This window comes from Struthio camelus, chromosome 1 (genome assembly GCF_040807025.1).
Source record: "Struthio camelus isolate bStrCam1 chromosome 1, bStrCam1.hap1, whole genome shotgun sequence".
Lineage (NCBI taxonomy): Eukaryota > Metazoa > Chordata > Aves > Struthioniformes > Struthionidae > Struthio > Struthio camelus.
This window is the reverse complement of record NC_090942.1, coordinates 52,114,509-52,170,461: the sequence shown is the minus strand read 5'-3', so window position 1 is coordinate 52,170,461 and position 55,953 is coordinate 52,114,509. Positions and strand designations below refer to the sequence as shown.

The following is a 55,953-nucleotide window of genomic DNA, read 5'->3' as shown; positions in this document are numbered from 1 at the left end:
GCACTGTCATGCAGAACAAGCTCTGAGAGCAGAAGAAAAGGACTCAACATTTGGCCAAGCAGTGGGGTCATGCACTGAAAGTGCTTTGTATTCTGGGGAGGATGTGGGATGATGGCTCTCCAGGCTCACACAGAGCAAATGCAGCAGAATATGGGGTTTAGAGAAAGAGAAAATGGGAGAGAGCCTAAGCACCATCTCTTCTGGCAGTCTGCTACTCAGTATGAAGATGCATATGGATGGTGGCCGCAGAGAAGAGCACTTGTCTTTCCTTCTGCCAGGTATGAGACGAGGAGTGCAAAACTGCCCTTGAATTAAGAGGCAATCGAGAGCAACATTCCAGTGTGTATCAGCTCCAAAATTATTAAGCAATCTGCATATGCTGGGGTCTAGAGGGAATGTCAGCTCCAACGTAAACATAACAAAATAAGATATCCATCTTGTCACATGTTCCTTCACAGCACCCCGTGTGCAGAGCAGCAGGGCAGATCCCAGTAGAGCAGATCAAGAAAACATTGACAAGCGGGTTTTCACCAGAAGGATGTGTTGATTTGATGAGTGCATGTTTTTGCTTGTTTTCTGTTTTTTCTTTCCAGCCATGAATCACATTGAAACTGTTAGAGGCAAGGAGTTCTCTCATCACAGACAACATTTAGGGAAAATTTCAGCCTAGAATCGTTCAGTGACTCTGACAAAAGTGAGATGATTTACAGCATTGCTGAATGCAGCTCTTAGGACTATACTGGATTCAAAGTATTAGAGGACTACGCCTAAGTTTCAAAAGGAAAAGTGTTTTTCACTGTACAGTTGTCCTTACAAGGAGCAATAGCATGATTTGACTGATACATTCCTGTTGCACTAAATTCTGTCTCTGGACAGTTCCAAAGCATGTTTAATTTGTTCATGAGGACGACTGATAAAAAGAGGACCTATTTGAGCATACTTAGCAAAAATATTTGTTAGGACTGAAACTGAGAAGCTCAGCATCAGCACAAGGACAGAAACCCAAATGACAAATGATGAAGAAGAATCTTAGGCCTTTCTACCTTTAAATTAAAACAATAGCTACCTCATAAACAACTTTTTTGTTTAATTTCCACTTTTATTTCAAGCTATTTAAAAATGAGAAAAAATAGGAAAAAAATCCAAAGTTTCATCAAGCATTTTACTGCATTTACCACTGCCAATAGAAAATACTGGGCCTAAATAATTCCTTAATGTCAAACCACTTCAGCCACAGGGATGAGTTTGTCTTCATTTGGCTGGAAAAGCCCATGTGAAGAAGTGAAGGGACGCTGAATGCAAAGAAGGGAACTGGAATAAACATAGCATTGACCTCGACAATGACAGATTTCCCTCAAATCAGCATTAGAATGAGTATCTACAGTTTTCTATATTCTAATGCAGAAAACTCAGGAAACTCTTGGAAAAATATCCAGTGATTCATAACGCCATATTTACACATGTTTAGTGACTGACTGGCAGCATTTTTTTTCCTTATTTTTAAACCTGCAGACCATTTAGGCACTCTGGAATCCTCCCAAATGTTCATCCTATTTGTGACAAATAATGTATTTGCAAAGGCATCTTCTACTTCCTGGCCCAATCCATGTTCAACTGAAGTGAGTAGGGGTAGGATCTAGCGCGTGAGTCAGACACCTAAATGTAAGTATCGGCACACGAGCTAGGGGCAGGATTCAGTTGCCTTAGCATAAGGCGCCTGTAGGCACTGCCGTGAGGTACTGAGCCCCAAAGGCTGCCCCAGGATGGCACAGTTCTTCTGCAGACCCTCTGCCATGCTGCCTCCATGATGTCCTAGGTACACATGGCCATCTCTAGGGGCTTGCATTTAGGCAACCTAACCCTTCCCAAAGTATCTCATTTCCAGTTATAATCTAACTGAGATCCAGGGCTTGATTCAGTTACCTCCCCGTAGGTGTCTAAAGCAATATGAACCCCCCTAAGGTGTTTGAGACCTCCACCTGGAGCTGGCAGACATTACCCAGGACATATGGGAAACCCATGTCCCTCCAGAAGGGTAGCTCCAGGTCAGGTAGGCTACCCTGCTGCCTCTCAAATAGCATCAGATGTTTAAGTTTATACAGTGGTCAAGGTCTTGGTTGGTGCATTCAAGGTAGTCTAGACATCAACTCAGTTAAGTAGCTGTCAGCTATCTGCAAAGGGTCAGCCTGAGGGACATCTCCAGGGCTCAGTTCAGCTGTCTAAACACTGGCACCCCTTGACATTTGAGAGGCCATAGGCTATCCCACCTCATTGTCAGCTGCTGCTCCAGAAGGGCACAACAGTCGTGTAGGCTGTGTGCCAGATCGGCCAGCCCTGTCTGAATGTTTTACCCACCCACCAGAAGTACCTGCCTCAGGCACGACTGAGTCAAGCCCCCACTGACTCTGTGGGAAATTAAAACACCTAGCTAGTATGCAGACACTGATGTGTGCATGTCTGCCTCTCAAACTGAGCTGCCGCCCAAGAGTTTCACAGAAGCTGGCGAAAAGCCTGTGTCGTTTTCAGGGTCTCATCCACACAGAATTCCTCTCTGAACTTCTGAATCCGTTCATATATAAATCAAAGCATTTTGTTTTTACTGAGGAGCATCAGTCTCCTAAACATCAAATGCCCAGTGCTGGTGTTGCTCGATGGTAAGCACGCAAGCGTTCCCAATATGCAGATGTTGCTGTGTATGTGTATCAAGCTTTTAGATGAGCTTTCCGAGATGTCCCCTTTTCTTATGCTATTTAAAAATGTTTCCACTGTCTTAGAAAAATAGGCTTCTATTTATCGCCTAGGATAAATAATGGAAATAACTGGGAACCATCAAGTTGTTCATGCTGATCTCTGCAACTTTATGATTTGTTATTGCTCCCCACATCCCATTTATTTTCTGGGCCTCAGGTGTACAATTAACTCCATATAGTCAGCCCATCTGCTTATATTGGCACAGGACATGTCTGTACTGTCATAAAAGTGAAAGAACAAATTTCCTAATTACCAGTATTCCCTAACCATTGCCTTGCACTCCAGGGAAGCCAACTGGCTCTGCAGAAGGAGAAATTTTAGATACAGTTGATTTTAGAGTATAGAACCAGCTTGAGCTCAAAGCAGTCCCTGGGCAAGCTGCACAGATGCAGGAGCCTGAGAGCAGAGGGGTGACAGACGCGCTCTTGCAGGCAAGCGTAGCTACCCCCAGAAGCGTGGGTGCCAGGGAGACCCCCCCCCGCAGGGTCAAGGGCCTGGCCGCAGACACCGTGGCCGTGGGCTGCATCGGTGTTTGCATTGCACCGCCTGATGTACAGTGGCACCGCTCATAAGTCGGGAGCCTCAGTCCTGCTACGGTGCAAACAAACACCAGCGTTCATCTCAGCAAGAGCAAAATTTTGCCCCATATTTCTTTAAAGCTCCCTTGTCATTTCTTTAACTTACAGGAAGCTTTTCTCTTTGTCTCTATCTCTCTCTCCACCTTTTTTGAATGTTCAAAATATAAAAACAGACCCAAGGCAATACGAATCTTGTGGAGACAAAAATGCACATCTTTGTCAAGTCTTTACTGACACATTATATCATTTCAACTCTGTTTTCATACATACTCAAGAGGCTTGCTTAACCTATCTCTTTGTTATTCTTAAGTATCAAAGCCTATTGCCGTTTTATAACTAGATTTGTATTTGACAGATATTTAAAATTTCAGGCATTTCTAGAAGTTCAGATGCCTCATTCAAAAGAACAGCTCTTGATGTCTCCATCCATTAAATGGACTAAGCAAATATTTTTTCTGTTTTATTAATGAAGAAAGTGCACACAATATATATAGTGCTCGGGACCATTTAAAAATACATTTAAACTCTTTGCCATACTAGAAAGATTACAACATTGAGCCAGAGGTGATATTTTCCTGTCCAGAGAATGTTTTTACACGTAATAGGAAGATATGAGGTTACATTACTTTTAAGGATTTATTATGTTTGCTTGCTTCTTGACAATATGTTATATATCTGGTAACCATTTTCATAAATATCCAATGAATTTAAAACTAAAATACATTTGGGAAATCAATTTCTGGCTGTCTCAATAAATCACAAACATTCTAGCTATAATGTCTGGAAGCTGGAAAGGAGTTGGATTTTATATATGTCCCTAAGGCTTAGGAATTTTCTTACCAGCCTTGAATGTTTTTAATGTAATCATTACTTAGAAGAATAAATGTATGATTGTGAGAAAGGTTAAAGAGAGGTCACCACATTTAAGTGGGATATCGCTAAATGCTCACCTGAAGCAGGGGGAGATGTGGTACGAGTAGCACATAGCAATTCAATGATTTATCTCTTATGCTGGAGCCTAATCCTGATTCCAAATCGATACTTTGCAATGGATTAGCCAACATGCAGGAACAGAGATTGAAGACCACCCTAATCCAATAAGGGTATGAAGTGTGCTTAGTGAAAATCAATTGAAATGTCTGGGAAATCTAGGCAAAAAAGAAAACAAATAGAAAAAACGGAGGAACTTTATCTATTCTGCATGAAATCAGATACATGGCAAATCTCTGTTATCACTAGACCAGGGTTTTGGAAGATATACACTCTTTGGTGGAGGAGAATAGGGTAGCGCTGTGGATTAGAGATGCGATAGGCTGCCAAGATACAGAAAACAACATAAGTAAAATGGAATTTGTTGGGATCAAAATCGCTTTGGGAATGGCTGGTAAAAGTGACCATTTAGGGCAGAAGGGAGGGGGGTGGTGACAGGCCCTCAGGCTGCGGCTGAGCAAATAAAGGGCTCAGGAGCAGGGGGGTTAAGCATATACAGGGCTAAGACCCACCATTTTCCACTCAAATTGTTGGTTCAAGCCTGCCCCTAAGCAGCTCAGCATCAAAGTCTCCATGCGATGCTTGGGAAAAGGAGAGCTCCGGATATCTCTAGGTGCCTTGAATGGTAACGCCCCGAGCCCCATCCAGGCTTGGTTCACCCTGACCGGTGGACAACACCTCGAGTGTCTGCTAAGGCATTGGCTACTCCTGCGCTCTCCCCCTAGACAGAGTCATCGGCGCTGATGAAAGCAGCCTGCCAGCGCAGCTTGAGAGGTTACAGGATGGACGGTGGGCAGGTCTGGTCTCGAGAGCAGATTCAGCATGTACTTAACTGACACACAGACATGCACACAGAATTGGATTTAGGTATGGAGAGAGAGAGTATTGTAAGAGGATACCGGCGATGCACTACTATGGGACTCTGTAGCTCCCAACCATGACGGAAAAAAGTGCTGCTAATAAAGATGTAGGCATTAACGTGACAAAAAGAAATATGATAGTTATTTGAAAATAGTGTGAAAGGTATCTTAAAAGTACCTAATAAGGACGTGCAAATGCAAGGAATCGCTGCAGGTGAAGGGTAAATTTTCATAAATATTTTGTTTAGATAGCACCACTCCTCGTTTTAAAGTTACAAGTTAGAAACACATTGAACCTGTGAGAGAGAAACCTGGTGAGCTGACTTGTTCCTATCCATATTCTCTTTACGTGAGTTTCTGAAAGCACCGAGATGAAGTGACCCTGAAGCAAAAGCTGCTTTGTGTCTCTCTCGGCCACGTTCTGCTAGCTGGGCCTCAGCAGCCTCGCTAGAAACAGCAAGAACGGAAAAGCACTGCTGGAGGAGAACCGAGACAACCGGGCCCTATATATCTCATTTCCAAGTTTTAAACTGAAACACGTTGTCTGTGATGACACAATTAGAAACACAGAAACAGATATCTGAGATTTTAATGCCGTCACGAAAACATCCTGACACATAACGGATCCAAGAGGAGAGGGTGGCCTCACCGGCTGAACCAAACAGCCTCTTGCGTGTCGGCGCTGGTAAGGAGCAAACCTGCTCCGTGAGCATGTTCTGAAGCCCTTCAGCAGCAGTGCACCGCCTTTTAGGATATATCCACGCAAAACAAAGGCAAACCTGTCTGCGCATGCGTGCAAAAAAAAAAAATAAATAAATAAATCAGCCCTGTGTCAAAAGAGAGTTTTCACCACACACCTATTTTTAGCAGCTGCTTCCCCCGGCCACATGCACGTGTATACTGTGTGCAGCGTATCCCAGGGCACAGCCGAAGTCACACGCGAGTGCCAGTTAACTTAGCTGTGAACATGCGGTACTAGAAATCAGCTAAAAGCAGCTGGTAATATTTCAGAAACTGTAGTTTTAAAAGGACAGCATAAAGATGATTAAAGTTTAAAAGTTAGGGCATCTACAGGATGTGAGTTTACAAGTTTTTCCCTGGGTAGGTATAATGAAAGCTGAGGCTGAAGAATTACTCTATTTATGCATAATACAGGCCTGGGAAGGCTTTTCTTTTCTTTTCTTTTCTTTTTTTTTTTGATGTGAGGCTGCTTGCAGAGGTTTCCCCAAACCGTGCAAAGAAAGAACTGCAGAGCAACGTGAAGTGATTTCCGAGGCTGAGGAAGTGTGTTTGTATCGTCACGTCTCAGCAGGTTGGACACCCCGGACAGTCGTGAAGTCGGAAACGTTCCTGAGCGGCAGCGGGGGGTTTCGGGGAGACCCCGGGGGCCAGGGCCGGCCGCCGCGGGCAGGCGGCCGCCGCCGCTTCGCCTAGCCCTTGTCCCCCAGCTCCTAGCAGCGCGCCCCCTTAATTTGGGGAAATACCCCACGGGGGGCTCGAGGGTCCTGCTCTCGCCGAGCGAGAGCCCTCGAAGACAAAACACGAGGGACGCGTAGGGCGGACGGAGACCCGCTGTGGGAAAAGCCCAACATGCCGCCCGGCGCGGGACGGACGGGTCTCAGCTAAAACGCAGCTTATTAGCAAAGCGTGAAGGAGGGCACGCCGTTCCGCCGGGAGAAAGGTAGAGCGGCGCTGTAAATAACGGCCCGGCCATCCACGAAACTGCAAGGGACTTTGACAGATCCGGTGGCTAATTCGCAAGCCCTTTCGGTCGCCAGCTCTCCCTCTCGGCCAGGGTTTCCAGCACCGCCGTCCGCCGGCCCCAGCGCCGGGGAGTGGGAGGGAAAAGGGGGAGGTGGGAGGAGACGTGGGAGGACTTTGGTTGCCGCTACAAATCCGGTGACAAGCCGCCGCTCCCGGCACATGGCACTCGGCCCTTCCCGCGCCGCGCCGGCAGGTGGGTGCGGGGCGGCGGCGGCGGCCCCCGGGGCGGCGGCGGGGCGGGGGGAGGGAGGGAGGGAGCGGGGAGGGGGCGTCGGCCACCACCCCTCCCCCGTGGCGGTGCGACCCCTCCCTCCCTCCCGGAGGCGGTGGGGGGGGGGCGGGCGCGGCCGTTGGGCCCTGAGGGGCGGCCGGCAGCGGCGATGGCCGCGCGGGCGGCGCTGACGTCGCCCGGGGGCCGCTCCGAGGCGGCGGCGGCGGCGCGGGGCGCCCAAGATGGCGGCAGCGACGGGTGCGTGGTGGGGGCGGCGGCGGCGCTCCCCGGGGTGGCTCTGTCCCCTACAGCCCGGCCCCGGCGGAGGGGGGCGAAGAGCCGGGCCGGGCTGGGAGGCGGCGGGAGCGGGACCCCCGTCGCCCGTTTCCCGTGGGAGCTGGGAAGGGCTGAAAAACGGGGATGTCGCTGGTGTTCCTAAGGGCAGCTGGGCTCCGTCCGAAGAGCCGCCAGGATGGTCAAATATACCTATTTTCCGAGTTAGAGGAGCTGTCAAGTGTCTATATCCAGGCTCGTAAGGACTACTGCGCTTGAGCGCCTTCGCGGGGGCATGGGAAACCCGAACTGTTTACTTTGAATTCTCAACCGTCGTAAAGGCACAGTTATTTGCAGTAGGGGTTTTTAAATTTAACGCCGGATCGGTGTCTGATGTCCTGGCGTAAATGCCTGGTGATTAAGCAGCCCAGGGTAGGAGTTCTCCAGCTGCGCTACTTCTGGGCAGCGCGCTGCGGAAACACTCCTTAACTGTCGCAAAAAAAAAAAAAAAAAAAAAGAAAAAGAAAAAAAAAGAAAGTGCTTTAAGTTAAATAAAGATGTGTATCGCTCTTACAAAGGTTGCCTGGGACTTCCTTGTCGCAGGCTGTCCTGATAAAAATCAGAAAACGTTTACAGAATTCCTGCTCCAAGGGCAGCTTTGTTCTCTTCAGCCTCACGGGCAGAGGCTTACCGGACTGCAGCGCAGGGCACAGTGCTGCCCAGCGGGGTTTTGTTGGGCTGGCTTCCTTGGAGAGGAAAATAAAAATTAAAAAAAAAAAAAAAGGCCAGCCTCTAAGGAAACAGCACATCTCACTTCAAGTTAGCACGGTTGCTACCTGAAACTTTCAGATGTCGAAACACCCCGCGATTCCTCTTTTTCTTCAAATATTACACAGGTTACCGAACCTGACGAAAATCAAGTGGGGAGACTGCCTGCTGACTGAGAATGTTAAAAAGCGTATTCTCTTTTAGTAAAATCGGGTACTGAATTTCCCTTCTAACGCTTGAGAAGCTGTTTGATTAAGCAGTTAATTGCGGAAGTAATCACAGATGGGAAAAATAGCTCTCCTTTTGTTTATAGTTAAGAGCTACAATTTTTAAATTTCACAGATGCAAGGATGAAACTTAAAATTTCTGATTTACAGGGAACTCAAATGGAAAAAACTTCAATTTTCTTGGCTTCTTAGGCTTTTTGTTGTTGACACTGATTTTTTTTGTTCAGATAAAAATTACCCCAAAATTACAGTTTGCCAGCCATTCTTGCAGTAAAACTACTTAAAGACATAATCAGTAATCTTCAAATACACTTCAGTGGAAGGAAAAAAAGTCAAGTTTTGAATATCTTTTTCTTGCTAGTGGAACTTGGACACAAGAAAAGACTTCTGTGTATCTGTATTTTTCCATGCATCTTAACACTCCCAGTAGTACTGTTTTGTATGTTAGTACTTGTTGTTTTGCTTACTACTTCTGCTCAGATCTGTGCTCACTGCCCAGGGGGGAGAGGGGGGCTTGATCTCTGAAGCACTGGTCAACTAATTCTTTGTGTGTGTGCACAGAGAACTGAACATCGGGAGGGAAGACTGCACAAATTAGTGTTGAATAACTTTCTTTAGGGAATTTTAACATTGTAACATTTGCTTGTACTATTTTACTCCAGGTGCAGCTTTCTAACAGGCATAGGAACGAGTATCCAGTATCTTTTATGATTCTTGTGCTGTTAACTGTCACTTCACTTCATGTTAAGATTTTTTTCCTAGCAGTTCTACCTAGTATCGTGCCAATTCTTGGTTCTAAGGCAAATGCTTTAAATGTTGTGACTTGCTTTAGTCTCAGTACTTAAGTGCTCCACGTTTTGAAAGTTTGTGCTATCAGTGTGCTGCGTGACACTCACCTAAAGTTTTCTTCGTCTCTCTTTTCTCTTATTAGCTTTTTCATAGTTTTTTAGTTATGCATTTCTCTTTGATTAAAATGTACACATTGATTTCTTTACATTTTCTTCAAAGAAATTGACTTCTACCATGCCAATTTGTTTGCTTCTCCCTCACCCCCCCACCCCTTTCTCCATACTGCACAGATCAATGTAGGTGGGAAAATGTCATGCTGGCTTGGTTACTGGTGGGGGGGCTGGTTTTTCTTTTTCTTTCTTTTCTTTCTTTCTTTCTTTCTCTTTTTTTTCCAAGGTGCTGATCCTGCACTTTCATAAAATCATGTTACTTCTGCATGAAAAGCTTGATCAAGCAACCCTGCTTTGCACAGTGGTCATCCTGAAATCAGTGAACTGCTTTTGTCCTCAGTGTATCTTAATGAGTAAGAGTGGTTAAGTGTAAGCCATAGCTCTTTAAAGAGAGCTCCGTTTCTGGTGAGCATCTTGCTGTTCAGTGGCCTGATAGTTGTGTCTAAAAGCTCTAGTAATATGAAGACTTCTTTGTTATTAATCCTTGATTGTTTGATAGCAAAGTTATTGATGCACTTCCAGGACATCTGCATAGCCAGATATATTGAGGAAGAGAATTGGAAGTTGAAATCTCTGGAGTTTAGTGGGTAAATCTTTGTCACATCTAGGATCTGAGCTTCCTGCTAGAATGGTCTGCCAAAAGCCTAAGGACACCTATCTTCTCAGAAGGCAAGGGGATATAGAAATAAACAGCCTTCTTTACAATTGAAAAATGAATTTTAATGTCTGCTTTCCTCAAAAGATGCAAAATGATCCGTACATTCCTATGAAATATCTCACTCCTGATAATATTTTTCAAATGGAGAAAAAATATAATATTAAGAAGGTAAAAAAAAGGCACAGTGTTTACACAGTGATTTTTAAAAGTAAAAGAAACATACAGAGTTGACCTGTCCAACTTCTCTGACTCACAGCACTGCTGTAGGTGGCAGCCCTGTAGGAAGTCAGAATTTGGTGTTCTTTTATGGCCTGCTGGAAATGATCACTATTAATGTCTTGTGCCTGGGAAGAGAGAGGCAGGAGAGTCTGTTTTGGTTAGCCCAAAAACACAAAGATGAGTCTTGTTTCTTAATGTCCTATCTGCAGTATTTAATTCTTACAAACTTCATATACATAATTTTTTCTAAAAGAATCTTGTTAGCAGACTATCGATATCCTGCCTTTTAGAAGGAAAAAATGTTATGGGTGTTAGCAAGCTGAAAAAGCTCAGCAAGACTTTATTTCTGTGATCTGGTGACCAGAGCACACAACTGATCTTGATGTCCCATAATACACTATGGCTGGACTATGGCTGGTATTTGATCCAGGTATTATTGAACAAGTTCCCAGAAGTCATGGTGCCTAAAATTCTTCACTGCAGTTAGTGTGGGCTGGAGATAGCTCTTAAACTGAGTAAGAATGATTAACATGGGCATATAGAACTGTATACACTTTATTCATTTCGCTACAGCTGGCTTAACCTTTTCTGTATTACAGAGTAAGAGCTACACAGCACAGACCTAGTGCTGGATGCTAGTTACCTGCTGCTGCACGCTTAGAGAATTGTTACAGTTCTTATGCTGGCAACTGTATTGTAACACTTTAAAAAGCATTAGCCACGTGACAATCAAACTCACTTTGTTAAATCCTTTAACCACGGTTTTTACTAAGTACCATACCAAGAGCCAACCTACTTTCCTAGCCAGCTGCAACTCCTTATCTGTTTTCCTTCCTTAGTGTTATAATCATCTGATGTCAGCGCTCCCTGAGTAAGAACTGGCACAGTGTCACAATCTAGTGCTTATTCCTACATAACCTCTTCTAACTTGATTAACCTATTCTTATCTTTTTTTTTTTTTTTTTTTTTTTGTATTTCAGGACTGTAAAAATAGAGGAATAGTAGCATATTCAGTGATAACTGGAATATAGCCTTTTGGGTCCTATACAGAGCTGTCTAAATCACTTAAAACTTCCATAGTATGGTTTACTCATTTGTAAAATATATAATCCTGAACCTTGCATGGATGTTGTAAAGCCTAGGCCAGGTCCACAATATGTATTCATTTATAATGGCAAAACTTGTCCTGCTTGGCAACCTTTATATTTGACAAGCACTTGGCGCTTCTCAGGTGAGTAACTATTTCATCTGGCAGTAAATGTGCTGAGTAATATTGGTTGTGTGTGTTGTTTGGCCCTTCTAGTAAGTGACATCATGGGCACAAACACTTCACATCAAATATAATCACTTCTTGACACATCAATTGTTCCTAGATGGCATCTCTCAACTAGACTGGAAAGTCTAAAGATAGCAAAAATGTAGTGAAATAATGAATCATTGCCATCTTAGTTTCTGTCAGTCAGAGCCTACCTATTTGTTTTAGGTAAGTGCACTTTCTAGGAGAAAGCAAATATAGCAGCTTTGGGCAAATAAATCCTACCACGTAGACTTGTAAAAGGATATAAACAGTGTTAGCTAATTTATTGAATGGCCTTTTTTTAAAGCCATGAATTAGAAAAATCTTTTCAAAATAAAGCTTTTTTTGAAAGTTACAGCAACTTGGGAAGATCCCTAATGGTGTTTCTGTCTTATGAAGAACTTGAGTTCTGCTTTTCCAGGTCCCCTTTTCTTTTCAGAGGTGTTAGGCAAGTTAAAATGCACTTATGGAAGATAGGTTATTGTAGAAAGCTTTAGTATAAAGGGCTTGCCTCAATGCAAAGGCAAAGATTTTTTTTGAAGGTGTGGTTTAATTAAGGGTTTAAGTTGTGTAAAGCCTAATTTATCTAAACTGGTGGGAGTGTGTAAACAAATCTAAGTAAGTGAAACAGTTTTGTTTGTATCTCTGTGCTTAGGAGTAGAATTAATAGGAACCTTTTTAAATTGTGTTTCTACCCAGAGACTAGAACAATATATTTTAAGTAAATTATAAATTAGTGCTCCTTTGAAAAAACAGGTCTAGTCTAAAGACACCACTGTGCATCAGCCCTGAGCCAGAAGGTACTGGGAATATGAGCAGTTGTATTCAGTTCATTTTGTCCCAGAGTGTCCCAGTCAAACCACTGATAATAATGTTAATTGTGACTCCAGATAACTGAGTGCCTTTACATGTTTGGTGGGACTCAATTGGATGCAGATTGTGATCTTGACCTCAAGTGTGAGTTTCTTATACTCACACTTATAAAAGTGATACAGTTGGGTATTTATGAACTGTAGCTTAAAGCCTTTATTTATTTATTTATTTTTTAGTTGCAGATTGAAATATCATGGACAGAAAATAGTTTGAGTGATGTCTTTTCACTAGTGTTTCTCTGGCATTTCAATTCTAACATGGATAAGTGTAAGCACGTAGGGCGTCTGCGCCTGGCCCAAGATCATTCCATTCTGAATCCTCAGAAATGGCATTGCATGGACTGCAATACTACCGAATCTGTGTGGGCATGCCTCAGTTGCTCGCACGTGGCATGTGGAAGATATATTGAAGAGCACGCACTAAAGCACTTTCAGGAGACGGGTCACCCGGTGGCATTGGAAGTAAATGAACTGTATGTTTTCTGTTATCTCTGTGATGATTATGTTCTTAATGATAATGCAACTGGTGACTTAAAACTGTTGCGAAGCACATTAAGTGCAATCAAGAGTCAAAACTATGAGTGCACGACTCGTAGCGGGAGGACTTTGCGTTCTATGGGTGCAAGTGATGATTCTTACCTTTCACATGATGGTGCCCAAGCCTTGCTTCGGAAAGAGGACCGCATGTTCACAGCGCTCTGGCACAGAAGGCGTGCGTTCATGGGCAAAATATTCAGAGCATGGCTTGGGTTGACGCCTAGTGGAAAAAAGATTTTGGAAGAAGAAAAGCGTTGGGAAAAAGCAGAGAAAAAAAGGGACAAAGCTAGGAAGAGAAGGCAGGAGCGGAAGCGTCAGTTAAAAGCAGAGATGGAAAAGATGCCTCCAAGAAAGAGTCGTCGTTTACAAAATCAAAGGGGAATGTTCTCAAAAACAGCACCCTGCACACCAGAAGCATCCCAGAATGTGGAATCAGTGGCAGAGTTGAAAGAAATGTATACCTCAGATGATGTAAGATTGAAAAAAATAAGTGACTCTCCAATTAAACGGAGGCCCACAGTGACTCCTGGCGTAACAGGATTGAGAAACCTGGGAAATACATGCTATATGAATTCTATCCTGCAGGTATTAAGTCACTTACATGTTTTCCGTGAATGCTTTTTAAAGCTTGATCTCAGGCAAACTCAGGAACTGCTGGCAACAGCAGCCAGCGGTAAAACAAGATCTTCGTCTAAACACCCTTCAGTTACTACTGCCTCAGCATTACATGTGAATGACAACCAAGAGAATGTAAAGGGATTGTCATCTTCTGTGAGGCGACCTAGTTTATCTTCTGGATTAAGTGGAGGAGCATCAAAAAGTAGAAGTATGGAACTTATTCAGCCCAGGGAGCCAAGTTCAGAGCATGTTTCTCTTTGTCATGAGCTGCATACCCTGTTCCAAGTTATGTGGTCTGGCAAGTGGGCGCTGGTGTCTCCTTTTGCTATGCTCCATTCTGTGTGGAGACTAATTCCGGCCTTCAGAGGATATGCCCAACAGGATGCTCAGGAATTCCTCTGTGAACTTTTAGATAAAGTACAGCAGGAACTGGAGACCGCAGGGACCAGGTACCCAGCTCTCATCCCTGCTTCTCAAAGGAAACTTATAAAACAGGTTTTGAATGTGGTTAACACCATTTTTCATGGACAGCTCCTAAGTCAGGTATGTTTTATGTTTTTCTTTCTTTCTTTCTTTTTTTTAAACCCTGTTTAGTGATTTGTAGATACACATTTATGCTGGTCAGTGATAGGCATACTTCAAAGATAAGATTAATAAGTGTGTAACTACTGAGGAGGGATGGAGAGGATAGGCTGTCGAAAGTTAATCACTTGGATACTCCTAAAACTTTCAGCAGAAGAGTCACCTGGTAAATATAAAAGTTATAAATCTGGTATTGCAAGCCACACTCTTGCAACATATTGTTGAGAGTAAAGAATTTGATAAAAGCTTACAAATATCTGAACTACTAACAGAATGTAGCTTTGCCTAACACATCAGCTTAAACAAGATACATAAGCTCTCAAGGAGTACAGGACTGCTGAGAACCATATGACCTTACTGTTAAGCATCAACTGAAATGCAGTAATAATGAATTTACAGTTTAAGCACCTAGTCCACTGTCATGATGTTAGATAAAAGAAGATGTTAATCTGCTCTAAATGGAAATTTTGTGTAATAAGTGCTAAGCAGGAAAACATTTGCATTATTTCAGTAAATAGTTTGAACGAGAGCTTGACATTCCTTCCTACAGATGCTATATACAGGGATATTTGTCCTTCTTTCCCACTACACAAAGATATGGAAGGCTCTGTCAACACAGAAACCAAATTTGTGGGGTGGAGGCAATGGTTGTTTTCCTCTTCTCTGCCTACTACCTTTTTTTCTTGACTTCCTGTTAAGTACTTCAAAGTGTCCACTTACTGTTATGCATATCCCAACTGTGTACGTGTACAAAGATTTGAGAACTGACTGAACCAATAGAACAGCTGGTTTCTGCTAAATTCATCCAAAAGAACTAAATTGCAACAACAGGAACAGAGGTTGACAAAGTCTCAGAAGTGGTCTTTAGTGTGCCTATGTTACTGAGATAGTGCAGAAACATTAAAAGATATTCTTTGTAAATGAGTAGAGATTTTAGACAAAACAACAAAAATGTAGATGTTGCCATTCTGTCTACTTTGTTGATGGTTTAATATTTGATTATGTGAAGCTAGAAATCAAAGTGCCTTGTGACTGAGATAGGTTTGCTATCTGCTACTGTATCCGTAAATTTTATAATAAGGTAACAGAACTAAAATTATGGTTGCGTTCAGGCATATGTTAAATTCTAGGTCTTATTTAACTACTGGAAACTGCTATAATCCACTAATAAAAATGGATCATCCTCCACCTTCCATTTGGCACAGTGTAAGAGCACTTTTGTTGGCATGCCTCATACCCCTTTCTCAGGGTAGCCAACGTAACTTGTGTCAGAGTAGCACTAATATAAGTGTCTAGTATAGTTATTATGTCAGTAAAGCTTTCTATCAGAAAATCGCATTTCTTTACAAAATAGCGACATTGACAGTAAAACCAGGTAGTTGCTTAAGTATTCTGAACGACAAGGCTTTATCTGAATGACAAGGCTTTAGCTGCATTGCCTTCTTACAGGAGTCATTTGTTTGAATTTGAATTGTCAGCTGGCTATGAAGACAGTAATGAAAATTTAAATAATACCACTTCTTTCACACCTTCCTCCTTGTTATGTGAAGGGTCTTGTGATTAGAAGCCCTCCCACCTTCCTGAAACTGGGGAGGAGGATAGTGAGAATTCACTCAAGTGTCACTGAGTGAGCCTGAAAGGAAATGAAATAGGTTTGAGCTGTCCAGTGACTTCTGCAACTACAACATGTAGCTATTTTACTGCAGCTGATCAATACTCTCATGCAAGATAAAGCCTTGGTGAACTTCAGAATGCCTAGAGAGAGAGGAACAAAAAAAAGTGTACTGAGGCTGTTGATCTGAAGTAATTTGTCACCTGCTCATATAGGCAGTTTCCACAGGCAATGTCCAATACTTCACCTCCCAGTGTTCCTTCTGGGTTCCTTCACTCCATGTTCCAGTTTTGTCTTCGCTAGCACTTTTGAACATGACACGCAGCGTGAGGTAACCCCCAAAGATTTATGTTTTCCCCCTTGATAAAACTTGTTCAGGTAGCTTAATGATTCAGACCCTGGTGTTTGTACATGGAAGGATGAGCTTTAAAAACTCTGTTAGGCAATTATTTTTCCTCTCATCAGTAAGATTAATCCATCTTTGTTTAAGTGTCTGTCATAACTGTCGTAAACAACAGCTTTTTTTTTTTTTTGACTAACTTAAAATCAGGGACTGTATGTTTTGTGTTCATATGCTTAACTTTTATCTATTTAGAAGCTATTACAGTGCTACAGTTTCTGTCTTTAAGATAGCTGAAGCCATAGCCCGCTATGTTTATTGAAAGTGGGATGGAATTTTGATCCAGAATATTTTCGAAATACACCTTAATTCAGTGAATGGGGGGAACTGAGAAGCTGGGTTCTCTGCAGAGTTGTTTTTCATCGTAGAATTACTAAAAAGTTAATACACTTAATATACGTTTGTTTATACTGAAAGTTTATAGTTAAATATAATTGATGCTGTGAGATACTCAAGTATAGTAAAGGCAATCTACCTGACCTTTAAGCCTCAGGAATGCTACGAACTACTCTTAATACAGTGCATATAGGATCAGTTACAGTGCAGATAAGCTGTATGGTTACTTAGGTTTCACATTACTTGCACATGTGCAATAAAACATTCTCCCTCTTCTTCTAGCTGTTTTATTTTAACCTGAAGGGAAGTCATAACTCTGAGTTTGCCGTCAGTCTGTTGCAATAGAAATGGCTGCCTGATTCAACACCATACCTGGCTGAAGGATTAAGAAAGAGGAGAAAACAGGATGTGTGAGAATCTTGTTCAGACTGTTTTTTTGATAACTAGGAAAAGCTTTGGTGATGTCTAAACAGTGGCATCTTTTAGGTGAATTGGTTGTTTTTGATTTATTTTTTTTTCCTTTTCATTATGTTCTCTGTCAGCTCATTTGAAGTATGATGTACTTCCTGATGTTTCTTCACTTGAAATACCTTCCCCCTCTCTCTGCTGTTTTATTGAATGCTAAGCTAGGTAATGAGTAACTCTGAGCATAGTATGGGCATAGACAATTGGATTGCCTCTTGAAATTTTATTTTAATCCCAATATCCTTTTTAGGATTAGAGGGATTTCTTTTTTCTCTCCAGTACAGATTGTGAAACTTAAATACCCGATGCCTTTAAAGAGAGTAAAGCTAAGGTAGGATACATAGCTAAAAAATCTTCCTCCTCTGTTCTTTCCTTTTCAACATACTAGTCTTCCTCCAGTGATTACCTGGAGCAAGATGTGGTATAGTACTTCTTGGGCAAAAGAGTCTTTATATAGAAGACCTATGCTCTCAGATGTGGATCCACTGGAGAAGCTGGATCTTCCCTCACAACCCCATTGGGACTGCAAGAAGATGCCAATATGTCTATTAAAATGCCAGTTGTTTTCGATCCTTCACTGCTCGTACTCTAGTGGAAGAAAGGATACCTGCTCTCTTCTGTCCTTGGGCCCTTCAGTGGGAAAGGAGAAGAGTATTACGCTATGAAGTTTTGTGCCAGTTGTAAACTGGCCTATACTGATGATCTTTGGAGTAAACTTCAAGAACTGAAGCAGGTTAGCCATCATCTTTTTTAATGAAGTGTTTTGGCTTGTGATTTTAAAACGGACCTAGCTAAATAGCGCCCTGTGCAACAGTTTTTAAAATTAAAGGTTAAAATAATAGTAACTAAAGTATCTTTTCAGTTTTGTCCATATTAAACAAGGAAGTAGGCAGGTGTATTTTAGAGATCCCCAAAACAGAAATAACAGAATTTAGCTTTCAAAGTTAATGTGCATTTTCAGCACTGCATTAAGAAACTTATGCCCCACATGTCCACAGAATTCACACTAGCAGAAACTCAGGTGTGTGTACTTATACCAGTTTTTAAATTTTTGCCAGGATAACTTATACTGGGGGCAAGGGGAGGGGGAACTAGAATGCTATACTTGTGAAAGGTGGTCTAGACAAGGAAGCTTGTAGATACTCATGCTGGCAAAACCTTCTATTGTGTAGACATGGTCTTTGCTTCTCAATTTCAACTTTTTAAATATATTGCTTTACCATTACCAAAGCACATTAAGTACATGATTTTTGATTATTTGAAAGTTAGAGGACCGTTTTAGACTGCATTTTGGAGATTTTAACCTTCATGAAAAGTCTGTGAATCAAGACATCAGAAAAATTGGAATAGGAATGTAGTTTTGCTACAGCTGATTTGGAGTTGCTCTTGAAAAGGAAATCTAGTACATATACTTCCCAAATGGCTTGCATAATATAACTGTCCTCCAGTTCATCCCATATAACATGAAGCTTCTGGAACTTAATGGTAGTTTCTAAGGAAAATGGGTACTATATTTAGCTTTTCTCTTGTGCTTTTTGCCCACCAAATATTGGTTTGGTAAAACCTTAAAAACCTCAAAGTTCAAAACTAACCTCATTGTCATAAGAATTTAGCAGGAAAAAAGACTCTACTGTAAGCCAGTCTTATAGGGAGAATCTAAATATTGATACCTGCTCTTATGTAGTGCCAAAATAGTCTGTCAGATTTTTGAGTCTCTTAGTATTATTAATTTTGCATTAGGTGTGAAGAGATGTGAACGTATATTTGAATCTAATAACAACAGAAGAATTAGTCCAAATAATTACTGATGATCCTGTGGTTATTTTAGAGAGCTTTTTTAATACTAAAAACTCTCAGTTGCTCATCTTTCATTCTTGATTTTTGTGATATCTTTCTGACGTTCATGCACACTCAGAGAAAGGTTGATGTTGGAAGGGACCGCTAGAGATCAGCTAGTCTAGCCCCCCTGCTCAACCTGAGCAGGTTGCTCATGACTGTGTCCAGCTGGGTTTTGAATATCTCCAAGGGTGGAGAATCCACAGCTCCTCTGGACAACCTGGTCCAGTCCTCAACCACCCTGAACAGTGTGTTTAAAAAATGTCCTTAATAAGTTTGGAAATGGTTTTTAGGATTAGTTGCTCCATCACCTTCCCAGGAATCGAGGTGACGTTGACTAGCCTGTAGTTCCCAAGGTCCTTCTTTTTGCCTTCCTTGATGATAGGAGAGACATTTGCTTTCTTCCAGTCCTTAGGAACTTCCTCCCTTGCTATGACCTTTTTCAAGATAACGGAGAGCCAACTCCCTCTATCCTTTCAGTTTAAACAGGAAAAGCTGCAAATTCAAGGCAAGCAGAAGGAGAAGGGTAGTCAGTATTTTCTGTGACCAAAGGAGACCCAGTAAGGCAGGGGCAAAAATAAGATTTGTGCTGATTTTTTATGAAAGCTACTTATCTGCCTGCTTCAAGGCAGAAAATTAATGTTGAAATACGAATGTAGTATTTTACTATAAACTGGCATGTGTTGTAAAGCAGTAAACAGTTGATGATTCCTGTATAGTGCTGCTGAGTAAATTCAGATTGAATGTAAATGATTAAAGAAATACCTAGTCAATGTCACTTTTACCATCTTTTTGAACTGCTGAGGAACCCTTTAGATGCTGACCCCTTTGGGGCAGTTTTAGAAAGTCTTTTCTGAGGAGTCCACACATTCGAATCTGGTACATCATGTCAAGCTTTTGGGCTAGATTTCTGGCAGAGCAACACCAGACACAGCAAGGAAAGTAAGGAGCGCTGGCTGCGCTGGTGTGGTTTGGGATTTTCTCTACAACAAAATTGTAATTAGGTGTCCTTTCTTCTTAGACCTCACCTATCTTTTTGCGATGAGTTTTTCTAAGAATTGATCATTTATATAGAAATACGTGGCAAGAACTAAAGCTTTTGGTATCTGTAGACAAGTTTAAACAGCCCCTCTCCCCGCAAAGTGGTCAAATTACTTACTGACGATGTTTAAGACAGCATCTAAGCAAAATGCCCCCTTCCCTCCCTGCTAAGCACTGCACAAGAACGACACGTATTTCCAAAGGCATGAATATGCAAGAGACCCAAATAGTGAGGTAGGCTCTAACAAACATAGTATGTGAATTGTGTTTAAAGTTTTAAGGGAAGCAAGACTTGTAAGGAGAGGCATTTCCTTTTATTTGGTCAACCAGTGTATTTCAGGACCAAACGGCTGAGAGAAGGGGATATGAGCAGTCTTGGAGGGGAGGGGGGGTTAAGCCCTTCAGATTTGGGTAGCATGGCAAGAATTTAAGCTTGGGGGTGAATGCTGAGGGTGGCTGTCATACAGTGATAGTTATGAAGTCTCTCAGACTGAATAGACTAAAAGCTATGAAAAGCTATGAGAACTTGAGGGAGGTTACAGGAACATTTGCAGTTAAGCCTGTCCCTAAGCTGTATGCCAGTTTCTCTAGTCTGGTATTAGTGTCTGTGCTTTTCTGTGTTGCCTGAATTGTAAAATAGTTGTCAAACTGCTTTTCAGCTATATGGAGGTGGTGTTTTAAGTTACCCCATAGTAACTTAAAACCTTGAATCGCAGTCCAAAATTTGCTGTGGTTTTGCTAGCGATACTCTGTTAAATAGATACAGTTCATTTTGGTGATAGTGCATACTCATCAGGGCAAAGCTCGCTCATCTTGGTAACTGAAGAAATACGATGTGGATTGTAATGTTGTGAAATTCCCTATGACAGCAGGTTCCTAGAAATCCCCTTCTTTTTGAGTAATTTGCTGTGGAAAAATTGCTCCTTTTTCATATAGCTGTCTCCATATAGTAAAAACTTAAGTGGTAATAGAGCACAAAAATGGGGCTAGCTATCTTAACTATTCTTAAAATCAAAAAACATCAAAGCAGAGATGGCAATGGTTGTTTTTATTCCGGGCAGGTGCAGGGAACATGGGAAGAACAGAGCTGATGTCAGTGTTAGCTTTCTCAGCACCAACGCGCTAACTATTTTCTTTGGCTCCGTTTAGGCAGAATGCCATCCAGGGCAAAGGCGGCCGTCAGATTCTTACCGCTAGTACAATGATACTTCTGAGTAGCCTCTGTGTTTAGCCTGAATCAAGCAACCTGATCTAGCTCCTTTCAAGCTGGCCTTTGGCCCATGATTGACTACTGAGCTTTAACCAAACAATTGTATTTAGTAACCATGTTCCAAGCCATGAGAGCGTGGTCGGGGCAGAACACAAAGCAGGGATTTCAAACAAGCTAAAAACAGTAATTTATTTGCTTTGCTATCATGTAAATTTCTCATGTAGTTTTGTTATAAATCATGGTGTTAACATTTCTTAAAAGAACAGTTTGAAAATATAACGAGGAGGTGGAATTAAATCTTGCATTTGTAAAAAGTAATAATAATAAAGGTACATGTCAGTAAGGCAAACTCTTTCCTCTATGCATACTCATACCATAAAAAAATTTTGTTGAGTAGATGTAAAAAGTTTTTGCCAGCTCTTCCAGTTCATGTTTAACTTTTTTAATTTGCACAGCTTGTTCAACCTATGTACGAACCATTTATAAAATTTCAGTGCCTTTGATTAAAGCACAAAAACTTGGTTGTGCTATGTAAATATTAGTGGAGTGCGAGATAAAGGAATTTATTTAAATGAAAACAGAAATCATGGGAGTATTGTGCAGCAATGGAAATGGCTGGAGCCCTGACCCTGCATACTGGCCTGTGCAGACAGGCCCCACAGAGGGGTAAGGAGCCTGCTTGCTGCATAATGCCATTTGTAAGCTGTGGTCTGCCTAAGAAAAATACTTGCAATCAGTTCATCTTTGTTCCAGTCCCAATTTACCTCTCATTTCTCACTGAGTTAAAGTGTGCGCAGGAGCAGTTATCACATGGCAGCTGATATGGTTGGGTATGTGCTTTTCCAGATACGTCAGGGAACTTAGCTAGGGGCAAATATGCAAATCCCAGATAACTTTTGAGAGTTTAACTCTACAATGTGGAAGTGGGGAGAGTGTTGCATTTGAGGAGGCAGCTGGACCTCTACAGCAGTACAGGTATCTGCTGACACAAATCAGTGAGACACAGCACTGTTGCATCAGTTACTTTTTTTCTGTGGGACAAAAATTGAAGCTGGCCCAATTATATATGTTTTATTCTTTGGGATAGTATTTATTAACTAGTGGGAAAAGAGGATCTTTAAATAACCTAGATTGTTAATAGCATACACGAAATTTAAAACCTCCTAACATGTCAAAATTATCGGTACTGTGTTCATGTGTATACCTCATCCTAAGCCCATTAATTTTCAGTGTGCATTCATGTCCAAAAAATTCCAGCTTAAGTAATTCATCAATTAAATAAATTTTTGGCCCAAAAAACCCACCCATTTGTACAGCAGAAATCTATTAGTCATTTTGTGTTTATGCTGGAGTTAGCTTGAACTGTTGCCAAACGTATCGTTTTGTCTCCAAGTCCAGATTCCAGCTTCGATTTACTAATAGTTTGTGGCTTTGAAACGTTGCCAGATGTTAGCACTTACAAAAAAAAACTCCTGGCAGCGTACATTAAAACGGAAGATTCTCCTCGCTTGTGCCATGTAAATACAAAGTTTTTTGTTTTCTAAGACGACGGCAGTGGCATTTTCTTCTTCTTAGAACTTGAAGCAACTAGCAGCTTCCCGTGCGTGTGTGCCTGTACACAAATATCCATCTGCATTAGGTAGCTAACGATATAAATCGTATATAAGCTGTTTTGGCTAATAAGTATATTAAATAGAGAATTACTCACAAGAACACCTGGAAGAAAGTTATCATAAAGTGATAGATCTGCCCTTATCATATATAAAGGATCAGGAAATAATAGACAAAGCAAGGTGACTAATGACGTAACAGCAAGCTTTCAAAGGAAAAATAAATGAGATCTTGGAAACAGTGAATTTTTACACTTTTGCTGGTGCACTAATGTGACTGAAAAGTTATTTTCCTAAATATATGTAGAGCAGCAACGCAAAGGTATGCCTGTGAAATAACAATATTCAGATCCCTTGGGGATCTTCATTCCTTTATTACTACATCTTTGTATTACTTGTTCCAAACGATTTGTATTTTCCTAAATAGGAAGCATGCTTACAGAGACTTTCCTTTGGCAATTAGTTACCCTTCTGGTTGCAGATATTTGATATTCCATTTACTGTCAAACATGAATGGTGTTGTCAATCATACCCAACTGTTTTTCTGAGTTGATAAATAAGTGTCTTGAAAGGAAGTCATGTATGAAAACTTTGAGTTCCTTTATTCCTTTTTGAGGGGAAGTTTGTTAACTATTGGAGAACAGTAGGAGTGTGTTTGATGCTTGGAAGGTTTGTCAAAGCTATCTACCTGAGTTCATTTAAAATTCAATTTACCATGGACTTCTTCAAAATGCTCCTTCTCTCTCTACAAAATGCTCCTTCTCTCTCTAGATCAGTGAATTTAGCACTGCTTGGGTTAGTGATCACCTGCAATTCTTAAGCCAATAAATACATCCTTAATAGTGGAAAACTCAGGTAATTAACTCTTTAAGATTATTTTATACTTTTGACTGGCGAATTGAACATATGAACAGGAATATATTTCTAGTCTTGCACACATGTGAGATTTACTGATATTTCTTTATGGCCTTTATGAACTAGGCTTGTTATAGCCAAACGCAGTTGCACTACTGCATATGTTCAGTGACTTATGCAAGTTAATCACCCACATGGATCATCAGAAAGGACAGAGATCCTTTGGAGGAAGATTGTAATACTACATATGATGCTTCTATAAGCAGCAGTAGGCGGCTTTTAGAGAACTGTATTGCAAATCCACATGTACTGTGTTGCCATTATATTTAAAAGAGCTACTACTATGAATTTGCTTTCCTAAAAATTCAGTGTCTATCATAGATTAATTTTCCCCTGCTGTATTATCTTGCTTTTTCCAGGTTGACTCGCTTCATTTCTTGACATTTTATTTATGTTCTGTCTTACTGCTTGTCCTTTCCCTAGTGTGACGATGGATCCACTTACTGAAAGAAGAAATAAATTATTTTTACCTGTTAATTTTTCTTTGAAGAAGTGCTTCCCAATCCAGGCTTCCCTGGAAGACTTACAAAGTAAGAAGGATATGACTTTAAAAACCCCAGCTATTTTTTTTTCTTTTTTAATTAAAGCTAAATTATCATTTATCTCTTTCATGTACATATTCCTTTTGGAGTATTTCTTTTTGGAGAAAAGGCTCCTGAGACTCCACCTGGTTTCCCTTGGACAATCCCAGACAGACCATTTTGACATTGCTTTTGTTTCTCAGTAAAACATAAGAATTCTTACCCTTTTTGTGATAAGTATTGGGCATGCTGCTTCAGAGAAAATAAATTAGGTACATCATTTCTTTCCAGTTAAATTACTATATCTTTTGTTTGTTTGCATCAGTGATCCCTGAAAAACTTTTTTTTTTTTTTAATTCAAGCTACATTGTTTTGGTAAAGTAAGTTTTTTGAATGTGAGAAACTGGTGAAATATGTTGTTTTACAGGTTACGTGCCTTGCCTGTGACAATAAATCAAATACTGTAGAACCATTCTGGGACCTGTCACTGGAGTTTCCTGAGAGATATCACTGCAATGGCAAGGAGATGGCGTCTCAACATCCATGTTTGCTGACAGAGATGCTGGCCAAGTTTACAGAGACTGAAGCTTTGGAAGGGAAGATATATGCATGTGATCAGTGCAACAGTGAGTAAAGGCAGTATGTACTCAGGCATATGTTCTCCATGTAAAATATGAATTAAAGTGATAGTAAAAGCATAGCAGGAAAATACTACAAATCTTGAAAGTATATAGCACTAAAAGCAAGCAAGCAAACAAAAAAAACCCAGACACTTCCTCTTATGTCCTGGTATGGTCACTGTGATAGCCATTACTCTCCACCTAGAAGACGAAATTGTTCAAAGGATATTTTAAAATGTGATACTTCTCTTAAATTGAGTATGATCACACACTAAGGGGGATTGTGATACTCCCTGCTGAAGCACCTATCAGCTTTTCAAATTAATGTGAATAACTTAAGAGACCACAAGTATTTTATATTTAAATCACAAAATAATCTTTGCAGAATGGATCACAAAGTGTATCCTTTTTAAGGAGGTGCATTTGGTAGCTATTTAGGTCCATAAAAATATGCTGTTATCTAGATTTGTATGTACGTAACTGTGTGTTTGGCCTCAGCAAAACGCAGGAAGTTTTCTTCTAAACCAGTTATACTCACAGAAGCTCAGAAGCAGCTTATGGTGTGTCGACTACCTCAGGTTCTCAGATTACACCTTAAACGGTTTAGGTAAGTAGTACTATAACAAACTTAAATGTTGCAAACTGAGCAATTTAGTCCTGCTCTTCCATTGATCCTTTGGCATCACTGATTTTCGGCATCAGTCCTTGAGAAGTCTATTAAGCTTACTGGTGTGATGAGAAGTAGTTATTAGAAATGTATTTTCCTTATTTGATTAAACATGAATAAGCTATGTCATAAGCAGGGAAATGACCTTTTAGATACCAGCTACATGCTACTTTAATACCAAAGTTATCTCATCCTTTTTTTTCAATCAAACGTGGTAATCTTGCTGTGAACTCTGTTAGTAAAAATTAATCTTGTTTTATCCTCAGACAGAGTGAAAGGTCATATTCACGGATGTACAAACTGAGATTGTATTCAGTCTGAAGTCTCACGTAACTCTCATTAGCCTGAGAGTAAGGAAGGGAAGAGTGCATCTCTGAAATCTTAGGCGAGGCATTGGCACAAAATCTGACCTGAATAGGAAAGAAAATAAAAATGAGATATAGTATGTGGGGAATACTGGACTTCTCACTTATCCTTTATAGTCAGATCTTTCAAAAGATGAGAATAGTAAACACATAGACATATTTTAAAAGGCATGTATTTTATGTAAAGAGACTAGCAAGGATAACTTTTAACAACTCAGAATGCTATGTTTTTTCTTCAGAAAAATTTTCGTTTGACTTAATTTTCCAGGTGGTCAGGACGCAATCATCGTGAAAAGATTGGTGTACACGTTACTTTTGATCAAATGCTGAACATGGAACCCTATTGCTGCCGAGAATCTCTCAAGTGTCTCTTACCTGACTGCTTTATCTATGACTTGTCTGCTGTAGTAATGCATCACGGGAAAGGATTTGGCTCAGGGCACTACACTGCCTACTGCTACAATTCAGAAGGAGGTAGGAACAAACTGTAAAATTCAAGAGTGTGGGAGACTGGGTGTTCATATTTCAGTAAACTTACAGTCTTTTCTCAAAAGCAAAAGGGATCACTTATAGCTGAATCTGCCTGAAATGAGAATCACTGTTATGTAGACCCCAAAAAAGGTTCACATTTTTTATTGGCTAGTTAAATCTATTCTGATGATAAACTCTCTTGCAGATCTAAAGAAGCTAAGATGAGCTTTTATAATTTAGAGGCAAATATACTCTATCAACTGAAACAGTACAATATTTCTATGAAACTTTTTTTTACTGGGTCTCAACACTAATTATTAAATACAATGCAATTACCTCACGTCAGTGTCCTGATGATTTCTTTTGATATATTACTTCATTCTAGGATTTTGGGTACACTGCAATGATTCCAAACTCAACATGTGCACTATTGAAGAAGTATGCAAGGCTCAAGCCTACATTTTGTTTTACAGCCAGCGACTCACTCAGGCAAATGGACAGGGTAAAATATCATGTCCCAGCACAGCTGAAACTCAGCAGCGCACAGAATTAGCCGACTGTTCCACAGACAACAGTAGCAGCTAATCCAAAGCCGATTTACTGTGTATGGTAAACGTTTGAATTGTCATAACTATCTATTTTTAAATGAAATGCAAGTACAGTATTGTACTTTTTTTACTTTGAATCTGTGTACAATATCTGTATACTTTTATATTAGCTAAAGTACTCCTTACAATTGTTAGTAAAAATTTTTATTGACAGTAAGTAACTTTATAAGTTCCTAGAATTTCAATACAGCTATTTTTTTAAAGAAAAAGATTGCCATTTGCATTTAACTCTTACCTCAGGCTGTTTTTTAAGCTTTGATTTTTTTTTTTTTTTTTTTTGTATTTTGAAAATCTTTTTGAATTGGTTTAGAAAAATGACTTTCAACAGGTAATTGATGTTTTTCTGGTTAATTTTCTGTATATGCTTGTGTACATTTTATAGTTTAGTTCTAATGATATCATGACTCTCATGTCTGCAGACGTGACTCTCATGTCTGCAGGAATTGCTACTAGATATTAGTATATTAACATTCACCAGCAAAGAGTGTTCTACATGTCAAATAGTAACGGAACTTTTCTTAGGACACTCAGTTCTACATGACTAAAAGGAAGCTAGCTTGCAAGCTTTTTCCCATGGCCTCAAGGGAGCTACACTAAATATACACTTATAGAATGTCTTAACATATGAAATTAAGGCAATAGAGCATGTACTTATTTGCATATAAGTATTTAAAGAGGAGTGGTTTCATAGCACAAGAATGAATGTTTACTAAGACTTCCATGTTTTAGCCTTAATCAGTTTGACGAATTAAAATTCAAGTTCCAAATTCAAAGTACTAACTTTGACAACTAGGGGCTTTTTATTCCAATAATTTAAAAAGCTTTCTTAAAAACAAAACTCCACGCTATCATAGTGACAAGAAGGTTAGCACCTCCTCTCGTGCACTGGACAAGCTTACTTTGAAATGTAGCAAGCTTCATCTGTTTCAGTACCCTCTAACACAAACTGGCGAAAAGAAGCTGAAAAAGTCGGATGAAAATATTTTAAATATGACTTTGGCTTCATTAGCTACAACTGCTGTACTTTCTCCACTGTCCTACCACTAGCATTAACAGAACTGTGCATTGAGGAGAATCTAACGAGCCTGAACTGTCAGTTTTTCTTCACATACAGGAGTTAATGCCAAATAAATGTTTTAGTTGTGAAGTTATTTTGCATAAATCCTATGCAAATTGTTACCTCATCTTTTGCAAAGTTTATACCTCAATAAAATGCCTTGATGTGGAAAAAAAAAAGTGTGTACTGAAATTAGTTCCTACATTATCAAATCCAGTATGGATTTTCTTTTTTTTAAAAAAAGAAATTTTTTTGCCTAACAGGCTAAGGCATTAGCTCTAAAACTGCTTTGGCTATCCGTCACTGATTTAACAGCTGTCTTTATTCATGACTTTAAGGTAAGTCTTTTACTACCATTGCTATCTAACATTTGGAAAGATGCCTTGTTACAGGGAGCATGTCATCACCTTAGATCTCAAGCTTTTCTTGCCTTGTGCTCATCCTAATGAAGTGTGAAAAGCAGCTCTGTCCTTTCTTTAAGCCAGGGCCTACCTGTGGAAGAGAGAGACAATCTGACAACTCTACTTGTTTTAGCTATTTGTGTAATGTGCAATCTTGCATATACTTTGCTTTTCATTTCCTCACAAAAAAGGACAAAAGTGTGCCATTTAAACATTTCACTTCTTTCTGCTTAGAGGTAGTTCAGGGGAACAGAAAGGAAGGGGAGGAGTTGGGCTAATTTCCTCTCAAGTCTTCTGATACTTTTTTCCCAAGAGCATCTCAAGCAGATTGGCAGAGGCCCTAAGATACTTGGACATTACTGGAGGAATCTATCTTGGGACTGCTAAAGAACTATGGAGAAAATGTTTATCAGCCTCAATCATTAATATTAAGCAAACAACCTAGCTCTAGTATCCTTCCATTAGTGTTCTTTTGGGTAATACTTAGAATTATAGCCCTAATCCAAAGCCTGAGGATGAGCTAATTCAGATATACTTCTAAACAGCTTCTGCTTTGGTTTATAATACCTGCTGATTCATACTAGCTAGCTCTGTACCCATTAGCTAGGGTAAGGCTTAAGCATATTGTAAGTCTACCTGATTATGCTCTGCCTTGTTTTACTCACGTTTTAGCTGCTGGGGTGAGGGTGCCACAACGCACTAGCAGACAGTCTGCAGAGCCAGTACCTCAGCAAAAATGCTCAGCAACTCAGGTGGAGTTTAGAGGGAGTGGCCTGCAATATCAGAAGAGATCCAGGCAAGCCCACCAGCTGGTTCCAGAGCTCCCTGCCTTACCAGCAACCCAGGGTAGCTAGGTTCCTTGCGTATGACTTAACATGTGATGTTACCTCAAGAAGCCATAATCCTTTTTTCCTGTCTACTGTCATTCTAATCTACATTCAGGAAAACCGGTGCAGGTTGAAGGGTCCGCTCTGTCACTAGCTTGCTGAGAGGTGGCACCAGTCCAGGTACCTGCTACCTGAGTACCTAGATCTCCATATGCTACCATCACTGGCTTTGTCTTATTGCACAAGCAATCAATCAGCACTAATAAGAACATGGTAAAGTAGTTGCGTAGTAATTGTTTGCATGAAAGGTTCAGATCCCTCAGTGTAGTCTCCATGAGTAGTAATTGTTTGGCAGTCAGCCACAGTGTGAACATACAGACTATTGGACAAGATAGAAATGTTACCAGTAGCTACAGTTTGTTGTGTGCACATTTATGAATTTTTGCTCCCTGACTCCTTTCTTCAGTCCTTCAGGAAAAAGGCTGAGATTTTTTTTTTTTCCCCCAAGACACAAGGGAAGTAGTCTACTGTGCTTTAACTAGTCTCTTACCAAGCACAATAGAGCATAGGGCACAGAATGGTTGGTGTTGGAAGGGACCTCTGGAGATCATCTAGTCCAGCTTCCCCCCCCAGCTCAAAGTAGGGTCAACGAGAGCAGGTTGCTCAGGACTGTGTCCAGTAGGGTTTTGAGTATCTCCAAGGATGGAGAATCCACAACCTCTGGGCAACCTGGTCCTGTGTTCAACAACCCTCACAGTTTAAAATATTTTTTCTTATGTTTAAATGGTGCTTCCCATGTTTCAGTTTGTACCCATTGCCTCTTGTGCTGTCACTAGGCACCACTGCAAAGAGTCTGGCTTCATCTTCTTTACTCACTTCCCATCAGGTATTTATACATGTTGACACAATCCCCTCCTCAAGCCTTCCCTTCTCCAGGTTGAACAGTCCCAGCACTATGTCTCTCCTCATATGAGATGCTCTGGTTCCTTATCATTTTTGTGGCCCCTCACTCCAGTAGCTCCATGTGTGTCTCATGCTGTTGAGCCCAGCACTAGACCCAGCCCTAACTGGGCTCACTAGACCCACTAGATACTAGTGAATACTAGACCCACTCCAGCTGTGGTCTCACTCATCAGTGCTGAGTGGAAGGGGGATCACTTCCCTCAACCTGCTGGCAATGCTCTGCCTAACACAGCCCAAGATGCTGTTGATCCTCTTTGCTGTGAAGATGCATTGCTGGCTTATGGTCAACTTGGTGCTCACCTGGACCCCTGTCCCCCCAGGGCCTTATCTGCAGAGCTGCTTCCCAGCTGGTCAGCCCCCAGCATGTACTGGTGCATGAGGCTATTCCCTTTTGGCCCTTCTCTTCCTTGAATTTCATGAGGTTTCTGTCAGCCAATTTTTCCAGCCTGCTGAGGTCCCCCTGAGTGGCAGCACAGCCCTCTGGTGTATTAACCACTCCTCCCAGTTTTCTACTGGCTGTAAACTTGGAGGGGTGGGGGGAGTGCGTTCGGTCCTATCGTGTAGATCAAATTATTGCATTTCAGTTTCAGAATGGGCTAAAGTTTTTCAGGTGCTAATAGATAATATGCATCCATAGTATGCAGAGGAATTGTACATCTTCACTTTTAGGGAGTGGTAAATGAAGCTTGTACAAACCTCTCATCAATTTAAGGGATTCAGAGGCTTGGCCTTACTAAAAAACTAGTAATTTAGTTCTTGCAAAAACTGGGGAATGACATCTCAAGTTCAAAAACAACCAGGCAAAAGGCTTACTCTTTACCTCAATTGCTGCCTAGTCCACAAGGTCTTTCCCCAACAGCTGTTTAAAAAAAAAAAAAAATCACTGCAGCTTTGCAAAAAATGAAAGAAGTCAGCGTCAGTATAAAAGCAAAGCTAAATCTATGTGACTTTCAAACTTGATTATATGAGCTTGTTGGCTGTTGTGGCAAAAACGCAAATCAATTTTTGCTACAAAAAAGCCTAAAAATGAGTCACAGCACATTTGTCTAAATTAAGTGTTTTTACTTTAAAAAATACTCAAACATTTCAAATTATAAAAACAGAACTGCCTCTTGACTCCTTTTAGAAAAAAGCATACTATTGAAAAAATGTTTATAAAAATAACATCTTGCTGTAAAGCATGCAATGCATTTCTCAAGTTACATGGTCTTTATCTCTTAAACACACCTTCACAAAAACATTTGGCAGAAACATTATTTTGTTAGTGACTTACAGATACACTGCTTGCCTTGGTTTATGACCAGCTAATAGATGTTCCACGGAATACTGAGTATCAACAAGTTTAAACTGTAAAAACCTGGCAAATGATTAACCATGAAAAGCCTGACTCTCTTCTTTCATCCTGTAAGAAAAATATTTGAAGTGAGTAGGGTTTTGGCAAAGTTCCTCTAGCTCCAAGCACCACCTGCAAAAATCAAATGAACAAACTCCAGTCACGTTTACAACTCACGTCATTAACTTTCCTAGATTCCATCTTACTCTGTTTCATACTGTAACATGGATATTATTTTATTATTACTGAGGGTAATACGACACAATGAAGTTGAAGACGAAACAGCAGCTTTCTCATTAACAGTAGCGTTGTTTACCTCGCTGTCAGGATGGGCTTTTCAAAACTTTTCAAAGACAAGGCCTAGAAGTAGATACAGACTTCAAATACATGCTACATTACAAGCCAAGTTGCCACACAGCAGCTTCCAGGAAGCTAGTGCTAAAACTGCTACAAACTTTAGTCTGAAGCAGAAAAAATACGGCTCTAGCTTTAGGTCAAGCATTACAGCTGCCATTTGTCACACGTTTATTTCTACTGCTGATACACTCTGCTACTAAAAAGGGAGAGCTCTGCTCTTGCTGTTAAAGTGGCATTTTTAAGCCAAAACGTGAAATGCAGAACTCCAAGGACATCTATCAGCAACTCACAAATCAGTAAATGCTCTTAACAGCAGACCTGTGACTTTATACACCACTTCCAAATTAAAGTCTGTTTGATTCAAGTAAAAGCAGTAGACCCGGCATTTACAATGAAAGCCCCTGTAGTTTTAACAAAACTGGTTTTGCTTTCGACGAAGTACCCAAGTTACAGAAGTACAAATGAAAGAAAACCAATCACATCATTTCAAACAAGATTTCCACTTTATGTCTTGCTGTATGTGTATCTGTCAGCCCTGTATGTTCTCCCCATATATAAAAAAGGCATTCGACATGGGCCTTCTGCACTGCTCAGTCCTGTGCCCAGCTCAGCCCAAGGGCACACTGCCAAATAAAAAGCGCCAGGGCGGTTTCAGCACTGTTTGCCACCAGCACGCACTTTCCTCACGACTGCTAGAGGCTTTTATCTAAATTCGAACGCAATGCAGCGTTTTGTTTCAGGACAGAGTCAAGTTCACTTTGCTTCTGCAAACTGCAGTCAAAAGTTTGTGCCCCAGCCTGCAGGTAGAGGGGGAAAGGCTTTCAGCAAACTGGTGAAGACTGCCTTAAACTGACAGAGCACACACACAGCATTAGGAGTAGGAAACAGTTGAACGCAAGGCAGATCCTATGCAGAGTTAACTTCACTATTTTACAGTTGTGAGACTAGTAAAACACTCCATGCATGAAATTAACAGATTTATTTAGGTTGGAAGCTTCCAAGCAGGGTATGAAAAAAGCAGGGAAAAAACCCCTAAGCTGAAACACGTATTCAAGAGTCTAAAATTCATTCTCCCAGGGTTTTAGGTCATGCCATCACCAAAACATGAGGTATTAGGTTAAACTGTACATCCCCTAATGACTTACCTCTCTCTCACATAAAAGCAAAGAAACCTGCAAAGCAGGTATGTCCTTCAGCAAACTCTTTCTGAACTACTTTTGGACTCCTATCAAATGCATTCTCTTTGAAAACAGTTTGCATTTCTGTTAAAACAGAACTCAAGCTCTCAAGAAACAAGGTGATCCCCTCTTTTGGGTACTTCAGGAAAGCTTTTTTACTCTTCACAGCCAGGCTTCAGAATGTGACTTTATTGGATAAACTTTAGATTTTGTGTCATGTGATGTGACAGTGGTCCAGTTATCGGACACAATGGCCAGGACTTCATAACTACTTCCAGCAAGAGGAAAAGAGAATAAAAAGCACTGGAGGAATATTTTTTATATATGGGGGAGGAAGGAGGTGTTGTTCTGTTCTGACAGCTGTAATCGCAGGATGGTCAGCAGCACAGGAAGCAGGCATCCAGGCAAGCCCCATTAAAGCTAATGGCAACAAATGAGCATCACGTTCTGCAAGTATTTGTCTGAGGCAAGATGCAACACATGCAAGCCCTTTCCTTTACAATTCGTTTACACAGGCATCAGTTTCCTTGTGTGAATTAGCAAACAGTGAGCCAGTAAGTTAGTTAAAAATTTACTTTGGTTTATTCTTATAACTGCAAGCCTGAGGTCTTCCTATTTTGTTCAGGTAAAAGGAAAAGATAAAGGGAGGAAAACAAATCATTGCTCTGCTAACATTTGCAGTCTGTTTTCATATGATATTGCGAGTTTTTGAAGTAACCATCAGTGAAGCTAGAAAAGATGGTACGCCTTAAGCTTTAGGAATAATATCAAATGTCACTGAGCTGCTAACAGACTATCCTTCTAGAGTTAAAAGTCTGAATTAGTGGATAATTAGTGGATACGAGTTCGAGAACTGACATTCATTTAACTTACTAATTTCTAGTATTTGTAGTAACCAGGCTTGTTACAAATAGGGTAAATGAGCTGGAAGCCATTAATGCTACTAGAACCTGTCAGTATCAAGTCAAGAAATGCATCAGCGCTATGGTCCTGTTAGCATGTATAACAGGATCAACAGCTATCTTACCTAGCAACGCTGTTCTTCACAAACCCTTGCTCCTTTTTACTCTGCAATGCATAAACCCATACACTAGCTACTGCTCATTTGGAAGTTCACAGACACATGCCCACGCAGCTGCATAAGTTATTTAAAATTCTAGTGCAGGGATGCAAAGACTCCCAAACAGCAGCAACAGAAATTCAAATTACAGCATCCTATTTCATCTGTTGTTACCAGCAATACTGTTCCAAGTTTAAACAAAATACAAACAGAAAAAAAAATCCCACCTAGGTCTAGTATTTTTAAACTATAAGCAGTACGTGACATTATTCCCTCTAAACTAGTGCTCACATTATCACAGCCTGCAAGGATAAATGGAGCTTTTAACCAAAGGCAGAGGGGGAAAGAAAAAGAGTTGATATTTCTAAAGTAATATGAACTCATTTGGGAATAAACAGAGGCTGTCACTACAAAGGAGCAGGTGAAGCCCCTCATGTTTAAGGCACTGCTATTTACCTATTACAGAATCTGTCATATATGTTACATATTAACATTTTACAGTTACTCATAAGTCATAAGGTAAATATACAGCACTGGAAGACTGCAATCTAGGCCTCAAAGAGCCACAGGATTTAGTTCAGTTTACAAATGAGATTCACCAGTCACTGCAGCAGCAAGACAGTTAATGACCTCAGTTATGTCAAGAAAACAAATACTCCAGATTAGTTTGCTTATATGGAAGAAGCTTCAACCCTAAAAACCACCAGCAACCACCCACCATTCGTTGTCCCCACAGCTTGTCCAATCTAATGCGTACTTCAAGGATAGCGGGAAAATTTCAGTCCATGCAAAAGGGCATGCCAGTGGTAAAGAATACGAAGGGATATATTTTAATACTCACAGGTTGACTTCAGCCCAAAGCTGTAATGTTGCTGATAACAGCAACAGAGTCCATCAAAACGCACTTGACGTATTTTAATACATGGTAAGTCAAAACTAAAGACTGACACATTCAGAACCAAATCACACCACACACTGCTACTGAGGTTGTTACATTCTATCTTCCCAAGAGTGGATGACTTCTTGCCCTGTACCCCCAGCACAGCACAGAGAATACTATTTAAATAAGCAATAAAACGTCAAATTTCACATTGAGGTAAGACAATTTCAGTTTCAAGACAAGAAATGGCAAGTCAAGTTTGTAAAATATTTAATAGAGCAGTTTCCCAGCAGAATCCTGACCAGAATCATAACCAGACTTCTAAAAAGTATATATATTTTAGATCTGAAAATTTGTCTTTATTTTTTTACAAAACGGATTCCAGGAAGTTTAAAAGGCAATATCATAGAGGACTTAGGCGCAGAAATCAGGTGTAGTCATTTGAAGCATTCAAGTAGGAATATGGTAATATAAATATTTGAAAAGCATCTTTTATCATAAATGTTCCAAACAAAATGTATAACTCATTCCAAACTAAAAATTGAGCTTTATAGCACATATTTCCCTGAACAGAAAAAATAAGTAACTTTTGAAATATTTCTAAAGGCCTGAAAGCTTTTTCCTTGGTTAGTTACATTAGAAGACTTGCCTTTGATTAAATTCCTTCCTTTCCAAATACGGAAAGTATTACATCAGTCCACTGTTAAAACAGACAATATGTTGCAAATTAATTCTGGTATAGTACGTTCCAACAAAGCCTAAGTATAAAGGTGCTGAGGTGGCTTTGAGTTTAGTAGTCATCTCCTCTGCTGACAACTTCTTTGCACGTTGGGCGCAACAGTATAGTATGCTCAAACTGCGCTGTGTATGAGCCTTTAATGTCGCATAAGGGAGGATATGGATCCACTATACCCAAGTCACACAGGTTCTTCAACGCCATTAGGTATTTACTCTCTCCCAGGCGATCTAGCCATCTGCGGCAGAAGGCAAGAGTACCAAAGTTTTCATTGATAACATTTAGCAAGTGTTTTGCTCTTGGAAGCCTGAGGAGGAAAAAGAGGAAAATATCTGACTGACAGCAGAGGTATCGCAACCAACTATTCACTACAGAACTCCACCCCCCCCCCACCAATTAAGAAAAGTTTTAAATTTCAAGGTATTTTAAGGTACAGCCAAGGTACAGTCTTGGGATGTCTTTCTGCATCAGTCAGAGGTGTGTTCACAAACGAAAGTATACCTTCCCCACTGCAGAAAGATACCCTTCAAAACAACTCTGAATGCTGCCAAACACAGCAGCCAACCTTTCCAAACAGAAGAAAGCTAAGTTGTGAATATATCCCCTCCTAACTTCCCAAGCAAAACTAAAAGAATAATTATCTTAAATCTCATTTTATAGAGAAAAACAGAACTTCCCCTGATCCAAAGTGGTTAATAATCTAACCTTATTCAAGAGTAAGCTTGGTAGTCAAAAATTCAAAGTTTTACTTTTGAAGTCCATTTATATTTCTAACCCCAATAGCCTTCAGTTCCAAAAATATGCTGCATTCTTGAAGTACTATTACACAATCTCAACAGAAACTAAACATTAAGAGTCATTTTATTTTATAGTAATACACTGCACCAAGGACTTATAAACCACAAAATATCTGAACAAAACAAATGACCTGAATAGTTTAATAGGACTTTTTCCAGAATATGATATGCTTGTGTGCCACAATCTTCAATAGAGATGTTGATAAAGGGCTTTTTATTTATACATTTAATATATAATAATACACCAACATCATCTAGATATTATTAATATAACTATTGCAAAACTTATTAATGATAGGAAATTTTTAAAACTACTTTAGATTTGTGAAGGCATCATCATGTTTATACTCCGTTTCCATACTCTTTGCAATATTCTGTGTTATTCCACATTTAAAATTAGAGCACAGTACACAGATGCTTGTTTTGGAGTGTCTTGTTATTTTATAACAAGAACATTACTGCCAGAGGACCGTTTATGAGTCCTCTGACAGCCTTAAAATTAGCACAGAATCCGTGCCGTACCAAATCTGAACCCTAAGAGGGTGACAACTCTAGTGCAATATACGAGCAACAGCAAAATCCAACCTTATTGGAACATGCCCAACATCAAAGTTCTTCATATAATGAGAACACTCCATATCATCATGAACAACACCCTTTCCTGTGCTACCAAACGTTTCTATAGCATATACTTCACCTTCCTAAAAAAAAAAAAAAAAAAAAAGTTACAATATGAAAATAAGTGACATTTTGCTGTTCTGATATAACGATCTCAGTATACTAACTTATGAATATAAGAAATTAAATGTGAATAGATTCAACCACCAAATCAATGTAGAGAAAAATACAATATAGCATTTTCACATAGTAGGAAAGTTACAGTGATCTTGAAATAATCAGCTATTAATACTGCTTTGTTTGTTTCAAGCCATAAACATCAGTATGTTTCTACACACAATTTATCAAAGTCACTGTAGTTAAAGTACTGACAAAGAATATGTAACACAGCTAAGAAACTACATTCTGCTTCAAAATATTTGCTTAACTGGAAATAACTCTGTGCTAGTCAGATAAAAGTCCTAGGAAATGTGTAATTTAGACATAGCAAATAGATGTTGATTACAAAGACTTACTGCACTGAAGCACTTTCTGCTCAATTTCTGCAAGAATTTTCTGGCAACAGTTGCTAGTATAAAACCTTAACCTGCTCATTTCCACTCCACAAGATGAATTTCTTCAAGAAATGAAGGTGATATATATCTGCAAGGGCATTATCAAAATTCTAGCCAAAAGCGTATTGAAATGCCATTATATAATCTCATTTCTGCCAAGTGCATTCACATATCCTTAATGGCAGGACTGTGAAAGGAGCTTAACAGGACAAGGTATCAAACATTAACAGACAACTGGAGTTGCACCTTTCAGTTTATCAGGCAGCTTGGAAAGCCACAACCCCAAAATAAGAATCCATATGTAAAACAGTAACATAGGCTTAAAATTCAAGACTAATTCTTAAAGATGTCCCTGAATTCTCAACTGATTTCATTAAACAAAGAGTCACCAAAAGATTCATTTCACACTCACTCATTCAGAATAAAGATTGTCAGAGGCTATATTCTTCTGTCACAAAAATTCACTAGACTGTATTCTGATACTATAATTACAACAGTACCGTAAGAGTCTGGCAGCGCTCCACATTTTTCATAGGCAAAACTGTCTCTAATGATGTAAGATTGTGTCCTAAGTAACTCACAGAAGTTAAATAAATTTAAAAAAAGTCTTCTCCCCAGTGCCTAGACAGTCAATTAAAAACAATCTCAAAGCTCTGAAATCTTTAACTTAAATTTGTTTAGAGAATATTTAAGTTTTATACTAATAATGTATTGATGATAGACGATGTACAAGACTTAGCCACTCACAAAGCTAAAGCAAGAAGGTCACAACAAGCTTTTTCCTCCTTGCTTTCCTAATACTCTCTAATCCTTTCTACACACTCCTAGAGAGAAGAGGACAGTCACAGCTTCCTCTTTTTGCTCCCATCATTAACGAGGTGATCAACAACTATGATATAACTTTGGGGAGATGGGACTGAGCTTATTTCAATAAATCAGTCCTGCCCAGTCCCTTCCTGCTCCTATTCAGCTCTTAAAAGTTTTGCTTACTATGATAAGCTTACTAGTGACCGTTGTTGAACTAGGCTTAAAATTAAGTTAAAAGCTTCTTATCCCATTAACAATCTTCTAAATAAACCTTCTTACCTTGTTAGAATCCAAGCCTACATCAAAATGGTAACTCAATAAATCTGAGGTTACGTATTTTAACGCTGCCTTTCTGACTGGCACAATTTCCCTCATCATGCACAGTAATTTCTCTTCCTCTGCTCCAAAATACTATTCAAATGATATCTTTCATCTAGCCTCTCACACTAACTAGAAATATGCTCAATATTTTTGCAACTAGAAAGAAAAACTGCACTGGAAGCCTTTCAAGGAAAAGATGATACCTAACTGTACTTGCAAAACGTCACCCATAGCTACAATGCTACAGAAACATCTCCCAACAATTACTTGAATGAGAGCAAACTGTTATTTGGTCTTTAAGTACAGAACAAAGAGACATGAAAAGTGTGAATGAGTGGCAAGTCTAAACATCTTTGGTAGCTCCTGCAGGCTCTCAAGTTCACCCTGAAATCTGAATTCCTGTCCTTTTCTCCATTCCTAGGTGTAACATTCCAACGCTTTAAGTAACGTTTACATATTCAAAAGTGAATATGCAAGGAGTTTCCTTAAGCACCACTAATGCAATTCAGATTTCAAGGTTTTTATAGTGGAATTTCAACACCCCCGTTTCAGAGGGTTAGATACCAGATGGAGAAGCCTTGAGCTACTGAGATGGAAAAGTCTCAAAAGTAATCACTCTTTAACAGGGGCACTACAAAGTATAGCAAGGTTGTCCTCTAGTGTTACTGTTCACCAGGATCACAAATAGCACACAAGGACTACACAAGGAAAATACACGAGGAAATATTCTTGCAGTGACATCTGGGGAAACTGTTAACTGAAAGATTTAAGAACTCTTCTTACCTCCATTCTTGTTGCTTCTCCTCCTTTCACAATGGGCACTGTTTTTCCAGCATGTATCCTGTATGGCCCAATTGAGTGTCCATTGAGATTGCGAATTGGTTTCACTTTTGAAGAAAAACATTACAGGTAATTGCCTAACAAACGTTAAACCCTTCAATGCAAATTGTTCTATTGGCCCATACTAAAAGTACAACAGTGACTCATCGTATTGCAGAGGGGCTAAATAGCCCTCTTACAAATTCTAGCGAACATACAAGTTAATTTCACATTTTCACAGCTTCATTATTCAAGACTAACAATTTCACTAATAGGAAGAGTTAATAATAAAGAGAAAACATCTCTTTATTTGTGTATTTTAAGAACAGTTGTTCAGCTCTCATCTTGTCTGTTAAAGATACAATACTTAGAATATTTGCAAGGATAAGCTGAGAAGAACGTGTCTCCGGAGTACAGCAAACCAAGCAGAAACACTTAACCAAGTTACTCATACCATGCTTCTAGTACAAAGGTCTTTTCGATACAATACAAATAAATCAATATTTGTACAAACATATATACTCTGAGAATAGCTATCCTCACATAAAGAAAAGAACTTGCCTTGATATGTTTTGCCATCAATTTCAACCTCATAAGACTCCATAACTTCTTGGATGGCCTCCCCAACATCGCAGAGACGTACATCTATTCCAGCACACTGAAAATAAGGTGAAAATATAAATGGAAAATAATTGCAAAACTTATTTTAAAAGACTTGGTTGGTAACTTGTATAACGACCATACCTTTATTCCAGTATTAGTGGCATCCTTTACCGCTTGTAATAGTCTGTCATATTTTGGATTGAACGTGACTGTAAAAGCACAGTCAATAATACGACCTGAAATCAGTAGAAGTTAATGAGCTTCACAGTCTCTACACTGAAGGATGTTTAAAAAAAAAAAGTTTAATTCATAGGTAAAAACTAACCACTAATATGTGTCCCAAAATCTATTTTGCAAATGTCATCATACTGCAGCACTGTTGGATCTCCAGCATTGGGAGTGTAGTGGGCAGCACAATTATTCAGAGAACACCCAGTAGGAAATGCAAGACCTGCGTTTAAACCATTTTCCTTTATCAGCTTACGCGAGCAGTCTTCTAGTTTTTCACTACAGGGCAGGAGGGAGAGGGAGAAAAAAAAAAAAAACAGTTATCCTTAATATGTTTTATGACGACTTCAAATAAATTAATGCAAGAACAAAAACTCAGAAAAATAGTCAAGCAAATGTTTTATTTTGAAACCTAAAGTATTTGTATACTAACTAGAAGGAGATGCTAAACTGGAAAAAATAAGCACAAGATAGTGATCTTTAGCTTTCTGTGTTATTTCTTTTACTTTTTCCTCAGGCAAAAAAGAGCACCAGTCTTTTTATCTAAATTTAAAGTATTCTTCCCTTCCAAAGTACATTTATTTAATCTGTTCTACAAGAGAAACAGAGGTTGCACAATTAAAGTTTAGGGGGAAAAAAATAGGGCATTTAATTTAGGTTATGGTCTAGTAACCATTAGGAACGTGACAGTAAAGTCCCCGCATTCATCCAAAAAATGTCCAATTAAAATAAGTAAAATAATCTTTTTTTTTAAATTTATTTATTTTAAGCAGTAGCTAGGATAAAATAAAACCTTATGAGACTAGCATTTGTCCTTAGGTTTTCTCTACTTTTAAGCTTTTAACCACTGGAAAGCTACAGGTATAAGAACACTAGTCCATATACCTATATTTAGTCACAGTAAATGTTCTAAACTGCAACTCAAATCAGTGCAAGATACTCCGATTTCATTTAACAAAGCTATTCACTCAGAGTAGTCTGGAAAAATAAAAGCTTACTTTATATGGCAAGTCCCCATAGCCTGAAGTATTCTAGGAAGAAAAGTCATGTTTTGAGAAAATTACAGCTTATAATTAAAGTAGTCAAGCAGTAGAATTTAACATGACAGATTTGTTTCAGCCAGTCTAATGATTACAAAGACAGCTGTCTTCCACCTTCCCTGATGGCATATTATTTCTGTCCATTGCTCTCACATAGCTATTCTCAAACCCAGCTCTGATTAGCCTTCTTCCTATCCTACTCTTGTCAGCACAGTCCTTATTCACATCAGGCTGAAAGCAGCCGATTTTGGAAATTAAATCGTCCTGGATCTGTGCATACCTGGGCAGTAGACATTAATTCCAGATAAACTGAAGGATGGAAAAAGAAGTAGGAAGAGTCAATAAAAGTTTAGGCTAATTATTCTCTTTAGGCTTTTACCAAGTCAATGTTTATATTAACCAACTTGTTCCGTTTTTTATGATCTATTAAGAATAACACAAAGAAATGTTTTTGGGTTTCCCCAGAAACATCAGACAGTGAGGGACAAAATATAGATAAAATCCTCCCATCTTGGACTGAGTGTGTCCCCATGCAGTCTGTACGCCTCTTCCCCCACACCCAGCATCAGGCTGCACCTGCACTGCTCATCCACATAATACTTCACTGACAATTCTGGCAAAGGTTGAGACGTTTTTTATGACTGCTCTTGCTGCTTCTCTCGGCCTCACTGGGGAACTTACGTACAAGAGCAGCAGAGACACAGAACAGTAAAAATCAAGCCCATCTACCTAACATAACTGAAAGCTGAGTTTGAAATGCAGTATGATCCCAGGCCCTGTAAAGCTGCATAAGCTAATAATATGTTAACAAAGGAAACTAAAAGGGATTAATCGAAGATACTGGTTGAGTGCTTCAAACCAAAACCTCCATAAAACTCATGATATAGACAATTAAGCACACACAATTGAGATTCCCTCTGAAGAAAAAATAAAAATTTATAACAGAGGTCTTCGAGAAGACCAGCGTCCTCACCAGATTTCTATCATTGTCATTCCAGGCTTTATCCAGCTCATAACGTATTTTCTCACTTGTCTATGTGCCTCTGCAGCTTCCCGAAAATCATTCCAGATTTCCTCACTGGCTTGATCTAGTGCTTTCTTTTCTTCACTAGTTGTTCTCCAAGCAGCAGTCCGTCTTTAAAATAAATAGAGCGTTACGAAAAGTTATTATAACTTTACCTACATTAGTCATTACAACACCTGCAGTGTTAATGCAGGTGCTAATGCAGTGCATAGCTTCTTAACAAGTGTCATAGTTGTTATTTCATTCACATTCTTTCTATATTTGCTGGATAGTGAGTTAACATCTGTTCCAGGAGAACAGATTGTTATTTTGGCTCTTTGATAGGGTCATAGCATAGATATAAGAATAGTTTTGAATAGACAACTAAATATAAGATTAATTTTGAATATTCTTTCATTATGCAAAAACCACAGAAGTAAGGTTCCAAGAAAATACATACCTTAAAGCACTCTATCAACTGTCCAAACTTAACTTAAAAAAAACCACTCATATAACTAAAAAGTAGATATACACTTTGAATGGCAAAGCTGGTGGCCCTGTAATGACACAAAAAATTGTAGTGATAATTCAAAGAGCTCTGTGCATGCTGTGCAAAACAAACCAGTACAAATCTGCAGATCCCTATCCTGTAGATAGGTGACCAAAGGAAAAGGACAGGGGACAAGACAGACTGAAGATGCTGAAGTATGTTGTAACTTGGTCTCATGTTTCTGAACTTCGAAATTAACTTTCATCTTCGTGTAAGTGGGCTGATTCCAAGCTAGCAACAGAATATAACAAGTTGAAGGACAAGTTTTTGAAAGATAGAAACGCAGTCACCTCTTTCATGTAATCACTCTGCTCTAAGAGGTTCCTTCACAGCCAAGAACAGGTGTGAGAGTGAGCAGAGAACATGCCCTGCACGTTTTCCGAACTTATTTTGAACGGAATATTTATATAGTGTTAAGAGACCTGCATTCCTAAGAGACTTGAGAAGATAAAGGATAACAAGCTCTTCCATAACATTTTTCTTAGAATGACCATAGGATCCAAGTATGTTGAGACCTTTCCGCTTGTGTCCCTTGAACTTCTTCCTCCTTTTCAAATAAAGAGCAGCACAAAGAGAAAAAGCTCCACAGTTAGTTTTCTGAGAAGTTTTCTTGCTCTGTGAGCAAACATCACACATACTATTCAAATTCCTAGAATTTGCCTCAACACTCGTGAATTGTGCCAAGAAAGCAAGAGGCTGCTGCAACACCCGAGTCTGCTTGCTGCACTGCGAAACTGGGCTACTTTCAGCATGGTAGCCATGGTACAACTATGTAGAAAAGGCATATCGCAGAAACATGGAGGAGGAAGACTCAAGGGCTCTTTCAGACTGCTCTGGATTCCAGCTGGTAACACCTTCCAGCAGTAGCAAGAGCTGCAGGGAGAGTCTGGGCAGCTGCTCTGACATCAATGAGAGATTTAACTGCAAGCTCCAGCAAGCAGGCAGGGAGCTGTCCTAGCTCCATCGTACTGTATTCTCAGTGTATATTCCCACTATAGAGAGAACACAGGGGCAAAATAGAGACCTTCTACACTTAAAAAAGTATTGCATCAGACCCAAAGCTGTTTGCTGCTAAAGTTGTACCACTGCTGTCCAGGAGCTCAGGAAAAGAGGCCACAAGAAATTCTGCTTGAGCTTAAGCACTCCAGGAGATATGAAAATCAAGTGAACAGACACTGGTCTAAGCCCAAACACCAATGCCCCTAACAGGTACACGGGTAGGTAACAAGCCTTCCTGAGGACATAGTTTCCTCCTGTGCTAGCTTCCATGCAAGCCAGCATAAGAATTTCACCTCTTGCTCCAAGCCATTGTTCCCACCTTTACAATCCACAGCCCCTAATTTGGGCTGCTACATCTCTATAGGATTGTGCTGTAACCTGGATTTTCGTGATCCAAAGAAAAAATCCTAGATAAGAATTCCCCCAGATTATTTTAACTCACATAACAACACAGAGGCAGAAACAAAAAGTCAGTAATGTGGGGCAAGAATTTAAGCCAGCTTTACCAAAATAATCATATAATGAAATATTGCTTATAGACTTTCTGCCCTCCATGTGGAGTCATTTCAAATTCAGATATCTTTAACAAGAATGCAAGCCTTCAGACAGAACTAAATACCTAAGATTAAAAAGCTGTAAGTCTGTTGTCTATATAAATACTGATTTGCTATTTTTCACTGTAAAACTGAATGAAACCAGTTTTACTTCTACTTCCCACACAAAACACAATTCTAGATTCATGAGAGGTAACTTTAAAGAGCATGTGACAGAGTTAAGAATAGAAGAGAAAAACAGAAGTGTAAGAGAAGAATGTTTCATCAACATATAAAATGAAAGTATTATTCAGAATAGGAAATATTCTGACACATGTCAACTACTCACTTAAGAAGCTGCTTATGCATTTTAATATTTAAATAAAAAAGTATGAACAAAACTAAGCATATGGACTTTCCCTTGGTTGAGGAGGATTGAGTTAGAGATCATTTGGGCAAACTTGACATCCACAAATCCATGGGCCCCGATGGGATGCACTGAGGGAGCTGGCAGATGCTATCGCTAGGCCACTCTCCATCATCTTGGAAAGGTCCTGGAGATCAGGAGAGGTGCCTGAGGACTGGAAGAAAGCCAATGTCACCCCCGTCTTCAAAAAGGGCAAGAAGGAGGAGCCAGAAAACTACAGGCCCGTCAGCCTCACCTCCATCCCTGGAAAGGTGATGGAACAACTGATGATGGAGGACAAGAAGGTGATCAGGAGTAGTCAGCACAGATCCACCAAAGGGAAATCATGCTTGACCAATCTGATAGCCTTCTCTGATGGAATGACTGGCTGGGTAGATGAGGGCAGAGCAGTGGATGTTGTCTCCCTGGACTTCAGCAAGGCTTTTGACACAGTCTCCCATCACATCCTCCTAGGTAAACTCAGCAAGTGTGGGTTGGATGAGTGGAGAGTGAGGTGTATTGAGAACTGGCTGGAAGGCAGAGCTCAGAGGGCTGTGGTCAGTGGCGCAGAGTCTAGTTGGAGGCCTGGAGCTAGCGGTGTCCCCCAGGGGTCAATACTTAGTCCAGTCTTGTTCAATGTATTCATCAGTGACCTGGAGGAAGGGACAGAGGGCACCCTCAGCAAGTTTGCTGATGATAAACTAGGAGGAGTGGCTGACACACCAGAAGACTGTGCTGCCATTCAGAGGGACCTGGACAGGCCGGAGAGTTGGGTGGAGAGGAACCTCCTGAAGTTCAACATAAACAAGTGCAGGGTCCTGCACCTGGGGAGGAATAACCCCATTCACCAGGACAGGCTGAGGACTGACCTGCTGGAAAGCAGCTCTGCAGAGAAGGACCTGGGAGTCCTGGTGGACAGCAAGCTGAGCATGAGCCAGCAATGTGCCCTTGTGTCCAGGAAGGCCAAGGGGATCCTGGGCTGCATTAGGCAGAGTGTTGCCAGCAGATGGAGGGAGGTGATCCTGCCCCTCTCCTCAGCCCTGGGGAGGCCTCCCCTGGAGTACCGCGCCCAACTCTGGGCTCCCCAGTCCAAGAGAGACATGGCACTCCTGGAGAGAGTCCAGCGGAGGGCTACTGAGATGATGAGGGGACTGGAGCATCTCTCCTCTGAAGAAAGGCTGAGAGAGCTGGGCCTGTTGAGCCTGGAGAAGAGAAGACTGAGAGGGGATCTCATCAATGTGTATGAGTATCTGAAGGGAGGGTGTTGAGAGGATGAAGCCGGTCTCTTCTCAGTGGTGCCCAGCAACAGGACAAGAGACAATGGGCAGAAACTGAAACACAGGCAGTTCCATTTGAGTCTAAGGAAAACTTCTTGACTGTGAGGGTGACAGAGCACCGGCACAGGTTGCCCAGAGAGGTTGTGGAGTCTCCTCCTCTGGAGGTATTCAAAACCTGCCTGGACACGATCCTGGGCAATGTGCTCTAGATGACCCTGCTTGAGCAGGGAGGATGGACTAGATGATCTCCAGAGGTCTCTTCCAACCTTAGCCATTCTGTGATTCTGTGATTTACTTTAAGGGAATTATGAAAAGAAATTATTTTACGTTCCTCAGAAGAATTCTCCCATTACAGAATATTCTTGGTACTGAAAAGACGCCCCACTTAAAACCACTTAGAAAAGCTTATTTAAAATAAATAGTAGTAAAACCAGAGTAAAACATTTAAACTTCAATAGCTGGCTGCATAACAGAGGTGTAAAAATTGTATATGTCGTTTGTTAATAAATTATGGATGACATGTTTGTAATATATTTCCTGGATTGCTTAAACCATATCATTCTGAATGTGGCATACACATGTATAGGCAAACACTTAGTTCCTAAGCATGAAAGTCTTTACTGGATCAGCCCTTCAAGAGTACCTTGTGAAAGTCCTATCATTAACATATTAATATTGTACATGCAAACAAGGCAGTCATTTATAAATGAATAGGAACATGTATCGTGATCAAACTGGAGTCGTTAAAAAGAAAAAAGACGACCTCCACACACAAAAAAATAATAATCTCATAACAGTGAAATTGTATTATCTGTGAACATCTGAACATATTTTATAAGATGTACTGAACTCTTAACTACGTTGCTCACATTCTATCAGAAATAGGCCCTGGCTTTATACAACCAGGAAAAGTTCAAAATAATTTGATCCTGGAAAAAAACACTTCTTGAAAAATAAACAATGCTTACCAAAATAAGTATTTTCTACTTTTTTTCCTTTGGTTGAAGCTATCTGAGTTTTGATTCAAAACTTCCTGGGAAATTTTTAGAATCATACTGGGTCTTTTCATTCAAATTTTCATGTAATTCATGCTGATTTTTTCCCCCCCAGTCAAGTCAAAAAAGGCCTTTCATAACACTTCCTATATACAGGGAAAAAAAACTCTTCAAGTTCAGTTGGCATATTCTAGTTCCTAACAAAACACATAATGAAATAGTAACCTGTGAAAACGGGATGCAGAATGCAGATCTCTGTTCTGGCAGGCTACTAGAAACTGCTGCTTGTTTAGTAAAACTGCACAGTATTCACATATCACTAAGAATTGTAAAAGATAGTTTTAGTCATCCTATCTGTATGATCATAAAAACAAAGAGAAGCAAAGTGCACAATATACCACTTAGGCTTTTTCATTAACCTCTCATACTCCGAGACTGACCTGCCTCTACAAAATTCAGTGAGGAAAGGTGTTAGTCTCCAGCTTCCTGTAGACATCCACCTACAAGTTTAGACATAGACGATCTGGATGCTTTCTACACAGGAATATTCTATTATCTTTGTTTTAGTTCTTTATCATGATCTGGAACATATCACTTCTGTTCTGTTTATATCAAATAATCACAAAACATACCCCACAAGTTTACCTAATGGTGAAAGAGAAAAACAAACAAACAAACAAAAAAGAGGCTAACAGGCAGGTGCAGGGTCTTGCCTTTTAACTGGCTCAAATCGCAGCAACAAGTTTCCTTCAACGGTACTGACTTACACAGAACATCATCAATTTTGTTTTTGTGTAAGGTTATTAAAATATAAATTTGTTTGTTCCAACTTAATTAGTTCTAAGACTATAGAACTATTCTCCTGGCAGTTTACAACCTGGCACGTCATTATGTATTGGCCAACGGTGAATTTTATTATTTGCTTCTCCCACATCCCCCCGAGTTGGGAGAATTACTTAGTAAACATTTCTTTCAACAAACTTAGCCATGTTCTCAATTAGTTAACAATAGATTTATTCACACACCATAATTGCCACACTCCGCAGTTGCCACCTAAGCCTCTCTGCACAACTTCTCTTCCCTCCGGGTACATTTTACTTCTTCAATAAGGGAAAAAAAAAAAAACCACCAGGAGATGCAAACATGGCTCAACTATCATACTGGAGATATACTAGAAAGCTATTTTACGATTAAATCCCTTTCTACCCTGTACTCTTCGAATGTCTGTTGCAAAACAATCCGTTTGAGTGTTCACAAACTTTCACCCCAAACCTTTGTTATTTGTGACAACAGTTAATATACTAGAAAGAAAAGCAGTAGAGAACATACTTCCACACTGTAGTTAGTATTTTGGACTCTGCAAGTAAGCAAACTGCACAGTTTACTAAAATATGAATTTATGTCTGGGAGACCACGTGAGAAAACCTCCCCCAAAACTGCTGTATAATAGTCTCTCCTCTAAGTTTTATAAATTGGAACTGTGTGAAGGCTCAAAATTTTTCTTACAATCTGTTAATGCCACATTGGTCCCTTGGTCCCAAGGTTCCCTGTCTCAGGGCAATTCTGCTCAGATAGCCCACACCTTAAATTTCTGGCCTAAAGACTTTTAGTTGTTAGATAATGCAGTAAAAAAATTGCATTACAAATCACTTTATCCGTTTAGTTGTACATTAACGCTTCGCAACTCAGCACTTTCAGATGACAGTATTTATTTTTTACGCTTAAAATACTTACCCATCCTGTGTTGATGGATATTCACATTCTTCACCCTTTGGGAATATGTTGCTGGGATACAGATCACATATTGGAATAGAAGGTGGATCTGTCTGGACCTTTGCTGTTGAGTATAATTTAAGAAAGTTTCACAAATCATACATTGGAAATGTTAAGTACCTCTTTTCAACTGTAAGACAAATTAAACAATAAAACCTATTTAAGATCGCCTTACTAGGATTTGGGCTTTTACCCAGAAGACACCACATCATGATGCCCTCAAATGACTTCATTTGGTCAACATTTAAGCTGGCACTCAGGGATACCAGAAAGAAGAAAATTCATCCAGACTTGGCCTGAGAACCTAAACTGCATCCCAAAGTTTGTTTCAACTGCCAGCAACAGCACTTAGATAGGTTTAACTGAAAACTCAAGCAAAGTCTATCTTTCTTTTTGTGCTTGATACTTACGTCCTTTCTTCTTTTTCTTCTTCTTCTTTTTTTTCCCTGTTGCTCCATCTCCTTCACCCTCTCCATCTACAGGAAAAAAAAAGTGCTCAGATGAACATAAAATAGCCACAATGAACAAAATAATTTTGGATGAGATGCAAAACTATCTGGACTGAGCACTTCTTCTTTCATTTCGGAAGAAGTGAATGCAATAATTTACAGATTTATTGTGAGCTCCCAGATACACGCGTAAAAAGAAATGGATAAAAAAAAAAAGACAGCTAGAAACTGCCACCAAGCCACTAGCATTTTCAAGATCCTTCCCAGACCAGATACAGACATAAGAAAATACTTCCTAAAGCACTGCTACTAGACTGTCTTTCCAATTGCTTCCTTAATGCTAATGACTTCAAACATATCAGCAACCAGAAAAAAAGAAGCTTGGAGAAAGAGTTTTCAGTAAGTCCTACTTCATATCCTCTATTCTCAAGTCATCCAGCTAGAAGTTGGGGAGCATAAGGGTGAAACTATTAGATACAACAGCTAACAAAAAGCTAGGAACTCATGCTTCATATCAATCTCCTTATGCCTTAGCTAAAGAAAACTTAACACTCATCTGGAAAGAGAAAAACAAAACAAAGCAAAACAAGTCCAATAGCAACTACAGATGACAGCAGTCGGCTCAGAATGGAGCTATACCTGGAAACATAGGAAAAGTCACAACCAGCGCTGGATGAAAACAGTGTCTATGGCATGTACCACTGCAAAACACAGTATACAAGCAACAAGAATCAGCCAAACCACACCGCAGTCGCATTTCAGAGATAACAATATCCCTGTGGACTTTATGCTTGGCTACATCTAATGCTTATTTATCTCTTACACAAACTATTTATCTTAATGTGATACTATCTAACTGCACCTTCTGGAACTAACCACAAGTTAATTTCAAAATGGGTATATACACTAGCCAACTGCACTTATAACATTGAAATTATTTAAAGCAAACAGTAAAACTGTAATAACTTCCAGAATCAATCAAGGCAAAGCACTGCTGTTTTGAATGCATTTACACAGAATCCTGTATTTGTTCATTTATTAAAAAATTGTCCAGCTGTTCCTGACACTACATTTTCAAGCCTTTAATGATAGTCAAGGTCATGTGAATTTTGTAAGGTAGCAACTGCTGTAATCCTGCTATTGGGGCAAAATACAGTAGTGTAGCCCTCAAGCTCCTATCAATATTAAGTATCTCATTTTGAAATCTGTATTAAAAAAATTGTAATTGTGTTTTGTAACTGCAGTTCAGTCCAGACTATCAGATTCTTCTTCTACACGTTTACCAGGCAGCTGATTAACACTAAACAGCACATGTGTATTTCTTTATAACATGGTACCCTTACCACATTTCTCTTGACCTTGAACTGTGCTTCCAACCAATCATCAAGAAATACATTAGATATAACTCCAGTTCATTCACCAAGTGATGTATGGATATTTTTAGAACCTGAGGCCTAAACTGCAAAAGCCAACAATGTTTCTTAAATTTGTCTGTTGCTATTTGCTTATCATGGCTTTTTCACACGTCACTGCACGTGAATCTGCCAATTAGCAAGCCAAACTAACTGGGCCTATGCTTTCACGTCCTTGGAGACTGCTGCAGACCAACTGTGCTGCCAGAAACATAACTACTGCATGTGACTAACACCCCACTCGTCTTCAGGTTGCCTAGCTGACACTAAAAAAAAAAATGTTCACAAGAAAAACAACCTTAGGTCTTTGCAAAACGGAAGCCTGTCCGTATGCCATTTCGGTATAGCTATTTAATAACTGTACCTAATTTCATACATAAATGTTACTTATCAGCACATTTTAACGGTGGGGTGGAAACCTGAAGAGCACTTCCTAATCTTTCCCATCTTTCAAAAGGCATACAGTGTTATTTCTGAGACTAATCAGTTAGCGGGCTTGTCAGGGGCAGGGTACATAGATGGCAAGAGGCGAAAATTAGTGCAGGCAAAAACACACAGTAGTTTTCAAAAAAATATGAGAGCAATTTTTCTTCTGCAAAAACATTGTCCTTTTTCTGAAAATATATTCAAGTCAAATGTGGAAAATAAGATTATATTTCAGAGATAACAGCACTTTAAATTTTCAATTTTTTTTTTTTAAATAACTGCTAATACTTACACTGTAAAAAGCATATGAGAACATGGTACTTCATAGATGAAGAAATTACTTCTCCTGAGATGGAATTACAACTATTTTAATCATTTTCAAATAATTCTTTTCAGTACAAGGAATTTTACTATCCTCCCCAAGGCTTCCTGGCTTAGTTGCAAACAGGGCAAAGCATACATTTTATTAATGTAACTACCTTTCAACTCCATAACCTGAAATATAGCATCAGAATAATCCATCAGAATATAGTTCTAGGAATAGTAATTGCATAAAACTCGATACTATACTTAGAATCTAAGTGTTCAAAGATCAGTTTATTTATAATTTTACATATGCCAACACTCTTGTTCATTTCAGATTTTTTTTTTATTTCTATATCTAATTTATTATATTCTGGAATGATGAATTGCAGCAATAGCCTGCTAAAAAGTTTTCTGAGGAGAATGAAAATAAATATTTTAGGATGCTGAGGCAACTTAAAATGCTAATTCATAAGAAAGGCACTAAATGACTAATTTGAAAAATGTATTTTCCTAAAGGTTCATTTTTATTAAGAACCACTTGTCAAAACAAAGACAATACAGCATTTTTACCTGATATCTCTACACAAGAGATGCATCTAGCATGGATTTCAGTATCAGACGTTTCCGAGGTACTCGTTTAAAATTTCAGTTATGTAGCATCGGCAACAGGCAAGGTGTATGCCTTGCTTGTGTGTTAATCCCTCCTCAGTTCAGCTTTAATGAAAAATCAGGACCACAGAGGAACACGTTTCAAGTCACCAGTAAAGATTAAGACAGCATATACATTGAAACGCTTCCTCCCAAATTTCACTGCATTTTTTGTTCAAAGCCAAGAATAAGAATTATAATTTGGAACGTACACTTATACTGCAAATGGTAACACAAGTGAGAATGATTTATAACTTGTCTTATCTCAAACTAAACCTTTCTCTGCAGTAATAAGACCACAGGAAAACAAGAAGTCTTTAACAAAGCTGTTATCACAGTTTTTATATAGATACATATATTATACACACATATATACGCATATATATTATACATACACACACACACACATATAAAAATATATTTTAAAATATATTTAAAAATGAAAAAGGCTGAACTGTTGCCAAAAAAGATGTATAGCATGGCATCTCATCTTCCCTAAAACAACTGAAAAAAAAAAGAAAATCCTCCGACATGCATATAATAATGTATGTTAAGATGGGAGTCTGGGAAGAGACTGAAACTGGAAGTGGTAAGGGAAGAAAAATAAGTTACACTTGCCTTCATCATCATCATCTCTTTCCTTCTCCTCCAGTGTTTGTTTATCCAACTGTTTCGCTACATCATCAAGGGCACCTTCCATTTCTTTATCTGTTTCTTGTCCTGTTTGTAAAATTAAAATACAACTTCATACAAAAGTATAGCTCTATATTAGTATACAATAACCCCCAACTCTGTATAGAAATATTGCGTTAGAATATTGTGTTATAACTCATCCAAAAGATACCTGAGCGCATTTTCCCCCCCCCAAGCAAATCCGATGTGTCAAGTGCACAACCATAGGGCCCAAAGTGACAGGTGCCATTATTAAAACTTCAATATAAAAGTAACATTATCCAAACACTTCTGACCACTTTTTTCTGCCAGCATAACTAACTCTGCTCACCCTAACACCAGCCTGGTCAAGCGAGATAATATGGGTGTGAAGCAGATAATTAACAAACATAGAGCATGATCCTCACTAACTGCTAGCTTGCTAAAACAAACCCAAGCCCAGGCTGTAGCTCCTTTGCACTATATGCCCAGACTTGCTCCAGACTCTCCTGCTCAGAGAACCTGGGAGGGGTACAGGGCCTCCCTCATGCGCGACGACTTTTCAAGCAGCAGTTTTACGCCTGTTCCCCCTCCGGGCAGGGGAGGGCCTGACGGACGGGCTGGCTCCCCTTCCTGCGCGCACAGCAGCGGGGAGCTCTTCCCTCACGCCGACCTCCCCGGTGCTGAAGGCCGGGTGCTTCCTCCCGGCCGCGGCGAGCCACCGCCACCGCCGAGCCCCTTGGCTGCGGGGACCCCCCTCAGCCCACGCAGCCGCCACGGGCCGGGACAGCGGCCTCGGCGGCGCCCATCACCCCACCCCGAGGGCGCACGGCAGGGCCCCGCAGCCCCCCGGGGCGGCAGGAGGCGAGGCCCGGCCCGGCCCCTCAGCCGAGGGCCCCGGCCCTTACCCGCGGGGGCCGCTTTGCCCTTCTTCTTCTTCTTGCGCTTCTTCTTGGCGCCCTCGTCCGCGCCCAGCCCCGCCGCGCCGCCCTCCGCGCCGTCCCTGTCCTCGGGCTCCGGCGGCAGCTCGCCGTTGAGGTGCTTCTCCGCCTCGGCGGCGGCGCTGCCCGCCGGCCCCGCGCCCGCCATGTCGCCGCGGCCGCGCCGCCTCCGACACACGGCGCGAGCGAGACGGGGCGAGGGCAAGAGAGAGAGAGAGAGAGAGAGAGCGGCACGGCCCGCCCTCACTCTATGGTGAGCGCGAGGCACGCCGGGAAGGCTGGAGGACTCCGCCGGGTAGCAAGCACCTCCTACCGCTGCTCTCGTCCCGCGCGCCGCCCGCGAGGGGCGGGGCCCAACGGCCGGGGCCCAACGGCCGGGAGCGGGGGGTGGAGGGGGAAGGGCGGCCCGGCGCGCCCGCTGCCGGCGGCGGGCCCAGATGTGGCGCTGGCTCGTCCAGCGGCCGCCCCGCCGCCTGTCTCTGGGCCCGGCAGGCGCGGTGCAGCGCCCGCTCCCCCGGCTGGCGGCGGGCGCGGGGCACGGCCGGGCTGGCCGATGCCTTCGTGGTCGCCCGTCTTTGTCTGTACCAGAAGATCCGTGCCCAGACAGCGCCAGCTTCCTATTTTTAGTCCCCAGGCAATACGCAGAGCTGTGGCAGGGTCCCGTTTTACATGGGTCTGTGCTTTTTGTGGGGAGAGCATACTGGTGAGGGCCCTTTTTGGCCCCCCGGTTGTTCTCCGACATGCTGTGTTTACGATCCCGCATCGCCCTTGCCTTTCTCGCAGGGACGGTTCAGACTTAGATGTGCCTCTGGGAGATGGTTCCTCCCAGAAGTGAAAAATGGGGTGAACGTTCCCTTCCGCTGGCTTTTCACCTGCTCTAGAAACAAGGAGGAAAAGGATGTTTCCTTGTTAGCGTGCACCCACCACCTTCAGTTCTGTTCTTTTCTCAGGGCCTCGGGATTTGGGACTTCTTTGTGCCCCAGTCGTTATAATACGGCGATAACTTTTGTATGAGTGTCTCCACAGCACTCTGAAACAGCACTTCCTTACTTTGCAGGGCAGTTGTGAGGTAAGTACGTTAAAGATTGTGAGAGATCCGGACCGATGTTCTGAGTGGAAGGGGTTACCTAGTGGTATAGGCAAGGAAGAAAAATGTATAAAGGCAAGGCCCGGCCCCATCTTTTAGTCCTGTTGTAATGCACAAGGATTCCAAATCAAGCTGCTAGGGTGACACAAAATATTTTCACATAATTGAATTTTAATTCAGAGAGAGTCAGTGGAGAAAGATGACAGGCTGGTAGTTTGTTGTGATGGAAGGTTCCAGAAGTGTGGGCTGAGCGCCAACAGCGGCAAGTTATTCTGTGTTCGTGGACAAGTACCTTCTTGGGGAAATACAACAGAAAATGGAAAATTTTATTAAAAACATAACAATCCTCTACAGGAACAATTGCCGTGAAAGGTTGTATAGCATTTAGGAACGTTAAGATTTTGCAGCTTAAGAACACTGAACAAATGAGAGAGAACTTGTACTGCAGGAAAATAATATAAGAAAAGAATAACTTGTTCAAAGTCCCATGAAGCAAAAAAGGGAAAATTCTGCTATAGGAAAACGTAGTAAAGGGTACTGCCTTATCCTATTTCCTCCGGTACTTAAGATGCTATAAAACCAAGGAGCAATATCTGTATCGTCATCATTCACTAGTTTTGTTAAATCAACTTAATTCCTAACATTACTGTACTGGGCTTGCACTTCTCACAGTCTTTCTACTAGTATAACTGTGTTGGCTAAAAATATGATTATCTTTTTTTCCTTGTTGGTATGTTTTAACACCTGCTGTAGATATATTTGTATTATAGTATAGTAGTACATAGTGTTGCGCCTTATCTAGCACAGCTGTGGTTCCCTTGCAGCCAGGCCTTTGCTTAGGAGAACTGGTAATGCTTTATGCTTCACTGAGGCACGAATTCTGCCCCTCAGCCTCAGAGTCCAGCTCCTTGTTTCCGTTCTTCCCCCTCAGCTCAGACTCAGGACACAGTCACCTCCACACTCCTTCTGACCTGCTACAGCAAGCACAAGGCTTCAAAAGGCAAAGCTAATACACTAGTACTGATCAAACAGATTTCATCTGGGTTTGCGGGGGTATCTCAGCAGTACTGTTGCCAG

The 55,953-nt window shown here is 40.4% G+C and overlaps 2 protein-coding genes across 4 annotated transcripts; one reads left to right on the top strand and one right to left on the bottom strand.

Annotated features, from left to right (window-relative positions):
* The first annotated feature begins 7,008 nt into the window (after positions 1-7,008).
* USP44 (ubiquitin specific peptidase 44) lies at positions 7,009-28,062 on the top strand. Of its 3 annotated transcripts, XM_068938021.1 has the most exons (7): positions 7,090-7,136; positions 11,239-11,489; positions 12,605-14,125; positions 24,538-24,736; positions 25,229-25,337; positions 26,031-26,236; positions 26,619-28,062. In XM_068938021.1, the coding sequence occupies exons 3-7, from the start codon at positions 12,686-12,688 to the stop codon at positions 26,816-26,818; spliced, it is 2,154 nt and encodes a 717-aa protein (XP_068794122.1). In that variant the 5' UTR covers positions 7,090-7,136; positions 11,239-11,489; positions 12,605-12,685; the 3' UTR covers positions 26,819-28,062. The 3 variants fall into 3 exon arrangements, with proteins under 3 accessions (XP_068794113.1, XP_068794132.1, XP_068794122.1); XM_068938012.1 differs by lacking the exon at positions 11,239-11,489 and having other exon boundaries at positions 7,009-7,136; XM_068938031.1 differs by lacking the exon at positions 11,239-11,489 and having other exon boundaries at positions 7,036-7,136; positions 12,611-14,125.
* A 7,088-nt stretch (positions 28,063-35,150) lies between these two features.
* On the bottom strand, positions 35,151-54,100 carry METAP2 (methionyl aminopeptidase 2). Its single transcript, XM_068938002.1, has 11 exons — positions 53,757-54,100; positions 52,816-52,917; positions 49,367-49,432; positions 48,918-49,020; positions 42,394-42,555; positions 40,478-40,659; positions 40,294-40,388; positions 40,111-40,207; positions 39,514-39,617; positions 37,016-37,131; positions 35,151-35,940 (listed from the first exon to the last, which is right to left on the bottom strand). Exons 1-11 carry the CDS (start codon positions 53,935-53,937, stop codon positions 35,688-35,690), a joined length of 1,461 nt encoding a protein of 486 aa, XP_068794103.1. The 5' UTR covers positions 53,938-54,100; the 3' UTR covers positions 35,151-35,687.
* Between the last annotated feature and the right edge of the window lie 1,853 nt (positions 54,101-55,953).

Bases quoted from the DNA above. Each gene is read 5' to 3' on its own strand.
- USP44 (XM_068938012.1), top strand. From the start codon at position 12,686: ATGGATAAGTGTAAGCACGTAGGGCGTCTGCGCCTGGCCCAAGATCAT. The intron at 14,126-24,537 runs GTATGTTTTATG...GTTGTTTTACAG, and splicing joins ATGGACAGCTCCTAAGTCAG to GTTACGTGCCTTGCCTGTGA. The intron at 25,338-26,030 runs GTAAGTAGTACT...TTAATTTTCCAG, and splicing joins TTACACCTTAAACGGTTTAG to GTGGTCAGGACGCAATCATC.
- METAP2 (XM_068938002.1), bottom strand. From the start codon at position 53,937: ATGGCGGGCGCGGGGCCGGCGGGCAGCGCCGCCGCCGAGGCGGAGAAG. The intron at 42,556-48,917 runs GTAAGTATTTTA...TTTATTTTAAAG, and splicing joins TATCCATCAACACAGGATGG to ACGGACTGCTGCTTGGAGAA. The intron at 40,208-40,293 runs GTATGGTCGTTA...CCTTATTTTCAG, and splicing joins CCACTAATACTGGAATAAAG to TGTGCTGGAATAGATGTACG.